Source organism: Panthera uncia, chromosome D2, assembly GCF_023721935.1.
Source record: "Panthera uncia isolate 11264 chromosome D2, Puncia_PCG_1.0, whole genome shotgun sequence".
NCBI lineage: Eukaryota > Metazoa > Chordata > Mammalia > Carnivora > Felidae > Panthera > Panthera uncia.
The window spans coordinates 7,116,937-7,188,362 of record NC_064818.1 but is presented as its reverse complement, the minus strand read 5'-3'; the positions used below and the strand labels follow the sequence as shown (position 1 = coordinate 7,188,362).

General features: G+C 49.9%; 2 long non-coding RNA genes across 3 annotated transcripts; both read right to left on the bottom strand.

The window, feature by feature from the left end:
• Window positions 1–37,227: 37,227 nt before the first annotated feature.
• Window positions 37,228–44,516, bottom strand: LOC125933196 (uncharacterized). Its single transcript, XR_007460889.1, has 3 exons — window positions 39,742–44,516; window positions 39,510–39,613; window positions 37,228–38,630 (listed from the first exon to the last, which is right to left on the bottom strand). It is a non-coding gene; the product is annotated as an uncharacterized LOC125933196 (long non-coding RNA).
• Window positions 44,517–44,571: 55 nt separating this feature from the next.
• LOC125933189 (uncharacterized) lies at window positions 44,572–59,862 on the bottom strand. 2 transcript variants are annotated; one of them, XR_007460877.1, is made up of 6 exons: window positions 52,525–59,861; window positions 52,241–52,331; window positions 51,558–51,751; window positions 49,998–51,286; window positions 47,785–49,910; window positions 44,572–47,528 (listed from the first exon to the last, which is right to left on the bottom strand). It is a non-coding gene; the product is annotated as an uncharacterized LOC125933189 (long non-coding RNA). The 2 variants fall into 2 exon arrangements; XR_007460876.1 differs by having other exon boundaries at window positions 47,785–51,286; window positions 52,525–59,862.
• Between the last annotated feature and the right edge of the window lie 11,564 nt (window positions 59,863–71,426).

Below are 71,426 nucleotides of genomic sequence, written 5' to 3'. Positions count from 1 at the left end.
CACTTTCCGTCCCACAAGCAGTGTATGAGTGTTCCAATTCCTTCACAACCTTGCCAACACTTACTATTTTCGGGCTTTGGGATTATGGCCATCCTAGCGGGTAGTAAATGTACTGTGGTTTCGATTTGCATTTCCCTGATGACCAGCGACGGCGAGCATCTTTTTGTCTGCTTATTGGCCGTTCGTCTGTCGACATTGTTTTTAAATCTTTTTTTTTTTTTAATTCGGAAGAATGTTTAGAATGAGAAACAGAAATAGTGTCTTTCTCACAAATATGAAATGCAGAGGAGATCACACTGAGCCTGTGGTAATAACCACCAAAGGAGAAAATTACAGAAAAGTGCCTTAATGACCCACAGGAAAAAAAAAGAGTTCACGAGCCTGCTTTTGGAGATGAGTGTGGGCTTCAGCCCCGGAGTCGGATGACAAGGTCCTGATTCTGAGTAGTTATGGGGCTTCTTTAACTCCTGGTTTCCACGTCTGTAATATGGGATACTAACAAGGCCTATATTGTAGGGTTGGTATGATCATTAAATAAATGGCACCCACATCAAGCACGCAGCACGGCCCCAATAAGAACCCAATAAATGCTCGGTGTAGGTTAATTAAAATAATCAGGTATATTTTTAAACTCCAGGACTTCCAGAAGACTTGATTATGCAAATGTGCACTAAGACTCTCAAAGAAGAAAGAATTTGTTTCCCAGATAGACCACGGAACCCTTTTCTCAGAGGTCATGGGGCAGGGCCCATGGTCCAGGGCACGTTTTGGAAACCGCTAACCTACCCCCTCCCTCGCTCTTGTCAGACGGGGACCCAGGCCCCCAAAGAATGGGCCCAGGACATTCAGCGACATAACAGGAACAAGTCAAGCTAACACCCTGCTGAAGGAAATATGGTCTATTCTCCCGCCTTGGCAAATAGACTTTCATAACGACCCAGAAGGTCAAGTTCAAAACTTGGGGAGAAGGGGGCCGCTGGGCCGAGGCCACACCACATCCCCTCCCAGCCTGGGCTCCATCCCACACTGTGGCGACCCTTGTTCACATGTACGGAGACCCCTCTGGCCGCACAGGTCCGGGCTTCATCCACAGCCCCCCGCCGCGGTAGTCCCTCCCCAGGATCCCTCGGAGCTCAGAGCCCAGGAGTGTGATACCAGCAGCAGGATGGTTTCTCAGCAAGTCAGCCCCAGAGGAGAAGCCTGTGTGTCTGGATAGAATTAGAGTTCCAGGCGCCTGATGCGTGGAGGGGCGTGGGCTCCGCGTGGTAGTCCCTGAGCCCTACAGAATCTTCGCCCTGCAGGGACAGGTGTGGGGAAAGGAGCTGCTAGCACAGGCCTCTAAAGGTGGAGCCCAGAGTGCGGGCACTCAGCTGACTCTACCCTCTGAAGGCCAGCAGGATTGCCGCAGGGAAAAATGCCTGAAAAGCCACGCCTGAGAAATGAGCCTGCGTCCGTCTGTCGCTCCTCAGACAACAAATAGGCTTTTTAACCAAAGCAGGCCTCCAGTCGCCCTGGGGATGATTATGCCAGAGACTCAAGAGCTCCAGGAAGACTCCACGTGACCCATGCAGGCACACCAAGGTGACCTGGGGAGCCCTTTTCCAGCCCTCCCCTACCCCCATTTGGTGAATTAGAGAGGATCCGTAAAAGCTGGAAGGAGACTCAAGGCTCACATTATCTCTGGATGGTTTGCTACATGTAAATAATAAGAACTTTACGGTAGCAAGCAGATTGTACATTATCATTAGTATCATTTGAGCCTGCTTTATGGCTCCTCAGCTAGTTGGAAACATATTTTTAGTTCTAATATCAAAACCTGTCAGAATTTGTTTTGCTAAAGCGAACAGAACGATACAGGTCAGATCAATTATTATGAAAAATTCAATTACGAAAGTGCCATATGTGGGGCCATAAAAAGGACAGCCGCGGCACATATGGCTGGAAAGCAGTGATGGCACCGTGTCCCTGCACGTGAATGACAACCTCCGGCCCTTCCGTCCTTGTCACAGTGGCCGTACTGGAAGGGGAAGTCCCCTCACCCACCTCTGGCCAGCCCGTGCTCCCCTGTGCCTCCCAGAACCCCCACCCTCCTGTCACCCCAACCCAGGGGACCCGGAAACCAATTTAATTGTGTTTGACTGCAGAGGACTTAGGTGACAGGACTTCCAGTACCCCCAAGGGCACTGAGACTTTTAAACAGGAGACAAAGAAACTGGTTAGACAATTAAATAGAAGCGCCCAAGTTTGATTGGATGTCCTACCCCTCACCTGGTGGGTGAGTCAGGGGTAAAGAACACCAGCTCGGGGACCAAACTGGCTGGAGTTAGGTCCCTACTCTACTGCTCTCTCTCTTCATGTGCCAGTGAGCAATTCATTCAGTCCCTCTAAGCCCCGGTTTTCTCATCTGTAAAATGGGGATAATAATGTCATCTCCTTTGCGTACCTGTTGGAAACACTAAATGAGAGATGCGTGTCTAAGTACCTCGGGTAGTGCCTGGTCAACATTTAAAGACTCGATCCACACCCGTTATTATGTTTACATCCTCGAGAGGCAACGGGTTTGGTGGCGAAGTATATGATTTAAGTCAGGAAATCTGGATCTGCCGCTCGCTCTCCAACTTTGGGTTAGTCAGTTCACCTCTCTGGACCTCCATTTCCTCATCGATAAACTGGGGACAATCATATCTATCTGGCCGAGTTGTTCCGGGCTCTAGTGACCTACCACATGGGGAACGTGTTTGCAAACTATTACGCACTACGCAATCATAACCAAACGTTGTGATCGTCTCCAAGCCAGCCCTGAGGCTCTGGGAACACTGGGCAGGTGCCATCTACGTGAGTTTGTCCGGAATACGGACGGTCCAGGCGCTTGGGTGACACCTAAGAGCAGCCTAGGAGTCTCATGATGCAGAGCAGAAATGAGGCACAGAAATGTGGAAGCCTGAACTGCAAAGAGTCTGAGATGTATGGCACAGCCATGTTCAGAAAGGAATGGCTTGACTAATTGTACTTACCGGTGTAGCATCTTTCAAATAGACTGGGCACATATATATATATATATATATATTTTTTTTTTTAATCCCCCAAATTGATATGTGATAGCACAACTTCCTTTCAGGCCTACAGTCCACAATGGCTTTGACCTTTGACACCATAACCCAAGAGATCTACATCAGTATGGGGTTGCCCAGACACGCCATAATGGCGGTCCATCTTGGGCTGGCCAGACCTTGCCTTGGTGTTTTGTTGATGGAGGCAGCCAGGGATCTGACCGCTTGGCTCCCATCATGGAATTTTTCAACCTTCTGGTCCGCAGCTCTTGGCTAGCAATTACGCTCTGCAAGCCCTTCTACCCTGGTCGTCGTCCAAGGCAAAGCGAGGCTTCCTTCTTGGACTCTCGGGCCCAGGGTGTGTTCCACGTTCTTATCCTGAATCTTCGGCTCCACGCAGGCCTCGGGGACACACAACCAGGAGAAGGGACAGCGAGAGGAGCTCTGGAGAAAAAACGAAAAGGAGGAGGAAGCAAGCCTGCCCCTGCCCCAGCTTTGCCCCTTCAGGTGAAGGAAGGGAAGGGCCACGTCAAGGTTGCACCAGAATGAGCCCTCTGGGGAGGAAGCGGGTCAGGTGGGGGAGAAGCCGAGGCTTGCAGGCTCCGGGAGCCCCCAGCCCAGCGGGCAGGAACAGCCATGGAAAAGGGGACTCCTGGTAGTGACCCCAGCTGGCCTGGGGGCCCTGGACCCCTTCCTCGTCCCCTGCTCTGCTCTCTACCCCCCGTTTCCTCTCAGCTGGGGTTAGAGAAAAAAACCACAATTAAAACAAAAAAAAACCCCTCACGTGTGTCATTTCAACATTTCGTTCGCTTGGGGGTGAGGGGAAGTGGTGGCTGTAGCTAAGCAGGCACATCCTCCCCTCCCAGCCTCCTGCTGCGCTCAGCTGCCCTCCCTTGGGCCCTCCTTTCTTCCCCACCTCCCCCCTGCAGCCTGCCTGCCTTTCTCCCCTCAGTCCTTGTCCTCCTGCTGCTTTTCCCCTTCCCCCTCTAGGAACCCTCACACCAGCCCCACCCCCACCCTCCTACCCCTGCTCCCCTCCCCTCCCCTCCTCTCTGCTTCCCCATTCCTCCTGATCTCCCCCCTCTCTCCCCCTTCCCTTGTTCCACCCTCCCACTTACTCCCTTCCCCTCTACTCTCTCTCTCTCTCTCCCCTCCACCTCCCCTCTGACCCCCCCTCCCCTCCTCCTTCCCTCGACTCTCCCTCCCCCCTCCACCTCCTCCCCTCTGCCCTTGTTCCCCCCTCCAACTCCCCTCTGTTCTCCCTCCTCCTCTTCCCCTCAGCTCCCCTCCCTCTCAGTTCCATCAGCTTCCCTCCTGCGCTTCTAGTCTACTTTCCCTGTCCCCAGCCCATCTCTTCAAGATGTCCTAATGGAGACTTTCTGATTTCTCTTTTTCTGGATTCTAGGACTTTAAAGGTAGTGTAAAATTGCACACATAGCTGTCAGAAGGCCTTGATGCTGGTGGGGAAAGAATAAGAAAGAAGGGATCATGGCTCAACTTTAAACAAGGAGAAGAAGTATAAGGATAGAACGATTTTTATTGGGAATTTTCTAAGAATACAGACTCCTTCTCACATTTCTTTGTAGCTTCCACAGAGCCTGGCTTTGTGCCTAACCCACAAAAAATACCAAATAAATATTTGCTGACTACGTGAATAAATGAATGGATGAAAACTGAAGCAAAATGTGGTTTTATTTCGTTTGAGCTCAGGGCCACCGCGTCAGCTGGGTCAGAGAGCAGAGGGGCGCGTCTTCCCGGAATCTCGGGATCTCAGAAATCTCCGTCGAAGGTACGTGTTCATTCACAATTAGCATAAGCATCATTAAAATGTAAACCCCGCTGCTAGGGTTTGCCCTCTTCAAGGCGCCAATATTTTCCTTATTTACGTTACTAATTTTCTTGGCACACCCTCTTTTATGAACACAGGTAGAGTCCTAATCCACAGGTTCTGCCCACCACGCGGGCCATGTCTGCAGATGCCCGTGGCAACGCCAGATTATTTAACCCACCCCATTTCATCCAGCTGGTCCATCTGCTGGATTCATGGAACTCGACCTTCCGGCAAATATTTGTCTCATCCTTTTTTTGCCCGAGTCTCTGTGCTGAGTACTTTACACGGACTGTGTCATGTAATCCATACAACACTCTGAAGAAGGCACTGGTGTTATCCCAACTTTGCGGACGAGGAATCTGAGGCCCGGGTTGATCTAGTAGATTCACCAGCCACCCCCGTTCACCTGTCTCGGGGGTAGCTCCCAGGACATGGAACTCCCAGCTCTCCTAACCGGGACAGTCCCAGGCCAGCTGCCCCAGTTTTCTCGGGACTGGGAAATTTCCTGGGCCTGGGAAACTGGGGCGGTCCCGCGCAACCTGACGAGTCGGTCTCCCTACCCCAATCACGCAGCTGGTAAGCCCCAGAGTGAGTTTCATGGCTCCCCGTGTCTGACACCAAGGCCCCACTTCTTCCCACCCTGCTTTGTCCGGCCAACCTCCAATCCCACATTTTGGCTCCTTCTCAGATGTCACAGTCACCTCACACTCCAAGCACCCCCCCCCCCAAGAATTCTCTCTTCCCCTAAAACCAACTATGGTACCTCCATGCCCATGGAGTGCATCCCCAAAGCACCCTGAGAGCCACTTCCAAATCTCCAGAGCCCTTCCCTTCCTGGTGCTCCCTTCGACCACCACTCTGGTTCCAGATCTGCAGCCTGAAACTCCCGGAGCCCAGAGGTTTCTCTGCCTCCACGTGTTCACCTGGCACCCCACCCGAAGGTGTATTCTCTAGAACACAGGCCTGAAAGAGAATACATGGCATGACCTTGCATCTGGCAAGTCACAAAGCCAAGGCGAAGAGGATGAAAGGGCAAAGCTCAGTCTAGTGAGTTCTGGGCTCGGAATCCTGTCCATCAATAGATAAATGAATAAAGAAGATGTGATATATACATATACATATACATATAATCATGAACCATGAGATCATGACCTGAGCCCAAGTTGGATGCTTAACTGAGCCACCCAGGTGCCCCAAGATCTCATTCTTTTTAATGGTTCAGTAATATTCCATTGTATGTCTGTCTGCATATCTCTGTCTCTCTCTGTCTCTGTCTCTGTCTCTCTCTCTCTATATATATAGTACTATATATATATATATGTATATATATATATATAGTACTCAACCATTAAAAAGAATGAGATCTTGGAGCGCCTGGCTGGCTCAGTCGGTTGAGTGTGTGACTTCGGCTCAGATCATGAATCTCACAGTTTGTGAGTTTGAGCCCCGTATCGGGCTCTTTGCTGTCAGTTCAGAGCCTGGAGCGTGCTACAGATTCTGTGTCTTCCTCTCTCTGCCCTCCCCCGCTCGTGCTCTGTCTCTCTCTGTCTCAAGAAATGAATAAATGTTAAAAAAGAAGTTAAAAAAGAAAAAAAGAATGAGATCTTTGGGCGCCTGAGTGGCTTGGTCAGTTAAGCATCCAACTTCGGCTCAGGTCGTGATCTCGTGGTTTGTGAGTTTGAGCCCCACATCAGGCTCTGTGCTGTCACACAGAGCCCATTTCGAATCCTCTGTCCCCTTCTCTCTCTCTGCCCCTCCCCCCACCAAAAAATAAAAACACACAAAAAGAAGACTTTAAAAAGAATGGGCTCTTACCATTTGCAACACCATGGATGGACCTAGAGAGTATTGTGCGAATTGAAACAAGTCAGAGAAGGATCAGTGCCATAGGATATCACTTACATGTGGTATCTAAAAAAAAAAAAAAAAAAAAAAATGAGTAAACAAACAAACACAAAAGCAAAACCAGACCCATAGATACAGAGATGGTTGCCAAAGGGGGCAGGGTGGAAGGTCAGGGAAAAATGGGTGAAGGGAAGTGGGGGGTCCGGGCTTCCTGCTACAGCAGGAATAAGTCACAGGAAAGAAAGGTACAGCCCAGGAAATACAGCCAGCGGTGTCATAATCATTGTGTGGTGACAGACAGCGGTTACCCTTGTGCTGAGCATAGGACAGTGCAGGGCTGTCCCATCACTACGTTGTACACCTGCAACTGTGTACAATGTGACTTGTGACAACCGTAATTCAATTAAAAAAGAAAAAAGCAGGTTCCTGGGTGGCTCAGTCGGTTAAGCGTCTGACTCTCTGATTTCTGCTCAGGTCATATCTTGCAGTTTGTGACTTTGAGCCCCATGGTGGGCTCTGTGCTAACACTTCAGAGCCACAGAGCCTATGCTGACAACTCAGATCTGCTTTGGATTCTGTGTGTCTCTCTGTGCCCCTCCCCTGCTCATGCTCTGTCTCTCTCTCTCAAAAATAAACATTAAAACAAAAAAAAATTTTTTTTTAAGAAAAAAGCACCGCCCCTCGCCTCTCTTGTGCTCCCCTGGGCCACAGAGCAAGTCCAAACTCTAAGACAGCCCAGCCTTCCCACCCTGCCTGCGAACCCACCACAAACCCGCTGGGCTGGTCCTCATAGACGTCCGATGGCCTCCACATTTGCCCCTCTGTTCTGTCTGCCCCCCTCCGGCCGCCTCCATCACTGAGGCTTCTGCCGAGCACCTGCTGTGGGCGGAGCCTCAGGCAAGGGCATCCATACAGGAGGAAGACAGAGCCCCCAAAATGAGTGGCTTTCACCCCGGCTGATGCTCCACTACCCCTCGTCCCCTCCTCCAGACCGCTTTTCCTCATGACTTTCCAGAACCTAAACTGCTTGCACAATGACTTTCGGCACTTAACTTGTCGAGCTCGTTTTCTCTGGGTCTCGGTTTCCTAATAAGACTGTGGCAGGACCAGAAGGCCTCTCGTCCCAGCACCCACAGCACACTCGTGACGCCTCCCCGGGCCCGCCCCCCCCCCCACCGAAGCACATACCACCTCAAATACTGAACCAAATACTGAACCAAAAAGGGAAGGAGGAGAAAAAAGAGAGGTGGATGGAGGAAGGGCCAGCAAACTGGGTGAGTCTAGGGCTCTACGTGGGTGGAGTGGCCAGGAAAACATGTGCATCTTGGCCGCAAGGGGTGCGGATGTGCCTCCAAGTGCTGGCCACAGCCAGGGAAACTGACCGTGAGGTTTGATCCGATGGGGTATGAAGTTCTCTTGATGGTTTGATGCTTTTACGTCGGCTATCTGGAAATGTCTAAACACCGTGATGCCTCCGAGGTGGAAGATGACTTTGCCCTATAAATACAGCCCCTGTTCAAGCCATTAAAGAGCGTGTGGACAAACCGAACCGAGAAAGGGAGAGAGCAGGGTCGGATGGCGGAAAGAACCAGATTCCTGGCACCCGAAACATAGTCCCATAGGAACATGGAGGGTGGCCATGAAAACGGACCCTTCCCTAGATTGTCAGCAGGAAGGACACAGAAGGAATGACGAGGAGCCCAGTGCAACCTCCCACAGACCCTTTTGGGCTGTAAAGCTTCTCCCTTTCTGGGGTTTATGCTTTCCGTTCCATCCATGTCTTTCCACATACTGACCGCCAAAGACAAGCCAGGCACTGTGTTTGAGGCAGAGATGAAACAGACAGACAGGGCCCTGCTCTCTTAGACAGAACACAGACAGCAAACAAGGGGAGAAGCACGTGAATGAGTGAGATCGTCTTAGATACCATTAAAGAGCCCATGAGCAAAAGAAAGCAAAGGAATGGGATACAGAATGACCTGATTCAGGGACTGCCCGAGAGGGAGGGGTCCAGAAAGGCCTTTGTGAAAGAAGCTTATCTGAACCGAGACAGGGGCAGTGAGGAGGACTCAGCTGGAGAAGGTGCTGGAGAGAGACACCCTGAGCAGAGAGAGGACGTGCAAAGGCCCTGGGGAGGGCAAGGGCTGGTGGAGGGCTGGGGTTGGAGAAGCAGGTCGGGATAAGGGCAGGGGTGGACAGGAAGGGCCCGCGGGCTCCTGAAGGCCTCAGTGAGGAAGACCAAAGTGGGCAGCCACCTGGTACATCGTGGTGGACTGGAGACTTTCCCCTGAGCTGGGGAAGCCATTTCTCCCAGAACAGAACCCGGAGGGAGCTCGGCCCCCAGAGAGGCAGCTCCAGGAGCCGTGCTTCCAGAGAAGGGCCAGCAGGTGGCTCTCTGAGAAGATGGCCCTCGCTTTCTGCCACCATGGCTGACGCCTTTCCTGTTCTAAGGTAGGAGCACTTTTTCCCACTGAGCAAAAAGCTCCTTTCGCAAACATCCACTTTGCTGGGCTTTGTTTTTAACAAAAGGAGCCCATAGCACCCAGTACAACGGGGCTGTCCAGGTGACTCACTGTCTTGCATACTGATGGGCTCCCAGACAGCTCCCCCCAGCCAGCTGGCCGCTCGGAGCTCCATTCCCAAGCTCCCACTTTTTCAAAGCCCTGTGCTCGACCCGACTGGCTTGGTCACCCTCCTTTCCAGACGGACAATCCTGGGGAGAAAGTAATGCCAGGCCACAGGCTCAACTCCAGCTCTCCACAGAGCGGTCTTGCCCAGGAAATAATGGCTTCGAGGCGCTTACAGCCCCGGGCGGTGCATACAAGCAGGAGAAACAGAATGAAAGAGGTAGGCAACTGTTTGTTGCTCTCACCGAGATTTCCTCGCAATGGTACGTTTGCTTGTGTGTGTGTGTGTGTGTGTGTGTGTGTGTTTAAAGAAAGGCAAGAATTGCTCCAGACCTCTTAACAGCACTGGCCACAGTTGGTCGGTGTGAAAGAAGGGGCTTCAGGGACTGGCACACATCAGGAAGCAGAAGGCTACAGGACTTGTCAGGGAGTCCGTGGAATCCATCAAGGGGCCACAGGTCATGATTCAGCAGTTCATTTTGACAGCTTCCACTGGGGCAGATACAAGGTAGACATGATGTTGTATCTGCCTGAGCCCCCCTCCAAAAAAAAAAAAAAAAAGAAAAAGAAACCACATCCAGGAAGGGGCCTGGGTTGATTGCTTTCAGCACTGAGGAGGAAGAGAGGCCTGCCATGCTAAGTCCACCTTTTCCCAAAGGGCCACGGATGTCCTTCCTCCAACGTCTGGGAGGATGAAGCAGGACAGGGAGCCCACAAACTGTCGTCGAAGACGTGCTCTGCCTGCCCCTGCTTTGCTGGCAACGTGCGGTGTTTGGACAAGATTGTCACAGTGTTGAGTTGGAGAGCCACCACTGGCCGAGTCTTCCTCTGGCTTTGCTCTGGCCGCATCTCTCTCCAGACCCAACCTTTCAAATGGCTCCCAGCTGCCTCCACGTTCAGCTGAAAGCCACCGGCCTGGACGTTAGGCCCTTCTTAGCTTGAACTGGCCTCTTCCCCTGGAACGCCTCCCTGGATCTCTTCACACCCGAGAACATCCACCATCACTGGTTTCCAGAGCACCTGAACTCCCAGCCCTTCCCACCCTGATCACTGAGTGACTGAATTGGAATTAAATACTTGTTTAGTGTCACCCCAGCTAGACTGTTGGGCTCTGCATGGGGAGGGACCGGGTCTTTTCATTGAAGCACTCAAAGGAGCACTTTTAAATTTAAATATATTTATATTGGGGCACCGGGGTGGCTCAGTGGGTTAAGCCCCACTTAACTTTGGCTCGGGTCCGACTTCAACTCAGGTCATGAATCTCACGATTCGTGGGTTCGAGCCCCACATCGGGTTCTGTGCTGACAGCTCAGAGCCTGGAGCCCGCTGAATTCTGTGTTTCTCTTTCTCTCTCTCTGCCCCTTCCCCACTCGTGCTCTGTCTCTCAGAAATGAATACACCTTAACAAGATTTTTTGATAAATAAATAAATGTTTGTGTCTCGCTCAATGGCTCACTGACTTGAGGTTCTGCAGGGATGTTCCATGCCCTGATTTCTCTGGACACACACCTGTGTTCTGTCCACGTCTGCCACTCCCTGAGTGGCCTTTACTTTCCTATCTCTGTGACTTTGTTCGTGTGATGCCTTCCTCTTGGAGTGTGGATATCCTTTCCATCCCGTTGCAGGACAATCGGAATTACAGAAGGCAGGAGGGTAGTTCTTTTACTGAGATGTAGTTTCACAGACTATAAAATTCACTTGTGATTTTTCCTATAGTCACAAGGTTGTGCAGCCGTCAGCACTAACTCCAGAACACTTCCATCACCCCCAAATAAACCCCCTACCCCTCGGCCACCATTCCCTACTCCTCTTCTCCCCCCGCTCCTGGCGATCACCGATGCGCCTGTTTGTCTCCGTGCATTCGCCCATTCTAGATATTTCATTCACGCAGAATCATACATGTGGCCTTTCGTGTCTAGCTTCTTTCGTTTAGCATAAGGTCGTCAAGGCCCATTCATACTGTAGCAGGTGTCACTCCATTCTTCTTCACGGCTGAATCATATGTCATGAGACGGAGGTCCCCCTTTTTATTTCTTCCTTCATCAGTTCATTTGGATTGTTTCCATGTTTGGGCTCTTGTGAATAATCCTGCCAGGAATATTTGTGTACAAGCTTTCGGGTGAACATCTGTTTTCAGTTCTCATGTGTATATACTTACAGGAGGAACTGTTGGGTCATGTGGTAACATTACATTTAACCTTTTAAAGAATCACTGAACTGTTTTCCAAAATGGCTGTACGATTTAACATGCCCACCTACAATGGATGAGGATTCCAATTTCTTTACGTGCTTGCCAACACATGCATGTTATTGTCTGTTGTTGTTGTGGTTGTAATTACCATTCTAGTGAATATGAAGTGATATCTCATTGTGCTTTGATTTGCAATCCCCTGATGACTAATGATGCCGAGAATTTTTTCAGGGTCATTCTATATTTTATTTACAGACATGTTTATTCAAATCTTCTGCCATCTTTAATTGGGTTATTTGGGGCGCCTGGGTGGCTCCGTCAGTTGAGCGACCACCTTCGGCTCAGGTCATGATCTCGGGGTTTGTGAGTTTGGGCCCTGCGTCGGGCTCTGTGCTGACAGCTCGGAGCCTGGAGCCTTCTTCGGATTCTGTGTCCCCTTCTCTCTCTGCCCCTCCCCCACTCATGCTCTTCCTCTGTCTCAGAAATAAATAAACATAAAAAAATTTTAATTGGGTTGTCTTTCTGTCATCCAATTGTAAGAATTCTTTATATATGCTGGATAGTAGCCCTTCATTAGATACATGATTTGCAAATATTTTCTACCATTCCATGGGTTGCCTTTTTGCGGTCTTGATAATGTCCTTGAAACACAAAACTTTGTGTTTGACACAAAGTTTGACAAAATCCAGTTCACTCTTTGTTTTTTTATGCTTTATGTGCCACATCTAGGAGACCATTGCCTAATCCAAGGTCACAAAGACCTACATCTTAGAAAGTGTTTTTTAAGACTTTCATCGTTTTAGTTTTTATATGTACATATCTAACCAATTTTAGTTTTATTTTTGTTTTTTTTTAATTTTGTTTGTTTAATCAATTTTGAGTTAACTTTGTATATGGCGTGAGGTAGGGATCCAGATTCATTCTTTCACATGTGGTTATCCAGTTTCTCAGGACCATGTGCTAAAAAGATTATTCTTTCCCTATTGAACTGTCTTGGCAAGAAGAAATATTTCTGAGACAACCCTAATGGAAGAGTCTGACACAGAAAAGATGACCACCACACAATATGAGCTACATCTGTCAGGGGTGCAGAGATTGGCTGGGTGTTTTCACTCAGTACATATTATGTAAAACTTCCAGGAACACCATCTCAGGTCACCTCTTTCTATATATAGCAATGATTCTTAACCTTGTTTAAGGCAAATAAACCAAGGAAATTGTGGGCTTTATTATTATTATTATTATTAGAGAGAGAGTGTGTGTGTGTGTGTGCAAGTGGGGGAGGGAGTCAGAGGGAGACAGAGACAGAGAGAGAGACAGAGAGAGAATTTTAAGCAGTCTCCGTGCTCAGCATGGAGCCCAACACAGGGCTTGATCCCACAACCCTGGGATCATGACCTGAGCTGAAATCAAGATTCAGACGCTCAAACTGAGCCTTTTAGGGGCCCCTAAAACTGTGGACTCTTTCACACACATAATGTTCTGCTCAAAATGCTCAGGGATTCACAGACATCTCCCCACCCAAGAAGCCCTTCCACAGACCCCAGGCTAAGAGTCCCTGATCTACTCTCCCTCCCATAGGGTTCATACACCACTGAGACTCCAAGCAACAGCCTCCACAGTGTTGTTTTTTGTTTATTTGTCTGTGTGTAGCTCTAGTCTCTCCTTTGAACTGCACATTTCCACTGAATCCCTAGATGTGTGTCCCTACTTCCTGGGCATCTCGAATTCAGCACATCAACTCGTCATGGTGCCTCCCCCAACCCAGCTCACACCCCAACTTCCCTTTCTCTGGTCACAGCACCGTTCTGCTCATCACCCAGGCTCAAATCTCAAAATTATCTTCACTTCTTCTTTCCCTCACCACCCCTCCCCCACCAAACAATCAATCTTCAGTTTATGTAATTGTTCTTTCATCCTGACCAACTATCGATACCCTGCCTGGTCCAAGTTCTTATTCGGAGACCCTGCTGGATACAGTAGATGTCTGTGGCCTTGCGTGCTTCTTGCCATCAGATCCTACGCTTTCTAATTTGTCACACACCAGATCTATCTGCTGAGAGAACAGTTCTGAACTTCTCACTCTGTGGTTTGAAAACGCTCAGTGGCTTGTCACGGTCCTCCAAACTCAGTACAAACCCACTTGGTCAGGAATTCAAGACTCTCCACTCTCTGGTTCCAACCAAACATCTGGCCTCATCTCCCAACCCCCTCCCCGCAAAGCAGACCCTCTGTTCCAGTCGCAAGTGTCACCACCGACCTTCTCTGCCCCTTGTCTCCACTCGCCACCCTGACACCATCCTTAATGAGCTAACCCTGCCGAACCTTCAAGCCAAGCCCAGTTGAGGCCATCCCCGTGAGGCCTTGCTAATTGCCCCCACTTTCCATCTCTGTGCTACTGTACTTACTTGACGTGACATTTACTCTTACGGTGCCTCTTAGCACATAGCATGGTGTCATGAACAAAACAGTCCCTTAATGATACCGGCCATACTCGGCAGTGATTCTCATACAGGAATGGGAATCAGAATCACTTGGGGAACTTTTTCAAAGTATGCCACTTGAAACCCAGACTTCTACGTTTTGAAAAGGAATCATCCACTGATGATTCTGATGTATATCGCAAATTAAGAACTCCTTGTCAAAGTCACAAAACTGGCCGCTAATAACAGTGGCTAAAATATACTAAACATTTACTATGTGCCAGGCACCGTGTAGGCACTGATCTCTTTTAATCCTCACAAAAACCCTGTGAGGTGAGCAGCGTTATTTCCCCTTCCTTCAGATGAGGAAACCGAGAATTAAAGAAACCAAATCATTTGCCTACAGTGGGCCATTTATGAGTAAATGAATTAGATGAAATAAAGCTCCCTAAAGGATGTTTAACAATCCATTTAAGGGCACCTGGGGTGGGTGGGGGCTCAGCTGGTTAAGCGTCCACCTCTTGGTTTTGGCTCAGGTCATGATCTCACAGTTTTATGAGTTCAAGCCCCATGTCAGGCTCTGCACCCACAGTGAAGAGCCTGCTTGGGATTCCCTGTCTCCCTCTCTCTCTGCCCTTCCCCGACTCACACTGTCTCTGTCTCTCTCAAAATAAATAAATAAACTAAAAAAAAAAATCCATTTGAGGAATTTAACCGTGATATTTCAGGAAAATCTATCTACATCCTGGTTTAGTAACTTTGAGTCAATTTCTCTTTTTCCCTAGCTCTGTGACCTTGGGCAAATTACTTGCCCTCTCCAAGTTCGTGTTTCTTCTTCCTTAGAATGAACATAATATATACTTACTGTTGTCGGAAGGATTAAATGAGGTAAATCATGTCAAGTACTGAGTGCCCACACAGAGTAAGCACTCGGGGGGATATCTATAATTACCACTGTAATTATTTTTGTTCAAAAGTATGCCTCAAACTGAGACGGCCCTTAGCTCTTGTCAACAATGATGGGCTGAGTCACACAAGAGCTTACCTAAGACACCTTGGGAATGGCCTTCAGTCTCCAGGGTGCCAGAATTAATAAATGGATTTTTACTCAGGCCCTTCCAGGTGTGAGGTTCCGGAATGCAGAGCTAAGCAGGTAGGGTCTCTGCCCTCGACGTCGACGTGATTTACAACTTCGATGACTGAGATCTGGACCACCCCGCTCACAGCCGAGTGTGTCGTTGGCCTGGGGGCCCGTGAGTGTTTGACGAACTGCCTGTGTTAGGATTTTTCAGCCTGAGTTTAGCGGTAGCCCATTTTTACAACATGAGGTTTTCCTCCCAGTCGGCAAAGGTGTGGAGGATATGGAGGCCGCTTGGGGCTTGGTCATTTCTACCGCTGTCTGCAATCTTACCGTTCCCAAACTTCCCTTTGACATGAACCAAACGCGGTCTAGTTCTGCTTTTTTTCCTGCCCAGCAGCACCTCGGGATGGGGAAGGGGGCTGGTTCTCGATTACCGTGACGTGTTCTTCTGCAGCAAGGACATCGACGCATCAACTGTTTCTGCTATGGCAGCCTGCATCGGACAGCCGGTGCTCTCTTCATTGAGCGCCGGCATCTACACGGCCCGTCTGGACCCGCAGCGTTCTCCCACCCGCACGCAGTGAGGCCGGACTACTGCCGTCAGTTCCCAGATGAAGAAATGGGCCTCAGAGAGTCTGTCCAACTTGCCCCAGATCACACAGCTGAGGGGTCACACTGACCTGGAACCTCTGGGGGAGGCTAGACAGCAGGGGTGGGCAAGGGACACCTTCTGCCTTTCTCTCTTCTCTCCACCTCTCGCCTGGGATTCAGACACTAGGGTTACAGGCTGGGTAGCTAGCTAGTCACTTTGAACTTGGAAGTCCTGCAAAAAAAGGATGGAAAAGCAGAAAAACGAAAGCAGCTGGGCCACTGATGTCTTCTTACTACAGCAGACCAGCTCTGGATAGCCTACCTTTGGCTTTGGCTTTTCTTTTTGTGCGTTTAAGATACTATACTTAGGTCTCTGCGTCCTGTAGCTATAAGCTATTCCTAGCCGTTAAACAGCATCATCTACAATTGCACAAAACTGGCTACGATCACCAGTAGAGGCATGGGTTAGCAAATGGTGTCACATCACTGTAATTGTGCCGGGAGTCACTGTCTCTTCACTCCTGAGAGACACCTGCACTCCCCTCTCCCACATAAGTCATTCAAATGACAATCATAAAGAGCATGGATGCAAATCCTAGGCCCATGACATACCTAATGGCATATGTGCTATGATTAGAATCATACAGAATATCCATATATGAAGGAAAAGATCAAAATCCAATATACAAAAATAATAATAGAAATTGAAGGTTGGTTTTTTTAATCCTATTTTCGGAATTGTTCTTAATACTGTTACTTCATCCTTTACGTTCAAGGATTAAAGAGTTTTTTAAATGCTGGGCTTTCCAAGTCGTCACCTTTGTTATTTTGTTACTACCAAACATTCATTTTTGCACGGGGGACAGTAAGGACACATGGTATTGTGTGCACAAGGCCTTTCTCCCTATGATGATGAGTAGTTTAGCAATAGGAGGAATTCGAATCCAAATTGAGTCACATCTGCAAAACAAAACCTGAGAAGCAAGGGCATCTCCTTGGATTTGGTGAACTCCTGCGGTTATCTGGCTGAGCAGGCAGCCTGAGTAGTTTAGCAATAGGAGGAATTCGAATCCAAATTGAGTCACATCTGCAAAACAAAACCTGAGAAACAAGGGCATCTCCTTGGATTTGGTGAACTCCTGCGGTTATCTGGCTGAGCAGGCAGCCGTACCCCTTGAGCAGTGAAGTGACACCACAGGAGTGGACCCCCCAGCCCGCAGACCCCCTCCACCTTCAATCAGGAGTGTGCGAGAAACAGGGCTGGTTTCCCAAGCCTGTTCTTTCCTCTCAATTTCTCACTTCCCTTTGGGACAAAGGCCCACGGAGGACAATTCAAGGCTCTGTGGACCCACTCTCTTTTTTTGATGGCATGTCTTTTTTTTTTTAATTTTTTAATGTTTATTTATTTGTGAGAGACAGACAGAGAGACAGCTAACAAAGTGGAGGAGGGGCAGAGAGAAAGGGAGAGGGGATCCCAAGTAGGCTCTGTGCTCAGCACAGAGCCTGACGTGGGGCTCAAACTCATGAACCACGAGATCATGACCTGAGCTGAAATCAAGAGTCGGATGCTCAGCCGGCAGAGCCCCCCAGGTGCCCCAGTCGGGGCTCTTAAAGCCAGCCAACTAGCCAAGGTCACACTGCAAAACCAGGCGGGTGCAGCTCTTTTCCTCCAGAGCCCGTGGTCTTCCCATTACGCTTGTACTAGTGTCCCCAGCAAAAGCCAAAGACACTGGAAAATTTCAGTGTATCTTCCAGTTTAGGTGACTAACTTCATTTAGGTGAAGAAATACACTGCACCTCGGTGAAAGGAAGAAAGCCACTTAGCCAGAGGAAACAGCACAGCTCAGGGGTTTGTACACTTACCTCTGGGACCCAAATACCAGACTGGAGTTCAGGCCCTGCCACTGTGTGGCCTTGGGAAAGTCTCAACCTCTCTGTGCCTTAGGCTTTTCATCTGTAAAACGGGGATGAGACCTTTACTCCCTGTAGAGCTATTTGGAGGCTTGAATGAGACGTTAGTGGGAACGCAGATTGAAAACCACCCTCTGCAGAAGACTAATTCTTCTCGAGAGATACTGAAGGCGGCAGGTGGAAACAGCACGAGGAACGAGGTGGATTCTGGGCAAAAAGTTTGGGGGGGGGGGGTGGCAGTTCTTGTAGTCCCAGGTATTTACAATGCCCTGTGATAAGTCCAAAGCCTACATTACAGGACTAGGATTTACTTCCTTTAGCCCTATTCTTGCTCCAAACATATTCGAGTCCAGTAAGCATTCGTGCTTTGGGGACTGGCACTCAGCAACCCCTCCCCTCCCACAAACCCAGTAGAACAGCCGGGGGGGGGGGGGGGGGTTACTTGAGAAAGCTCGGATCCTGCTGTGTCTTTTTGCTCAGTGTTTCCAAAGCGTCGAGTGGATTTTTCCGTCGGTAACTTGCACGTCGTTCCCACGATTCCATTTTCAAGTTGATGAGTAATATTTAGAAGTAGAAGGCTTTCCACTTCTAGTTCCTCTCCCTGTTCTGTGTGATGTGGGCAAGTTAATTAACCTGTCTGGGTTGAGTCTTGCTTTCTACCAGATGGAGAATCATGCATAAGACGGGTAATTGCTACAGCCTTTCAAATATAGCCAATTGCCCTTTGCTAGAAATGTCATAGCCAGCCCATCCCCCCGCCCGACCCTGAAAAATCACGATAATTAGCAAACTGAACAGTGAGACATATTTACTCACAATTAGAAACCAAAAGACTGAATAAGTCAGTCTGCCTGCAGGGTTATCCCACCAGCCTGTGAATCTCTGAAATACAGCAGCTTAAGAGGGTTTCGCTGAAAACTAGGAGCCCGGACACCAAAATTGCATGTGACATGGGCACATAGGAAAAACGGTCATACCTAGAGGAGGATAGATTTCCTCCTTTACCGAGGACGAGGTGCTTAGGAGCACACAGCCAAGGGATCAATCAAGGTCTGAATGAGCCCTGACCCAGCTCAGGTGGATTTCATGGAATAGTGAGAACAAAAAGAGGAACAGAGAGATTTTCCCGACACAAAAATGGGGTACTTCATTTTAGAATAAAAGACAGTTCTTAAAATTGAATCCATTTAGTGATGTGAAAACCTCACTACCTTGCCGTCACTTGTCTCGTTTCCTCATGCACCAGTGGAAATGCCGTCCCGCGCTGGCACTGGTCCAAGGAGGAGCACTGGGAAAGGGCTGCGTTAGTGGTTCTTCCGTTAGTGGTTCAAACAACTCCGCTTCCCTGAGGTTTGGTCACCATCCGGGAGGTGGAAATAGCGTGTGTGTGCCTGGCCCATCTCACGGGACTGTGGTCAAAGGAGACAGAGTAACACACACACAACAGTTCTGGAAAAGGTGAGGAGTAATGTATGCGTTCAGGGTTGTCGTTCTTTCTGAACCTCGCTTACCCGCTTATGCCCAAACTCCCGGGATTAAATGATTTCACCGCAAAATCGTTCGTTTCGCAGACACAGAAAATGCCAGATGCTCACACATTTTCTCCATTAAGAAAATAAAACATGGATTGATAGTTTGCCACGGAGACCAGGAAGCTGGACCTGTACAATGAAGGAACGTCGCCCGAAAGTCACCCGGGACTGAGGGATATTTGCTTCGGCCCGTCCTGTGGTTCTGGGCAGGTTTCGTCTAGGCCAAGTCACATGCCTGGCCGTCTTTGAAAGACTGTTTTTAACGGTTCCAGCAGGAACCTCGCAGGCTCAAGACTCAACTCCTCCCGGACAACATACTTTGTTCAGCTGCGTATCCACATTGGGAACAGTGCCGGGAACAGAACGGGGCTCAATGAAAGCAGACTGCGTGAATGAACCCAAGACCCGGGCCCTGGGGAAGCATTCTTCAGTTTAGTGCCTTAACGTTCTCTTCCACAAGCTGGGAGCAAATCTGCTGACTCCTAGGATGGTTAAGGAATATAAAAAGGTGCAGCCACTTTGGAAAAGCGGCTGGGCAGTTCTTGAAGAAGTGAGACACAGAATTACCCCGGATCCCAACAGTGCCGCTCCTAGATGTAGACCCCGACAGAGCTGAAAACATACATTCACACAAAAAGGTGTGCACGGACGTTCGCAGCAGCATTGTTGACGATGACCGAAAAGTCTAAACAACCCGACGGCCCGTCAGATGATGACAGGAAGAGCAAAACGTGGGATGTCCCCATTGCCTCCAAAGTAAAGAAATGCAGCTTGATTCATACTCCAACCTGGATGGACGAATCCCAACAGCTTTATGTGACGTGAGTGAAGCCAGACTCAACAGGCCACACGTGGTGTGATTTCCTTGCACAAAATGTCCAGAATGGTCAAATCCACAGAGAAAAGAAGTAGATTCGTGGTTGACAGTGGGTCAGAGGATGGGGATCAGAATGAACGATTCACGGGTGTGGGTTTCCCGGGAGCCTGGATGGTTCAGTCGGTTAAGCGTCTGACTCATGATTTCATCTCGGGTCACCATCCCGTGGTTCGTGGGTTTGAGCGCCACGTTGGGCTTTGTGTCGACAGTGTGGCGCCTACTTGGGATTCTCTCTCTCCCTCTCTCTCTCTTCCCTCACCTGTTCACTCTCTCTTTCAAAAATAAAATAAACTTGGGGCGCCTGGGTGGCTCAGTCGGTTAAGCGTCCGACTTCGGCTCAGGTCACGATCTCACTGTCCGTGAGTTCAAGCCCCGCATCGGGCTCTGTGCTGACAGCTCAGAGCCTGGAGCCTGTTTCAGATTCTGTGTCTCCCTCTCTCTCTGACCCTCCCCCATTCATGCTCTGTCTCTCCCTGTCTCAAAAATAAATAAAACGTTAAAAAACAAATTTAAAAAAAATTGAATAAACTTAAAAAAAAAATTGGATATGGGTTTCTTCCTAGGGTGGTGGAAATGTTCTGGAATTAGATAGTGGTGATGATTGTATAACAGAGTAAATATACACCAAAAGCCACTGACATGCACACTTAAAAATTGTGGATTTTGTGTTACGTGAATTATCTCAATGTAAAAAAAAAAATAATTGAAGTATATGAGGCTGTAAGACACAGGAACGTTAGGACGGGTTGGTGGAACTCTATTTGATTGAATCAGCCTTAAAAAAAAAAAAAAGTTAGTTCCCTAGTATGCCTCCTCATCTTTAAAAAGAGACTTTTATTTAAATCTGTGTCCGTAAATTCACTTCTTTCACCTGGTAGATAACACACACTCAACAAATGCCCAATGAAAGAATATGTATGAGAACCTCACATTCAATTCCTAATAGACAAGATTTTTAAAACTACTTATAGCAGGAAAGCCTGGCGGACTTTGTTCCCCAGATCGTAAAGGATCCGTATAGTGGTCCAGCTAAAAACTAAATAAGCATCAGGGTCCTTGACGAGGGCGTCCTTGAATCTTCATAGCACGGGAGTTTTACTCCATGAACCATTTGCATCAGGAATTTCTAAACGTTGAGATGCCTTCGGTCATGTCAAGTGACATCTTGAAACCTAAACGTTCTCGGAATAGAATTAACGGGATTTCCTTAATGGTAAAGCCAATCTGTCCCTACAGCACACTTAGGTAGAGGCCACAGTGACAAGCGGGCTGACTCTAGCCAGGAAGAGAAACTCCCAAAAGATTTGGCGTAATGGTATTGAAGGACGGAGTCTCGAGAGCAGTTCCCGACCGCCCGTGAATTGTGTTTCTAACGAATATCTGATCTGGGGCTGCTCGGGCCCTCCAGCATTTAGTAATCCAAATAAACCACATCCTGAATTCACAGAGGAGGAAATCAAGAACCAGGGACCCCAAGGGACCAGGCTGAGACCACCCTGCTGATGAGGGTCCGAGTGGAGCCTAGAACCCAGACTTTTTGATTTCTGGTTTTGTCCTTTCCTGCTGCTAGAAATCTATGCCTCACGCTGCTCTCAAACCACCTGGGACGTGCTGAAAAAACTTTGGAATTTCAATGTGGCGAAGGTGAACCGTAATGGGTTTCCTCCAGATTCACAAATTTTATAAATACCATAAATGAAGGTTTGGCCTCATTTCAGCAGGAAAAATATTTCCTGCTTGCCTATAGGCTCCTCACCCTGTCATTGATGTTTGGAACTATTTGCGAAGTTACAATTCCTCCCATAAACTGAGCTATCCCCTTCAGGTGGGCAAATTCATCCCTGGACACACAACTCCAGTGAATGCTACCCATTCTTCGAGTTGGTGAGGGGGGAGGAAAAAAGCCAGCTTGGACTTCAGACTTCGCCAAGAACAAGTCATATAATTTATAGCAGAACTAAGGAAGGTATAATCTGCAAATTGGCTGTGTATTTATTTTTCTAAGACATAAGTGAAGTGTTCTTGGGAGGTAACACCACATGGCAAAGTGTTCGCTCTTTTGGAGGCAGTGGGGGAAGAAAACAACTCCATGAGGAGAGCAGGGCAGGGGCCAGTGTGGAGGACAAGTGATTGGCTTTGCCTGCCCAACACCCATGTTGTCTTCTTTTGATAAAAGTGCAACTTTTATCGAATTTTCCTCTGGAGAACACCGACCCCTCTCAGTCCGTGAAACTGGGACAAAAACTGAAATTTACCACCCCCTCCCCCAACGAGACTGACCAGGAAATTCCACCCCTGCCTCCAACTGTGATTGGCTCAGGGACGGCCATGCGGGAAAAACAAGCCAGTGAGACCCTACTGCCAAACTCCCACTGAACATTCTGGGAAACAAAGCTCCGTTGAAACTTAAGACTCCTGCCATGAGAGCCAGTAGAAGCTGCCATCCAGAGAGCCTAACTCCAGGTGAAGGCACACAGAGCAAGAGCAAGGTAGGCAAGAGGCGACCTCCGTGGACACCTGGATCCTGCCCTACCTGAAGCGAGAAATGTCTGGGCTTTAGTCACATCAGACCTGTTTGCATACACGAGCTGCAGTTTGGTTTCCGTTCTTTGCCGTGTAGACGGACGATGCCACGCAGTCGTTACACGGGCTCACAAAACACCAGGGAAACGTGGATCCTGGTGCGGCCACTCTAGATATGAGACCTTAAGCAAGTTACCTAAGCTAAGTTTCGGTTTGCCCATCTGCGAAATGGGGGCAACAGTGTCCACGGCTGGGAGCGACGATCGAGAATCTATCCAAAGCACACGTTACGGTTGCTGCCACGGTCAGTGCCCCACACATTTGAGCTCCAATTTCTTTAATGACCAAACTATAATCAAAAGCAAGACCTAATGCCTGCTCCTGCAAGAGTCAAGTTCCTACGGTATTATGTCATTTCTGCTAAGCTTCACGGGTGTGCGAGGGAAACTTGGCGTTTCAATAGCTCATAGGAAGGAGGCCCGGGAGTGGATCTGAGCGACAGAGTTACCATATTTTCTCACGTGTCTACACAGTTTGACATGATATAGAAGAAAATGCTCATGGTACTATACTAGGAGATAAAGAAGGCTATGCTATAGCCCGTGCCTTATTTGACAACTAGGCTCAAAGGGGAAAAAAGCAAAACCAAATCTTTAAAGCGATGCACGAAAACTCCTGGAGAAACTGTAGTAAAAAGAAAGAATAGTGACTCTTGCCCGATAGATCTTCTCTCTTTCTATTTTTCTCTCTTTTCCAACTGCATTTCCATGAGCGTTGACTATGCTTGTGTTTCGAAGGCTTTATCATCGGTACGTGCTATGGCCACATCATAAGTCTTCTAGAATGTGGGTTTAAGAACTGGGGAATCATGGGGCGCCTGACTGGCTCAGTCAGTAGAACCTGTGACCCTTTTCTTAATTTTTTTAAATGTTTTTATTTATTTTTGAGCCAGAGAGAGACAGAGCATGAGCAGGGGAGGGGCAGAGAGAGAGGGAGACACAGAACCCGAAGCAGGCTCCAGGCTCCGAGCGGTCCGCACAAGCCCGACGCGGGGCTCGAACTCACGAACTGCGAGATCATGACCTGAGCCGAAGTCGGATGCTTAACCGACCGAGCCCCCCAGGCTCCCCTAGAACATGTGACTCTTGATCTTGGGGTTGTAAGTTCAAGCCTCAGGTTGGGTGTAGAGATTACCTAAAAATAAATAAGCAAAAATCTTTTTTTTTTTAATTGGAGGATCACATTAGAGGTAATTAGAGGCATTCAAGGTAAAAGAGACGAAAAAGACCATTTTATCCACCTCTTCCATCTTGCAGAGGCAAAACCTTGCTTTCTTCCACTGGTAGCATGGAAATTACAACACGACCTTCCTTGTGATTCGGAAAACTCCTTGAGGGAGACGCTAATGATTGGACCGCATCACCCAGCTTGATTCCCCAAGTCTTTCAAGGACCCCTTGTAGGTCACCTTCTCCAAACCTCTTTCCTTGGGCAGCAACGTGAAGAAGTCCTCCCAGCTTTCAGTTTCCATTTTGCTGATCTTTGCTTCCATTTTTGCCGTTATTAATGATTCTCCCGGTGTGCCTACATTTTCTTTATTAGTCACTAAGTTCCTTGAAAGGGGATTTGTGTCCTTTTCATGTCTGTACCTGGAGCATGTGACACCACGCTTTGGTACATAGTAACCACGTGACAGATGCCCTCTGAGAAATGGGCCGTCACTTTGTTTTCCGGCCGGTGGAACCATATCGGCGTAGTTTGGGAATGGGACTGAATTGCACAGACATGGGTGTCATCACCGCAAGGAAAACGGCACTTCCTGGCCCCGTTGCAAGTGGGAGGGACTGTGTGATGGGTCTGGGCCTGAAGACTATAAGCAGAAGTGATGCGTGTCACCTCCGTGCCGGGGCAGTGAGGAGCCCTTGTGAGAACCCCCGTTTCAGCCTCCCTTGCCTCAGCCTCCCAGAAGCCACATGTTGAAGAAAAGGGACCTTAAGAGGAAGTCGTCATCACACGGAAAGGAGGTACACCAGAGCCCCAGGACTCACATCGGGCTTTGCGTGAGCCAGAGAGAGACGTCTTTGTTACATGAAGTCACCAAGACCTGGGGGTTAATTTGTTGCTGTGATGTAATTTAGCCCAACTAGATAATCACCAGACTAAAACGCAAACCTTGTGATGGGGGCTGCTCATGTCATCTATTCTTTATTCCTTACTAACAAAATCTTGGGCAATGTGCCTTGCCGGAAAATCACATTGCATTACCTTACATTACATTATACTACATATCACCTACAGGTGGCCAACAGGGTTAGAAGTTATTAATGAGTTTTTCACAAAATCCTCCCTCTTAGTGCCTGATAAGAACTCAGACTTAATGACTGGCGCTCCAGCAGCCACCTTGGACCACGAGGAGTCCTTAACCACAGAAGTCACCGAGGGTGGCGAGAAGAAAGACAGAAGGAACCTGGTTCCCCAAGGACACTGTGGAGCCCTTACTGAGCAAAGGCTGCCCCGTCTTTGTGCTTTTATTTAAGAGAATTAAACCTTTATGTGTTTAAGCACGGTAGCTACATGTCTGCTCACAAACGTAATCCTTGATGGGTACAGATCTCATACTAGATATACTCCAAAATGGCATCCCCGTGCCGAACAGTGAACAAGAGTGGCAAAGGGGCACCATCCAGCACCCAAGCCGAGCTGGAGAGGAGCAGTGTTTTATTCCACTCTGCTTTGATTTTCTGAGGAACCAAAGGGGAGGGGGGAAGGGGAATGTGACCTCTCATTAAATCGTTTCTAAAAACGCTTTTCTCACACGAGCAAATTCTGAAAGCAACAGAACCCAAATTACTTTTTCCCGACATAATCCTACATACCGGAACTGGGAAAACATGAGAGGGGTGAGGCTTTGTCAAAGCTTTTTTTAAAAGTTTTTTAAAACTTTTTTAAAAGTTAAAAAGAGTAGCACGTGAGTATTTCAAGTCAAATTTTTATTTTGTTAAAAATAAAAAGAGTATTTCACATGGTTAAGAAGAATTTTAAATGGGAGGCATCCTTCAGGGAGCAGCTGAATTTTGAGGGACTAGGGGAATTAACACATGGGAGACCTTAAAAACAGGTTCAACGACGCATTTTTTTTTATTATTGTTCTTAGTGCTAGTGATTCTCTTGGGGGTTTGTCTGCCTTTAATCAAGTTTCAATATGAAGGTGTCTGCTATTACTTTAATAAGAACTGACACAAAAATTACAACAGACTCCAAAGAAAAGACCCGATAATATTCAGAACCATCAAGAGCATCTTTCTTTTCTGCACTTCTTTCTGAACCAAAATGTTCACTTCATCTCAGCAACACGTCTCTCAAAATTGGGATTTTGGGGGGCACCTGGGTGGCTCAGTCGGTTAAGTGCCCAACTTTGGCTCAGGTCGTAATCACGTGGTCTGTGGGTTCAAGCCCCACGTCAGGCTCTGTGCTGGCAGCTCAGAGCCTGGAGTCTGCTTTGGATTCTGTGTCTCCCTCTCTCTGCCCCGCCCCCCACTCGTACTCTGTCTTTCCCTCTTTCTGAAAAAGAAAGAGAGAAAGAAAGAAAAAGAAAGAAAGAAGAAAGAAAGAAAGAAAGAAAGAAAGAAAGAAAGAAAGAAAAAATCTGGGGCGCCTGGATGATTCAGTTGGTTAATCTGACTCAATTTTGGCTCAGGTCATGATTTCACAGTTCATGAGTTCAAGCCCCACTTTGGGCTCTGCAACCGACAGTTCAGAGCCTGCTTGGGATTCTCTCTCTCTCCCTCTCTCTCTCTTCCCCCCCCCCCAGCTCTCTCTCTCTCTCTCTCTCTCTCTCAAAATAAACTTTAAAAAAATTACAAATTAAAAAAAAATTATTTGAAACCACGAAAATCTGCTCCTCTGGTCATGGGTACAAATTCCCCTTTCTAAGGGACACGACTCATTTCCTCATGAGACTGGATGCTCCTTCTCCGTGGCCAGTGGGGAACCCAAAAGGGCAAGTGTTTCCAACATCAAGCGTTCCAGGCCACCTGAGCTAGCGAAAACTATAAACATAGGGCAACAAGCACGCCCCCAGAAGAAAAGACTTCATTATCGGCCTTGAAATGTAACCGCTGGGAGTGCACATGTCCAGGGTGGAATTTCCCTGGGAGCCTTTCATCTGCCTGTTTTCCTAGAAAACACTGTAACGCGTGAGCCCTTTTACACGCTACCCTCTCGGTCATCCAGAGCTGGGCTCGCGACCAAGTGGCAGTTATTTTAAATCTTCTTTTACCGAATATGACAAAACATCTTTTCAACTGGAGCCATGTCGTTTCTAAAATAATCCTCATTTCAATACCAAGCTTTTCAAATGACAAAGGCTATAAGTCCCAGGATTCGTTTAAAAAACTGGAGGGACTTGGGCGTCCTTAATGTTTGTTATCCCCAAGCCCGGATTGCCTAGAAATATTACAAGCCAAGAATAAAAACAGACAGGCCTGAGTTCCCCCGACTGTAGCTGCTTCCAGCCGTGAAAACTGGGGTAACTCACTCCCCCCCCCCGCTCCGCCCCCCGCCCTTAGCCTGGGTTTCTTCGCCTCTGAAATGGACGTGATGGTCCCACACTCATGTGACCGCTCTGAGCTTTGAACAAGACAAAGCCTATAAAGCACTTAACTCCGTGCTCAGCCCATAGTAAACACCCAATGAACCTGAGCCGTAGCTGACGCAGCCCTCGGTTTCCTTAGCTGGCAGAGAACTCTGGGAAGAATCACTGGAGAACCAATCCAGAAATTTGTGGAAGTGTTGCCAGATACCGACAGCCCCCCGGGCCCCTGCGGGGTTTGGCCATTCTGAGCAGCAATGCTTGGTCCACGTGGGTGAGCCAGGCACACGGCCTGCAGATCTGGGCTCTTTAAGGTCCGTCCGCAGGAATTTAAAACTGCGACTGGCAGACTGACGCTGATTCTGAATGCATCCACCATGCCGCCCAGAGTGGCTAAATCCTTTACGATAAACTGTTCCAGATTGCAAGCTTTTCTCCCCTACCAGACATGCGTAAAAATGAACCCGTGTGTGTGTGTGTGTTAAGTACCACCTCCCAAAAGAACGGTGACTCTGGATGTCGGAAGACTCTAGGACGAGAGAAATCATCCTGGAGAAGAAGGGCGAGGGAAGCGTTCCCTACAGAAAGACGACGGGACCAGGGTTCCGAGGGACGAATAGAAGTTAGGTAAGTGGATGACAGAGAACACGCCTTGGGCCGAGGGAAAGGTGGTAAAGCCGCAGAGGCGGTAATGAGCGGGTGGGGACAGCGGGCGGTGAAGAGAGCTGTGTACAGCGATGCAGGGATGAGGTGGGAGGGGAGGCTGTGGCGGGCTAAAGGGCAGGACACCACCCAGGAAGAGCGGGAGCCGCTGGGTCATATTCAGCTTTGTCTGTACAGGACCGAACCCGGCGCCGTGTGGCGCTCGGTCACCACCTGGGAGTGAGTCCGTAGATCCGCAAAGGAAAGAAAGTGGCATTTCCAGAGGATTCACCTGGCTGGGGGCATCGGAGGACAAGGAGTTGAGGCTGGCAGACCACGTGAAAGGATTGGAGATTGGCTGCGTGAGTGGAAGGAAGGAGAATCCCAGGTGCTTGACGTTTGGGGCCTGGGTAATGGCTGAGCCGGCAATGAGGACAATATCATAAGGAGTAAGGGTGAGGGCAGGGAGGTGACAGTGCAAGTCCAGTGCTGTGCGTTTAATGTGCTGGGAAGGCAGCCACGTGCAATCGTCCTGCCCTCATCTGGAGACCGACTAGGATTTCATACCGATGGAGTCCTCCTTGAGGAGACAGTTGTCGTCCCCAGGCTCTAAAGCTTTTGCATTACTTTTTTTTTTATGCTTTAGATAACATTGTAAACTTCTGTTAAGCTCTTCGCCCGGTATATCCCGAAAAGCTGAGATTCAGAAAACAACGCGAAAGATTTCCAGTCTGGTATCGCACTGCTCTCCTACGTGAAAGCTCTTCCTGGGGGCTGTTTGTAGAGCCTGGCGCTCGAAACGCAGCCACGTGGGGATGGCCTGGGTGCGGGGCCCCGGCATCTGCATCCTCAGTTTGCTCCTGACGTCGCTCTGAGGCTCGCTGGAGCCTAAAACTCACTGGCGTGGGGGGAGGAAGCCTCCCGATATCCCATCTACATGCCTTTCAACCCACCCCCACGGAAGGCACCCCAGGATGAGCTCCTAGGTGCGGATCCCTGAGTAAGCCGCCTAATTTCCAAAGCATTTGTCTCTCCAGCATGTCCTGATCTAAAACAGGGGAATGACAGAAGCACTGTTGGGCGGGGTTCCTTTGACGATGTGCATTAATACATAGACAGAATGAGCTTTCTTGACTCTGGCGCTGTGGACAGTGGGCCCAGGAGGGGACTGTCCTGTGCAAATGGGACTCTTCTCTGCACCCCTGGCCTCTACCCACTCCCCACGGTGACAGCCAAAATGGCTCCAATATTGCCAGATGTCTTCTGCAGGAGAAATCACCCCTCTGGATGAACAGTGCTGTCCCTTGAACATTTGCCAGAAGTCGTGCTGCATGCGATGTTCATTGGCTCCGTGAGCTTCCGGCAACTCAACGGGAGATGTGAAGAAAGTGGGGTTCAGAGGGGTAGCTACCTCGCCTGAAGTCACTCGGCCAGCAAATCACAGAAAGGACCTCCAGTCGGGTTCGGCCTGACCCTTGCCCCAAGCTTTTTGGAGCTGGCACGTTGCCAGATGGCCACCTTCTTGAGTAATGGCCGTTGGGGAAACCACCCTGGTCACGCCTCTCCCCACGGGTGAGAGAGAATTCGCAGTCACCGGCACCCCAGTGCCCTAGCATCATGGGAATATACCGCCTCCTGCCCCGAATCCTGAAAGCCCGCCATCTGTGGGTTTCGCCCTACGCCACGAGTGGCCTAAACTTCGGTTGAACAGAAGTAACACCTCCCGCTCACCTCACTGTCTGGGTTAAGACCCTCCTCTGTGCATCCGTCTGTCATGGGCTGATCACCCCAGTGGTCCCTTTGTCTCCTTGTGAGTGTCCTCTCCTGGGACCATAGATTCCCACACCTGTTTCCATAATATAAACACGGACATAGGGGCGTGCCCTGTGGGCACCGTTTCTCGAATGAATGAACCATGAATGGGCTCTGTCCACTGACCCTCTGAAATGTACGCATCAGGGCTGGCCTCTGCTTCACTCTTCTGTTCTATGAGCTCATGGAAGGGGCCATGGGCTTCCAAGGATGTATCCACCTGGCTTATCTAAATCGGAGCCCTTCAGGCTGGCATTTAGGCTGAGATTATCTGAAGAACGACTGTCCGAGAGTGTGCTGAGAAGTCAGAACAAAAAGACAAGCAGTTTCAACTCCGAAACATGCCTTCCCCTGCTTGTTGACTACATTTCAATCTATCTCATCATTTACAGCGTCAGAGCTCTGGCCTTCATATCAGATGGACGTGAGTTCGAATCCCTGCCCCGCCTCTCACTGTGTGGTTTTAGGGCAACACATCTTACTGCTTTGAGCCTTGATCCCTTCATCTGTAAAATGGGGATCAAAATAACCATATCATGGGCACTTGGGTGGCTCAGGTGGTTAAGCATCCGACTCTTGGTTTCAGCTCCAGTCATGATCTCATGGTTTCATGAGTTCGAGCCCGGCTTCCGGCTCCGTGCTGACGGTGTGGAGCCTGCTTGGGATCCTCTGTCTCCCTCTCTCTCTGCCCCTCCTCCACCCGTGCTGCCTCTGTCTCTCTCGAAATAAATAAAGTTTAAAAAAATATATAACTACATCATAGGGTTTTTGCGACCTTCAAGTGCATCAAGATACTAAAATACTCGGAACCGTGTCCCGCGTGCATGAGCACTGTTAGTAATAATCTGCGTGTTGTCTTTTATAATAAGAAAGAATCACGTAACTGCAGTAGGATGTTAAAGTAGAAATTTGGCCAAGCGAGGCACGTTTCAAAGGGACACGCTTGATAAAACGCACGTAGGAAGAGTTCGAAAGAGTACAGGGGTTGTTATTCACTCCTCGGGCCGCCGAGTTCATTGCCATCATACAAACGCGCCACGCGCACTTCACAGGATGCCAAGAGAACCCGCTAATGACAGTTGGGTTGTGCAGACACGGGGTACAAGGGAGAAAAGGTAGAAGAAAGAGATTACAGACCCGCATTTCACACAGAGGCCGGCCAGCCAGTGAGAAAAAAGTGCAAGGTGTGATCCGTGACCCAGGACTTCCTGCCACGATGCTGACGCCACAATGCACACCGCTTACAGCACCCAGGGTGTCCCCTTCCACCCTGAAGTCCGGGCTCTCGGGCCCCACCTGGGGCCGACACGGGTACTTGGGGCCTTTTCTGCTCTGAGCCCCAGTCTTCCGAAAACCCAGGTATGAAACGTCATGCAGAGTGCTCATTTCAGCAGCTGTGAAATAGAAACTTTCAAAAGATACGGCTCATGCTTAACCGCACAGCTCGTGTCGTTTCATAATTCTCAACTTTCACAACCGCGTTTCCCGGGTGTAGCCCGCATGACGAAAGAGCCGTGCAATTTGCTCAACACGGTCAGAGGAGTCAACAAGGTGTTGAGATGCACTGAGTCGATTTTTGAAAACTCCGCCCGGCGAGTTTGAAATCAGTTGAAGAATACGGGGAGGGGCTGCCTTTCATTTACTCGAATTTTCGCTTGAATGTCCGCCTCGCATCCCGTCCCCGGGCCACCTCCTCTCTACGTGGGCCTTGGAGACCCCTCTCCTGTTTCCCGAGTCTTCCCTGGAGTCGCCTGACCACCGCCTGGGTCCCACCTCCCTTGTGTCTTTGATCAGACTATTTCCCCCACGGCCTAGAGAAACAGCTCAGGCCTCGTCTGTTCCAAAAATAAAACTAGAGACAAAACACACTACAAGAGAACTCCCTCAGCCCCACTCTCCCTCAAGGACATCCTATTTCTCACCTTGTACCGCCTCCCAGGGCCTGGCGGACGCGCATCTGGGGCTCCATCAGAGCCACGCATGAAAAGTCTTTCCTAGGCCCACATGTAACGGCGACGAATTTGTATTTCCCAGGTTCCCTCCGGGTGACCAGCACTCCCAGCCGGTCTGGAAAGCCTCTGGTCCACCACCCCCCGCCCCCCCCACCCCCCCCCCCCCATCCACATCATCACCGCAAACACCTGTCACGCTGACTCGCTCACTGCCGTTCTCTCGGGGTGACCGATGACTTCCGTCCGATGGCCCCCTCCGGTGCTTATTCTCAAGACTCCTTCTTGGCCTCTCTGTGGCAGCCAGGAAGGGGACAGGCTCCACTTTCGTGACATCCCCTTCGGCCTTTTCTGCGGCGAGCCTTCTGGCGATGCCGTAGCAGGGGGTCCGCCCCCTCCCGCCACCTCGTCACCTGTGACCGCGAGCGTGACGCCGAGGGTGCTTTGCGGGGGCTCCAGCCTCGGAGACCTCACGCGGTCGTATCATCTTAATGAGCCTTGAAAGTGACTTCCCAGCACACTGGTCCAGCTCCAACCGCCCGGCTGAACGGGACAGGCCCCTCGTTCTGTATTCCCATCTTTCACTTCAGCCAGTCGAGAGTCGACATTCGCCCCAGAGTCATGCCCCTTCCGGAAATTCCCTCTTGAGTGGACGGCATCGTTTCTCCAACGATCTCTCCTCACGACCTTGAAGCGTCTCCTGCCTTCCCTCCCCTTTGCCCCACGTGTTCACGCTTTGGGATTCTTGTTTTGTAACTTACCAGCATGACCTCTTGCGCGGCCCCCTGCGCACCAGTCACCTCCTCTGCCTGATGCCACCCCGCCCCCCCCGCCCCACCAGCTCATCTCCCTTGACGTCGCAAACCTTCTCGCTCTTTCGCAAAGCTTCAGGCCACGTCCGCTGGCCACCGTTCACCCTGATCTTCTGTGCTGTCCACGTCTCACTCCCCACTTGCTGCCTCGCCGTGCTAGTTTTCTCACACATTCCGTCCCAACCGTTGTAGGATGAGCGGTTTCCGAGAGCGAAGGGCCTGTTTCGCATCTCTTTAAATCTCCACGTTGCGCTATTCCTACGTTCAATAAGTATAACCAATCACGATGATAGAAACAAAAGCTTTTGCCGTCGCGTCGCGGGAGCACGAATTATTTGCAGCAAGGGTGAGAGGGACTGGACTCTGCTCAACGGCTAGAACAGCTCATGCCCCAGCGTCCCTATTGGCATAACATGTGGAAGGGCTTCTCTTATTCCAGGCCAGGGTTCCCAGCCGTCATGTCACAGCTCAGGAGGCGGGGGCCCCCGGTGTCAAGGCAAACACCCAACCCAGCTGTGTTGGCAAGCGCTGACTCCCGACGTGGCTTGTGGCCCAGCTCTCTTACTCACCTGTCTCTGTCTCTTGCGCTGAGGTGCCCACCCAGCCGGGCAGACCCTTCTTCCCTCTTCCATTTCCTGCCATCCCCCATCGGTGCAGGCAATTGAGAGCCGAGGGACTAGGTCCCCGCCATCAATTTAAAACGGGCCACCAAATGCAAGGGGAAGGCACGGTTGTGACCCAAGTTGCCCCTGTGGGGGCCAGAAGAGTGAATGAGGGGCAGCTGCCAAACTTTGAGCATTGTCCCAACCACCGGAGGCCAGGGTCCACCGGTCCGACCACATCCAGCATGACAACAGTGCCTGCTATATGAAGAGGTCCCAGCACTCTCGGGAAGACGCCTAGAGCTGGCTTTCCAACAGGATGTGCTCGTGACCCCTCCCACTGCCTCACAACACGCCCCTGCATGCAGGCAGAGGACCAAGCAAAGTGACCAGTTCGTACTAGGGCGGCTGTCTCAGCCACTGTGTCACAGACAATGCAATTGCTAATCCTCTTGGAAGCAGCAAACCAGCGCCCTTGGGCAGGAGCTTTGTAGCCATTATTATGTACATTTTTTCTGGTTTTTTTTTTTTTCAACGTTTTTTATTTATTTTTGGGACAGAGAGAGACAGAGCATGAACGGGGGAGGGGCAGAGAGAGAGGGAGACACAGAATCGGAAACAGGCTCCAGGCTCCGGGCCATCAGCCCAGAGCCCGACGCGGGGCTCGAACTCACGGACCGCGAGATCGTGACCTGGCTGAAGTCGGACGCTTAACCGACTGTGCCACCCAGGCGCCCCAACATTTTTTCTGTATTTTGACGAACTTTTCTACAATGCATGCATTACCTATACAATTGCAAAGAAGAACAATATGCAACATTATAATAATCGAGGGGAAAACCTCTACACGTAGAATTCTTTTCAGCCGTCAGCATCAACTATTCTTGTCGAGGCAGGTGTTTACCTTTCGGCTTGGGAGATCAGTTTATGCCTGGCAACCTGGCACCCCAGGTCTTTAAACATTCTCTAGCCACGCATGCTGAGGAGTGAGGTGTTGGGAAGCCAGGGCCACAAACTGCCCCCAGAGTTTTCCACAGCAGAAGTAGAAATGACTCGGGGCAACGGTGACCCCCCCAAGAGCGGGAAAGACGTTTCAGACAGACGGACTACGCATGCTGGGCTCAGCCTGTCAACCTTAACATGTCACCTTGTGGATGTCTTGTGGAAACAGAGACTCTGTTTACCGCCCGTGTGGGGGTGCATGTCTTTGAGCCCCTAATTTAGACAGTGCTTAGGAGAGAGGAGTCAAATGAGTCAGATAGATTTCTGGAGAACTCCCTAAGCATTTTAAAAGAATGAAGGGGACCTCTCTGCACCAACGTGGAAAGGTCCCCAAGACTCACTGAGCACATTCTCTGCTGTCCTCTATACTGTTTTCAAGCCCAGCAATTAATAACAGAAACCCATGGGGGAGGGGAAGGGGAAAAAAAAAAAAGAGGTTAGAGTGGGAGAGAGCCAAAGCATAAGAGACCCTTAAAAACTGAGAACAAACTGAGGGTTGATGGGGGGTGGGAGGGAGGGGAGGGTGGGTGATGGGTATTGAGGAGGGCACCTCTTGGGATGAGCACTGGGTGTTGTATGGAAACCAATTTGACAATAAATTTCATATATTGGGGAAAAAAAAGACTCACTGAGCACAAATCGTTGTAAACAGTATGATCGCGTTTTCATAAGAGAATGAAACAATAAATGTGCATGCATGTAAATGCACAGAAAAAGTCCATCCCAATAGGGATGATCTCTTTCTTGGAAAAAGAGGACTGGGGAGGAATACACGGATGTTGTCGTTTTACACTATATGATTTTTTTACGAGAAGAATAAAATGATGGTTTACTTGCATACTTTCAAAAATTAAAACATTACTTAAAAGAATGTGAGAGGTATCTCACCAAAGGTAAGAAACAAACAAGCTTCCTCTCTAGACCTGAAAATGGAGAAAAGAACTTGTGGGTAGGGAGAAAAAAATGACTTCAGATAATTCACTGTCTTTACCAAATCCGCCGGCAAAGCCGTTTGGCTCTTCCTCAGAACACACGCAGGAGTCAACCGCTTCTCGCCACGTCCCTGCTCCCGGCTTGTCTGAGCTTCTGTGTCAGTCACATGCATGATCGCCATGGCCTCCTGGCTGGTTCATCCTCCTCCTGTACCTTGCGTTTGCATTTGCACAATCTGCTTTCCACTCTGCTGGTCCTGAAAAATGCTGCTCCTCTGCTCGGATATCCCCAGTGGCTTTGCACGTCATGCAGGGAAAGAGCCAAAGGTCTTACAGTGACTATAAGGCCCTGTGAGCCTCCAGTTATCTCTCCAACCCCTTCTGCTACTGCACGTAGCTCCAGCCACAGTGGTCTCCTTGCTACTTGTCGAATGCTCTAGGCACCCTCCTGCCTCAGGACCTTTGCACTTGCTGATTTCTCTGCCTGAAACCGTCTCTCCCTAGACTTCTGCATCATCCGTCCACCTCGCCTCCTTCAGGTCTCTGCTCCAGGGCCATCTTCTGGGTGAGGCGTCCCTGACGCTTCCCTCTCCTTTCCTGCCTTATTTTTGGCCACATTCAAACATGCCATGTATGTTACATCTTATTCTGTTTATCGCCTGTCACCTCCCACCAGAATATAAAAGCTGCATTTCCGGAGAGTTCTTTGCTGCTGCTGGCGGCCGTCGCTTATTTGCTTGTTTGGTTTTTGACCGGCTTGGTTGAGATGTAATTGATTTGTAACATCGTGGAAGTTTAAGATGGGCAACCTGTTGACTTGATCCACTTACATGTTACAAAACGATGACCACCAGCGGTAGGAGCTAACGCCTCCACCCTGTCACATAGTTACCACTTCTTTTTCACGGGAAGAGCGCTTAAGATCTGCTCTCTTAATGGCTTCTTTGCTTTTAATCCGTTTAGATTTTTTGCTGTATCCCAGGGCCGTTGCCCCGATCCACGCCCGGCCCACACCAGGCGCTTAATAAAGTTTTGTGGGATGAATGAAATTCGAACAAGCCTCTTGATTTATGCCCTTGACTGTTGGATCCAGCTCGTTTCCTTTTGTGGGGTAGGAGAGGCCCCTCCCTCCCTCCAAGAGCAACGTTAGAAGTTAATGGATGGAAGGGCCTAGCATTCTGCGTGCCCGACGGGTGGGTGTTTTACAAGCGCACGCGGCATTTTCTGTGCTTGGGCCTTTCCTTCAGGTCCACCTGCTGTGCCTTAGCGCCCAGAACACGTATCTACCCTGTGTCAGGAAACACTGCCCACAAACACACGCCGGCAGAGGAAGGAGGCCGTGCCCGGGTGCGGGGACTGCAGGGCTCCTGCAAAGAAAGCTACAGGAAGGGAGCCCGGCTCAAGCCAACAGAAGCAGATGTGCTGCAAGGAACATTCTGAGGGCGAGTCTACCCAGAGTTTCAGTAACTCTCAAATATCCAAACCGGATACTGAGCCCTTGGCTTGTCACAGCAGTGAGCAATGTCGTGGCTGCAAATGCAGACCCGTGCAGCCGCTCTGAGGAAGAGTGTGGAGGTTCCTCGCAAAGTTAAAGATAGAACTACCCTATGACCCAGCAAAAGCACTGCTAAGTGTTTATCCAAAGAATGCAAAAATACAGATGTACCCTGATATTTAGAGCAGCACTATCAACAGCGGCCAAAATACAGAGGGACCCCAAATGTCCATCGACAGATGAGTGGATAAAGATGTGGTAGAGAGAGAGAGAGAGAGAGAGAGAATGGAGTATTACTCGGTGATCAAAAAGAATGAAATGTTGCCGTTGGCAATGTGGATGGAACTAGGGGGTATTATGCTAAGCGAAATCAGCCAGTCAGAGAAAGACAAATATCATACGATTTCACTCATACGTGGAATTTAAGAAACACATCAGATGAACACAGGGGAAGGGAAGGAAAAATTAGGTGAAACAGAGAGGGAGGCAAACCATAAGAGACTCTTACGTGCGGAGCACAAACTGAGGGTTGCTGCAGGGGAGGTGGGCAGGGGGATGGGCTAGATGGGTGATGGGCGTCGAGGAGGGCACATGTTCTAATGAGCACTGGGTGTTGCACGTAAGTGCTGAATCACTAAATTCTACTCCTGAAACCAAGGCTGCACTGTATGCTGACTAGAATTTAAATAAAAAAATTTTCGGGGCGCCTGGGTGGCTCAGTCGGTTAAGCGTCCGACTTCGGCTCAGGTCACGATCTCACGCTCCGTGAGTTCGAGCCCCGCGTCGGGCTCTGGGCTGATGGCTCAGAGCCTGGAGCCTGCTTCCGATTCTGTGTCTCCCTCTCTCTCTGCCCCACCCCCGTTCATGCTCTGTCTCTCTCTGTCTCAAAAATAAATAAACATTAAAAAAAAAAATTTATTTTTATTTTTTTTTCAAAAAAGAAAAGAAGCGAGCAGGGTGAATTCTGCGTAAGCCCATGCATACTGTGCCCCATACGCTCGCCCGGCCTCTACTTACCGGGGTCGGTGTGGTGATGGGGACACGTCAGGGCTTCGAAGACAGACACGTGTTCCAAACCTGCCTCTACCCTTACCGTCAACTTCGCTCTGGACGTTGTAAAACTCCCTTTCCTTGTACATCAGATGAATTGGGAACAGTAATATCCGTCTTTCAGGCAGGTTTTTCTTGCACGGATTAGAACCAGGGTATACGTCTATTTTGTACACGTGCATATATATATTTGTGTGTATATATGTTTATAACACTTATGTATACACATTTATTTGTTTATATATAACTGGCAGGCCATGAGCCCTTCGTCAATAGTAGCTGTGGTCATCGTAATTAGCGGTGGTACCACTAATGACAGTGGAACAGTAGTGAGAATTAGCCCTCGAGGAACCGATTTAAGTCTGACCTGGAACACCCAGGGTTTTTTGTCGCTGTTGTTGGGTTTCTTGGTTGCGTTTTGTGTTGCTGTTTCGTTCTTTGGAGCCATCAGACCAGACTGCCTTTGTCCTCAGCATGTTTATGGGTTGCTTGTTCCTCAGAGAGCCCGCGGGTCCACTTCCAGTGAACAGGACAATGAAATGGGGGCGCCATTTTTGCTTCCACAGTCCTTTCCACCTGGGGCTGAATGTACGCAGAAAATCCCAAGGAGGATCCGCGGCCACACGTCATCTGGTAAAAGCCAAACGGGAGACCCGAGTCCGAGCACATCATTCTTAAAACCTTCCGCTGGTCTTCCAGTTGTTCTCAGGACAAAGACGGAGTCCCTTCCCCAGGCCTTCCAGGCCCTTCAGATCGGGCTTTTACTCATCTCTCTGTCCTTTCTGACTCACCACACCCCAGCCACCCTGACCTTCCGGCGCTTTCTCCAGCACATGGTCTCCTCTGCCAAGAACAGGCCCCCTCTCCCAGCTCTCCGCTGCATAACCCCTTCCGGTCCCAACGGAAATGTCATTTTTATGGAGGAAGATTTACTGAACCTCCAGACTGGACTAGGTTCCCTAAGGATCTCACGGAGACCTCTGCCCCTCTTCGTAGATATCAAATTATTATTAACTCATTATTTGTAAGATCCCATTTAAGGGTCTACCGCTAGGAGACATTAGGTTTCACGAGGGCAGTGACCTCCTTGTCCTTTCTCATGGCTGAAGCAGTCCCGGGGCTTAGCGAGGCTAGGCACAGAAACTCGCTCATAAATATTTGTTGAATGGATAAGTGGAGCCGTGGGCGGATCCAATGCTGTTTTAGTCTAGTGGCGCCCAGTTTGGATCTCTGCAAGTTCCCTCTGGGGAATGCGGGTCGTTCTGAAAGACAGATGAACCATAAACAGTGCTGTGAATGGTAGAGGACAAATAATGTGTATTGATGGAGGCAAGGCCTTCCTATCACGCTCACAGGACTCATCAGCTCTCAGGCTACTCCATCAACAGACCGCACACACGCACACACGCACGCACACGCTGCCAGCCGTGGGGGTGGAGGGAGGGCTTCCGGAATCCCAGCCTCAAGGCTGACCTCACCTGAGTGCCTAGCCCTGCCCTGTCCAATGTGGATAGTCACTGGCTGGCCACAGGGGCCTATCGAGCCCTTGAGATGTGGCCAGGGTGACGAAGGAACTGATTTTTCGATGAGATTTCATTCCGTAGTTGACATTTAAATTTAAAAACCTGAACTCAGTTACTAGAAACAAATTTAAGTAGGTTTGGAACAACTTGGACGGGCGAACCTCCTTTTTCCAACTGTGAACTTTAGGAAGTCTAAACACGGATTAAGTCTTGCTTCATAAAAACGTAGCATTCCATTTGAGGCGTAACCTATCCCAAATTTCAAAGACAGCGCCCCAAAAAGGAAAATTTTCGCATTAGTAACTTTTACATCAATTGTGTATTGAAAAGCTATTTTAGAAACATTAGATCAAATAAAGAGCATTACTAAGATGAACTTTGATTCTTTTCCTCCAGACCGCCGATTTAGAGAGAGAGAGAAATGAGAGAACGTGCTCCTTTCAAACCAGAGCCTGTAGGTTTGAGACGGACATCACCATCACTGTGGCCCATACTTGGAAGGAGGAGACAACGGAAGGGAGGCTCTTCTTTCTCTATGTGGAAAAATCATCATATTAACACCTGAAATGGTAGACACCCGAGTCATAGGCAGGGTTATGAAGAGGGAGCACAATTTACCTTCCTGCACAGACTGCTGTAATGTTCTTTATTGAGCTATTTCCATCCACGAGAGAGCAGTACATTGTGCAGAGGCTTCTGTCACACGGGGTTGCCTGCCATACCTGAAACGGAATGACGATTAGAGACCATAAATTTGTTCTTCCGAAGTACCTTCCCTCCATAGATCTTGCAAGCCTTCACTGATGCTAAGTGAGTCTTTCACGATGGGCTACAAGGTCAAAAATCTCACCTCCTTTTGGCTGCTGAGAAAGAGTGTTGTGCCTAAGGTCACAGAGCCAAGCCACCACGCCCGGGCTGGCCAGGTGCACCTGTTGGTCTGTTCACTGGACTGTTACCCCCGGCGGCTTCTCGGAAGGTGCCAGTCGGTTATTCCCAGTCCTTCCTGCTTCCCAGACTGCCAGCCTCCGCCACCCACTACCTAGACCGCAAGAGGAGTGATATTCTTCGGTGACAAAAATTTTAAAAAATGGTTTTACCGGGTCCTTTTTCAATGGAGAGCACATGGCTTAAAAGCAAACGTCAGGCAGGTAATCTTTTACTGTGTCTTTGTACGTATGATTTGGAGGTTTGCTGTTCACAATGCGGTCCGCTGATCAGCGGCACTGACATCATCTGGGACCTTGTTACAAATGCAGAATCTCAGGCCCGACTCCAGACCTACTGAGTCAGAACGGGCACTTACACAACCTCCCCCAGGATTCACGTGCATGTTAGAGCCTGACAAGTGTCGTCTGTAGGACGTGAGTTATGTCCCGGCCTCCTCACTGTGAGCGATTGGAGGGAATCTACTGGCTCTCCCTTGTGGATGTCTGTCCTCTCCTCTCTGTCTCTCTCACTGTCTCTCTGGCACACACACATACACACACACACACACCTGTAAAACTTCTGCAGACTTGCTTCTTTGTAAGGCTCTCCGTTTCCCTCCCTGATGACCCTGGTTTGCACATGGACAGGGGTCTTGCGATGCTCATTCGTCTTCAGTCTAACTCGCTTCATACATATTTGCTGAACGGATAAGAGGAGCCGCGGGCAGATACACCACAGTGCTCCGTTCTTCCGTCGGTGGACTGGCAGAGTGGAGCAGACCCGGGGGCCTCCAGAGGCCAGGGAGGCAACCCAGCTGAGCCCAGAGAGCCTCGCTGGCTTCAGAGGAATCTAAATCTGTGTTCTTCCAGTGCACATCCGTTTGGTTTGCTTATCATACGCCATTGGAATAAAGCTTGCTTTCGCAGAGTAATACGCCATTCTCGTTTCTCACGGAACATGGATTTACCTTTTGCCTTCCCACTTTTGATGGAAGTGGAAGGTGCAAGAAATGTTTCGTATTTCCCTGAACGCTCGTACGTAGCCAGACTGACCGCATGAACACAGCCACTGCTGGCTTCTCCGGGGAGCCAGAGCGGCTGTGCGCACACAGACGGTGTGCTGGTGGGAAGGGGGTGAGGGTCTCTGTTCCAGCCATTGTCTCCAGGCGGGAACTTGAGCCCATTTTACCGGATCCTCCCATTTCTCAAAGAGAAGCCGGAAATCTGGATTTTTATGTGAAATCTCCCATTTTTTAATGTTGGCAATTAATTCGATTTCTTTAAACATTGGGCGGGCCAAACAAAACATATCTGCAAGCCAAAATCTACACCCTCTGGACTGTGGTTTCCACGTCTCTTACAGCAAAGTCTCAAAAGAGAGCATGTTACGTGTTTCGTTCAGGGTAGCTGTCCACCCATGGTCCTTTCAAGGGGTCAGAGTGTGGAGTCTAAAAGAAGTATAGCCTGAGCCCACCCTTTCCGCAGGGACTGGGCGGCAAAAGGCCACTTCTTTTTTTTTTTATGTTTATTTATGTTTGAGAGAGAGAGAGAGAGAGAGAGAGAGCGGGGGAGGGGCAGAGAGAGATGGAGACACAGAATCCAAAGCAGGCTCCAGGCTCCGAGCCATCAGCACAGAGCCCGACGCGGGGCTCGAACTCACGGACCGCGAGATCCTGACCTGAGCTGAAGTCGGCCCCTCAACCGACTGAGCCACCCAGGAGCCCCCAAAAGGTCACTTCTAAAGAAGCAGTATGAGTTGGGTGGTCCCCCCAATATGTATATCACATCGGCAAATATAAGAATAGGAAATTCTGGGGGACACTAACCCACACACTTTATTAAAAGTCAGGTTTATTGGGGTATAAACCCACCCTTTCTAGTGCACGATTCTGGGAGTTTTGAGGCGGGCACACAGTCACGTCATCGCCATCACAACCCACGTAGTTCCATCACACCCCAAATTTCCCACATGTCGCCTTTGAATTCACCCCAACCCCTAAACCCTGGCAACCACTGATCGGTTCTCTGTCCCCATAGGTATGCCTTTTTTCAGAATGTCATCAAAATGGGATCGTCTAGTTTATAGCCTTTTGCGTCTGGCTTCTTTCACGTAACCTAACGCATCTGAGATTTAATCATGTTACTACACAGATCAGCAGCTCATTTCTTTTTACTGCCAACTAACTCTCCATTGTGTGGGGGAACCACAACGTGTTCCCCCCGTTTATCAAGTCAAGGACACTTGATGACTGTGAATGACAACAGCCCCTACCACCATTCACGCAGAGGCTTTAGTGAGCAAATAGTTTTAATTTCTCTCGGGTAAAACTACCTAGGAATGGGATTTTTAGGTCTTATGGTAAGCATATGCTGAACTTACTGTGAAATTGCAAAACTGTTTTCTTTTTTTTTTTTAATGTTTATTTTTTGAGAGAGAGACACACATGCACACAGACAGAGATGAGCGGGGGAGGGACTGAGAGAGATAGAGACACAGAATCGGAAGCAGGCTCCAGGCTCCGAGCTGTCAGCACAGAGCCCGACGCGGGGCTCGAACTCACGAACCCCAAGATCATGACCTGAGCTGAAGTCGGACGCTTAACCGACAGAGCCACCCAGGCGCCCCGCAAAACCATTTTCCAAAGTGGCTGAACCATGCGTCATTCCCAAGAGCAGTATTTGAGAGTTGCCGTTGCTCTGTATCCTCTCCAGCCCTCCCCCCCACCCGAGTCAGCATTTTGTTTTTGTTTTGGCCCTTTCTGATAGGTGTGTGGTTACACGCCCGTTTTTGACGAATTGTGCCACACATGTAGCTCTTCCTCGTCATCTGTGGCCTCAGCACAAACAACCAAATATTCTATCTGCTGTAACGTCTTCTCCCTGCACGAACTGACCCATCCCTCATCAGCACCCTCGCATGTGTCATAAGGTAAGTGACTTTTAATTCCACCAGACTCGAATCCCCCTGATGTGACTTAGGGCCATTCTGCTCCTGAGCCCCTGAGAGATCGTGGACAACGGCCAAGAAAAAAAAAAAGGCGACTTTGAATCGGTCTTGCACGGGTTAAAAGTCATTGCGACACCAAAGGCAAACATAAAAGAAATGGTCGGATTCGGGTTACATATTAACGGGGTTTGGTCGGACGGGAGCTGAGGCAGTTGCAGAAAACACTGCGTCCCTTATCACTGTCAGCCGCCCTCTGTACCTGCCCTGGATTTGACTGGATTCACAAGAGATCTTTTGAAAAGATGCAGGGAAGGGAAGCAGCCCACGTTTCCTGGCAGTAAATTTGAAAGGTTGCTCGAGCATTCCAGAGATTTTCACTCGACATTCCTCTGGTTGACACCTCCACGATCTGCCAGCCCTTAAAAATTGGTGTTTTGTACGTCTTATTCTCACAAACATCTTGGAAGATACCCTCCTCCCTGCGGCCACGTCGGGCAGAGCCAGCTTTTTCCATTTTCTAAAGCCGCGACAGCACCACGCTGCTTGATTCGTGCAGTGATAAAGAGGCAAAGGTGTCCGTTTCTGATGGGTCCCCTCACCCCAACCCCCCTCAAGGGCACCAGAACTGAAAAATGTGAAGTTACAACAGTCTGGGATAGGAGGCCATGGGGGGTGAAATTGCTGTATTATGACAATATCCTTCAGTGTTTCGGTAACTAAACCCTCTTAATGACATCCTAGGGAGACCAGCTTAATACTGAATTCTAACCTCGATATTTTGGGTCTGGGCCCAGAAAAATAACCCGCTCCCCAGAATCACTGAGAATTGATGGGGGTCGTCAGGCTGGTGAGTCAACTGTGATTGAAACATAGGTGTGGAATGGTATATATGTGGCCCTTTTCTGATGCGAGGCCGTGTTTGGCTCAGGATGTCTAAAATAATGGGGCCGGCAAAGCGACAAGACCAGGAAGATTCAGAGAACGAAGGCTTCTGAGGCATCGACGTCTACGGTAGGTCCCGTGCACTTTTGAAGATACAAGGAACTTTCAAATAAGCTGGGAGTTCAACGAAAGAGAGCACCCAAGGTGGAATGCTCGAGATTTGTGAGGATGAAGAGAAAACAAGTGTGCGGGAACAGCATCTCAAATCCAGGACAAAGGATATGGTTACAGCAGAGGAGCCACGAAGCAAGAGTTAAGCTGAAGGGGACAGTCGAGGTCACAGGGCCTCTTATCATGACCGGAGACCAGAGCACCCGTCTTGGCATGGTCGTTCCTCAGTCATATCCTGTAACAGGACAACAAAGCCAGTGGTCAAGATTTGAGTGGATTGAAGAATCAAGGCCACAAGAAGAGCCCTGTTGTAGAACTGAGCCTGAATCCTGCGGTAATATTTTTTCAGAGTTTGATTATTGTCAACCTAACTTCACTAGGGGGACAAGAGGATTTACCGTACAAAGTGCAAGCACGTGGGGGCGCCTGGGTGGCTCCGTTGGTTAAGAGTCCCACTTTGGCTCAGGTCATGATCTCGCGGTCCGTGAGTTCGAGCCCCACGTCCGGCTCTGTGCTGAACAGCTCTGAGCCTGGAGCCTGCTTTAGCTTCTGTGTCTCCCTCTCTCTTCTCCTCCCCCACTCATGCTCTGTCTCTCTCACTCTCGAAAATGAATTAATGTTAAAAAAAAATTTTTCTTAAGCGCAAGCACGTGAAATGGATGGTAGATGCTTTGTCGGTGGATTCTAACCTCTGCCCCACCAAGCTGTGAGATTCAGTGGAGATCCACACGGAAGAAAAGAGAGAGAGGGGGGCCAAATGTGTGGGTTCCTGAGATCCTTACCCTCGCGTCTACCAGGAAAAGCTCCGCTTGATCTGTTTCCAATGTTGAAGCCTCTGTCTAATGTTGCATCCTAAAAAAAGTAGGTTCTGCTGATGAAAAAAGGCTGAAAAGCAATGTGCCAAGAGGCGGCTGTGCCGGCCGGGGCGGGATGTTGCGGGAGAAATGAGAGAAATCGGACCGGGAGTCCCGGGCAGGGAGTCTTTGAGACAGAAGCACTACAGATTTTTCTGAGCAAAGCCACACACTGAAAAGAGAAAGTAGTCCTCTCCCTGAGTTCCTTCATGTTAGGGGGCTCACGTAATTTATTATCCTCATTGGAACACTTTTGCGAAGGAAGTGGGGTTCCATGAAAATGTATGGGTGGATACTGAGGCCTCGTCAGCTCTGGCTGCCCTGGGTGAACCAGAATGCCAGGTCATCCGAATTAGCTGCTGGCCATGTTGACTCAGGCCCCAGTGGGAAAGATAGACCTATTTCTAAGGAAGTCATCAGTTGTCACATCGAGTAAAGGAGACAGTTCCAGTAGGGAAGTTACCCAATGTACACAATTGGATTGACCCTACATATCGAGGCTGGCTTGCTTGCTTGCTTTTCCACTATACTGGGAGAAGAGAGAGAAAACCTTCCATCATATTAATCTCATTCCTTTACCTTATAGGCCCTCTCCTCTTCTGACACTGAAGGCAGAGAGAGTGGGTTACTGGAGTCCGTCCCACTGAAGTCACAAAAATGACCAGAAAACTTGGCTTGTGTGCCACGGCTCATGGACAGTGCCCAGGAGGAGATTTGGTGACATCTCCAGAGGCCACGAATGCTGCTCTGAATGTGGACCTGCGTGTCCGTGCCCCTCCTCTTCACCACCGTTGGCCACCCCCGTACCTCCAAAGCCGTTCAGATTCTGTTTGGTGATAGTTAACACGTCTAACCACTTCTCCGAAAGACCAACAAGAGGAAACCACCAGCGAGAGAGAAAGTCAGCTTGTTACAAGTTCTGGCCAACTCACACCTTGTGTTTGTTCACAGAGTCTGCCAGAAAGTTCCCTCCTGACAGCCTAATTTACAACTTTCCTTGAGCTGCCAAATCATCACCCAACAGACTTCTCCTATAACTCCTGCTCTGCTACCCGACTATGGCCTCCTCGCAGAGCATTAAACAAAAGCACTCAGACCCAGCACAAGGGTGACCCACATCAGGCACAAATAATCTACCTGTCACTCACCCACCACACTTGGCAATTGGCAACAATAACGTGGGCGGCCAAGTAATTACAGCAGGGAAGTTGGAAGACGAAATTTATGAGTCTCAATCTAAATGCTTGGCATGCTGTCTCACTAGAAAACTGAGCTCCTCACGGTCAAGAACGGAGAACTGTGAAAAGTGGGTAGATTAGGGGCTCTGAGCTACATATCGAGGGTCTCATCATTGTCAAAACAAATATTTTATTTAGCATACATGTTTACACCTCCTGGCCCTCCAGCGGTTCCTGGATCTCTCCCTGAGGGATATGCAAACAACGGAGGAATAATAAAAACCAACAAGCTACCAGCATCAGGACCAAACCCCGATGCAGATCACATTGCCAGCAAGACTTACGTGGTGACCATCTCCACGTGGTAGAAGTGGGCTTGACCTCTATCTGCTCCCTGCTGGCTTTCTATATTTTCCAAATTTTCTACTACAAACACATATGCCCTTGATAATCAGAAAAACACAAACGTCGAGAGCAAAACGTCGTGGAATCAGGATCCAAATGCAAGTCTGTCTGACGATGAAGCCAGAGTCCTTCCCCCTACTCCTCACTACTGCCTCTCACCCGTGTCCACCTTGGACACCCTTACGTATTTTATTCTTATTTAATAAACAAGTGAATAGAGCTGGATGTGTGCCAGGTACCTTTCTAAGACTCTTAAATGTATTAACCTGCTGAAACCTCACACCATGCTGTGATGTGGGCACTTTCATATTCTCATTCTACAGCTGAGAAAACGAAGGCACAGAAAGCTTAGGCAACTTGCCCAAGGTGACACAGCTGTGAGCAGCAAAACTGGGATTCTTCTCCAGGCAGCCTGTCTCCAGAGTCTGTGCTCTCCATTGCTCAGTTAAGCTGCCTCCACCTTCTCCTACTCAAGGTAGATCCTCTCTGGTCTGCATATCCTTTTCCAGCCTGGCCAGGCCCCCACCACCCATGTTAGTGTCCAAGTCGGACAGTCAGGCCAAAGGAGCATCTTTATGAAGAAAGTGGCCGGGCGCCTGGGTGTCTCAGTGGACTGAGTGTCTGACTCTTGATTTCGGCTCAGGTTGTGATCTCACGGTCATGAGATTGAGCCCTGCGTCGGGCTCTGAGCTGAGTGTAGAGCCTGCTTGGGATTCTCTCTCTCCCTGTCTCTCTCTCTCCATCTGCCTCTCTATCTCTCTCAAAATAAACAAACATTAAAAAAGATAGAGAGAGGGAGAATGGCTCCAGCCTCGAAGCCTCGGATGGTCAGTGTCCATGACGACAAGGAATAAAAGATGTGAGGATCCCACTCCCTTAAAAAATAACCACAGAATCATTTTTCTCATCTCCCCAAGCACACATTTACATTAAGGTCCTTGAAAATGTTTTTGCCTCCTTGGTTTGTCCCTGGTCTTCTCCTCCTCTTAGACTTTACCTCCTCAGCCAACCGCTCCCCCATCACACACACGTCATCGACATCTCCATAAAGGGAGTTGTCCATGCTGGGCCAGCCTGTTGACCTCTCTGGACCCCAGATTTTCATCTGAAAATTCAGGGGTTTGCACTGAGGGTCTCCGATTAGGGTGCCACCTGGCATTTGCAGTTTGTAAGTTATGTCCGCGTCCATCACATCATTTTATCCTCAACGACCCCGGACAATGGATGCAAAGGTATGCTGTCCTCAGTTTCCCAGGGAGGGCACTGACGGTTCTCTGCAACAGAGAGAGAAACCCAGATATCCCAGTGAGAAGCCTACAACTCCTTCCTCTTCATCCCCAACAGATCTAAGGGTCCTTTCAAGCTCACGGTCTGTGCTTGTATGCCTGCCTCGCGGGGCCCTGTCCCCATCGGGGCGTGCTGTCTGTACGTTGGAGCCAGCTGCTGCAGAATGCTGGCCACCTGGGACATTCGAGAGTCTCGCGTGCTACCTGAAGAATGCGGTGATGAAGTGTTCCCTTTAATCCTCACCTTCGTGGGTCTGGCACTTCAGAGCCAGTCACTGAGAGCACGGAATCTGGTCCGGGTTTTCTGCAAGCCGCATCTGGCTGGCCCTTTCCCCAGCCTGTTCCTTCCCTCCACAGCTGGTCGCCTGCCTGCCCAGGCGGGCACGTGGGGGCGGGCGGTGGGGGTGCCGAAGAATTTTCTGGATTCTGCATCGGCTCACCCTCTGGCTTCCATTTGTCTCTTTAGACAGATCTGACATGGTATTTACATGCGTGTCGTGCCATGGGTCTCAAACTTCCTTCCAGAAGATCCTTGCCTACATAGCAGTGTTGTTGGCTGGAGGGAGGGGTGGGGAAGCTGGTATGATTCAGGGTGCATAGAAACCAGGTAAGCACAAAGGTTTATAACTCACACAGAGCTTGGGGCCAAAAATGTGTACCCTGAGTAGCGTAAAGATGTACCCCACCTGCCTGAAACAGTCCTGACTGACACCTGCTCCCAGTTGTCATTTTTAATAGCAGCCTCTTTCACCCGATCAAATGTTTCCTGGTTTGCACAATAAATTATATGCATACCCTGTCTATGATGTGACATCGAGGGCTGCCAAGTTATAGAATCTCCAAGCCAAAAGGCACGCTGAAGAGCTGTAGACTCAGGGACCCATCCAGGGCTCAGAATCCCCTTCTGAAACGTTGTGACAGAATTAAAGCACTATTGAGCAGTCCGTTCAGACCCACAGCTTCATAAAGGTTTTCAAGTCACTTCATAGGTGTCTGTTGTGTCTCCAAAGCTCACAGCACGGGAAGACCTCATCAACGTGGTCGGAAAGAAAGGTGCCCAAATAACTCAGTCACGGATGAGGCAGGGACATTGGTAGAGAGAAGGAAGGCACCAGAATTTCTGAGTGCTCGTTGTGTGCCTTCCACCATGCCAAGAAGTTTGCCCTCCAGTATATGCATGTGGGAAGCGATGCTGAGAAAGACACGTAGGAAGGCTAAGTAAACCACCCCGGATCCCAAGAGCTAGCATCGGCCGGGCTGGGACTTGAACCCCAGCACGTTGCCCCTGTTAGAGCCTGTGGCCGCCCTGGTGTGTCCTCCCCCCATCTCCTTTCTGCTCTGGTGCTCACAGTGGCAAGAAAAAAGCGTGTGGCTGGCCCTCACCTCTTATGCCAGGCGGCCTGGCAATTCCCAAAGAACACACTCTTCAAAGAGGGGCTGAAGGGGCCCCTGGGCGGCTCAGTCAGTTAAGCATCTGACTTAGGCTCGGGTCATGATCTCGCAGTTCGTGAGTTCGAGCCCCGCGTCGGGCTCTGTGTTGACAGCTCAGAGCCAGATTCCGTGTCTCCCTCTCTCTCTGCCCCTCCCCTGCTCACGCTCTGTCTCTCTCTCTCTCTCTCTCTCTCTCAAAAGTAAACGTTAAGAAACAAAAAACACACACAAAAAAGAGAGAGAGACTGAAGAAATTCTGTTACAATCTACCCCCATCTTACAAGTAAGTGTCCCCTTTCATCGCAGTGACGAAACGGTACTTAAGGGACCTGGTCCCCAGTGGTGAACGTGGTTACCCCGTGGTCTTAGCGTTCTCTTTCCTTCTGAGGAAAAGGCAGGGGCTGAGAGAAAGGAGGCCATTTCGAGCTGCTCCTTGGCCCTAGAGTGTCACTGCCGTGGCCCCATTTCCTGCTTGAGCTATCACTTCAGACCAGCTGTCTTCTTCTGGAAGATACCCGAGGGGCCCTCAGGAGCTCCCGGGACTGGTGGGAGGGAGCCCCAAAAGGCCCGGGTCAAATGACGAAGGATTTCTCGCGCCCTGTGTCCCGGGAGGCGCTTGCAGCCGGGGCAGGTGCGAGGCCAAAGCACCCTCGGGCCGCCTGCTGCAGCCACAGATGATGGGAGACGGACATCCCCCCCGGAAATAATGTCTGAGGGAACAGGAGGGGATTCGAGAGCGAACCAGCGCTCTTAACTTAAACTCAGACATGGGTGCACCACCCATTGTGTGCTCGGGCCCCACACCGAGTCCACAAACAATGCAGCGTGCCTCCCCCACGGTGTTGAGCAAGACACATTTGCTTCCGGCCGTGACCGAGCAGACCCCCCATGGACCCTGCGTGTCTTATCTCCCGGTCCTGTGCGCGGAGGTGGTGCGGCCTGGTGGGAAAGGGCGGAGCGCTCAGCGACCTTGGTCATGCCCTTTAGCCCCACCTGGGTATCAGGTGCCACGTCCCAAAGTCAGACCTTGTAGCAGTATATGGCAAAGACGTCTCGCGTCGTGTCGTAATGATTCGATGCGTGGCTATCACCTGAAACCCAGTATTTTCACGGAGTTTTACGGCTTACGGCAGGCTAGGTAAAAATAGGGAGTCAGGTTTTTTTCAGAAGTAAGCAAATAACAGGAGAGGTGGAACTGTGGCAAAGGTTGATTCAGAGAAGTGACGTTTTCAAGCCTGAGATAATGCGAGTGAAAATGAAAATGCGTGTGGTCCGTAGAGAGAGAAGAGGTTCTAATCACCCCTCAGTGGTGTTTCCTCCCTCATGCACCCAAACCATGACAAATTAGGCACCCGTCTCTTTTTTTTAATGTTTACTTATTTATTTTTGAGGGACAGACAGAGAGAGAGAGAGAGAGAGAAAACACACGCGGGGGAAGGGCAAGAGAGGAGACATAGAATCCAAAGCAGGCTCCAGGCTCTGAGCTGCCAGCACAGAGCCCGACACAGGGCTTGAACCCGCGAACCGTGAAATGATAACCTGAGCCTAAGTCAGACACTTAACCGACTGAGCCTCCCAGGAGCCCCCAGGCACCTGTCTTCTAACTCACACTGCTCCGACGGCACATGCCCTTTGCATGTGATGCCATGGGGAGCCTGGCAAAGGGAGAGACCTAGTGCCTGATCTGAAGAGAGGATAACTGAGGGGGGAAGAGAAAAGACGAGCACAGAAAATAACTGTAAAATGGGATAAGCCCCAAAGAAGAGGGACAAAGTCCCCATAGAAGGTGCTCAAAGGATGGATAAGTCAGGCCAGCTTGGGGGTGGGGGGGGTGGAGGGGTCAAGAAAGACTTCATGGAGATTTGAGATGGTGTTTCAGAAAAGCCAGAGAGACACGGCAGAATTTCAATGACAGAGAGGAAGGGACGGGGGAGGGGGCCATGGGAGAGACATTCCAGAGAAGGACAAACACTTGAGCAATGGCAGAGGGACCAGGAAGTGGTGTGAGGGTAGAAAGTCCCTTCCGTGTGGCCGAGAAGTCGAATGGAAGTCTGGCAGAGGATCAGACGAGGCTAGGGTACAAGCAGCCTTGAAGAGCAGACTAGAGATATTCTGCTTCATGGGGCGGGAACAGGGGGCGGGGGGGTTGGGGGGGGCGCCGGGTCTGCGCTGGAAGAGACGGAGCCTGGAAATGGGCCACGGGCACAGGTTCCTGCCACCCCATCCCCGGTTACTGTGATGGCCTCGGAGAAGTGTAACCGAAGTGTGGGTCAGAGGGGTCAACATGATGGCTTTGCAGACAGACTCTCTGGGACCTGGGAAGTGATGAAGGGGAGACATGAATGGGGAAGATCCAAGGACCCCTGGACCACCAGACCCCCTCCTGTCCCTCTGGTGCACATTAGTAACACATTAATTCCATTATATTGTATATTACAATACAATTCTGCTACATCGTATTTCATTTTACTGTAACAAATATTGCAGTCTATAATTACATTGATACATTCTAGAACTACATTATCTATGTGCATATACGCGTATGTATAGTGGATAAAACAAGTCATATAATACGGTATACATTACATAGAATGGACCATGGCCGTTTGGTACATTTCGTCTTGAGTTTTCGCTCGGCTTACACCTGCATGTATACATCCACAGATACCGAGTCACCCGGTTTCCCTTCCAAAATAAGGATCATCCCCTTGGTCTTCTGTTCCGTTCACTTCCCCCGGGTCTTTTCTTCTCTCTTCTTCTCTTGAGGCTTCTCGGGGCCCCTAAGGCATTTTTATTTGTATTATGTCGCTTATAAATGTTTGGCTTGGCCGACAACATCAGGGTATATGTATGACACATGCACACAGATACAGATACAGAGATACAGACAGAGAATCTAAAGATATATATATATCTATATATCTATAGACAATGTGTGTTGTAAAAATAAATTATATTTTATAAATTATATATTTATATTTTTAACATATATGTTGTTTTTTATTTGAGAGAGAGAGTGTGTGCACACGTGAGCAGGGTAGAGGGACAGAGAGAGAGAGAGAATGTTAAACACGGAGTTTTAACTCCGTGAGAATGCCCAACACAGAGCCTGAGCAGGGCTTGATCCCACCCCCCCGCCCCCCCTCCCCGGGATTACGATCCGAGCCGATATCAAGCCTCGGATGCTCAACCGACTGAGCCACCCAGGCGCCCTATGTTTAACATACATAGTTGAAACAAACTTTGCAGATGTGACTAAAGTGCCAGACCTTGAGAAGGGAAGACGATCCTGGATCATTCGGGTGGGCCCAACCCAGCCGCACGAATCCTCAGAAGTGGAGAGCCACTCTTTTTGTCCAGCTGGGGTCAGAGAGAGACAGACCGACAACAACAGAGGGTCGTGAAGATGCGACGCTTGGAGAGGCTTTGGGGATGGAGAGGCTTTGGGGCAGCCTCCACGTTGGAGAAGGCAAGGGAGCCAAATCTCCGCCAGGTCCCCCGGAAGGAACTCAGCCAGAAGACCCTCAAAAACTATGTCGCCTGCCTCACCTACCTCATCCACGCCCTAGCTGCGTGGCTCACGGCCTGAGAAAGTTACTGCGACTCTCTGAGTCTCGTTGGCCTCCACGGAAATGGGGGTGATGCCTTGTCACGGAAGGTCAGGGGGCTCCCTCAGGTGTCAGATCGATCACCCCTTGCTTCTCACGCGCAGGCCAGTGGGTAGGAAGTGTCGGTGTTTCTGCCGGAGCGGAACGCGTAACTTTACCACACCATGTCCCTTTTCTGCTCAACACCTTCCAGAGGCTCCCCTTCTTACTCACAGGGAGCCTACAGACTTCCCCTGTTCTCAAGGCCCTCGTGACACTATCTGGCCCCATTTCCTCTCTGACCGTGTCACCCTCTACTCTCCCCGCCGCTGACTTTGGTCCAGTCACTCCGGCCGCCTTGCTGTTGCCGGGGCACAGCAGGCAGCTTCCAGCCTTGGGCATTTGCACCTGCTGTTTGCCTAAAATCCTCATCCTTAGTATCCACATGGATTTCTCCCTTAACCCCTTCACATCTTCACTGCAAATATTACCTTCCTTTTGAACCTTCCCTGAGAACCAACTTAAAACTGCAGCACCCCCAACCCAGCGCCCCTCACACCCTCTTCTGGGCTCCTCCGAGGTAATCGGGCCTTCTAACACGACACAGATTTTATCTGTTCTGTTTGCTCGGTTTTCTCCGTTGGAACGTAAGCTCCCATGAGGGCTCCTTTTAGAGGCGGCAATAGGTGATCCATCAATACGTTTGAATGAATAAACAGCTATCTAATCAGGAAATAACTATCAGCATCATCTCCCACTAAAGACCTCTCCTTTCGGTTACAAATGGAAAAGGAAGCCAGAAGGATGGTAATCAACTTGCCCTTGAATGAGGAAGCCGCAGCTAAGAGCGAGTCCTTGACTGATCTCGCTGAGCCCAGCCCTCCCAAGGGAGGTGTGGAAATGTGGTCCAGGGTCTCCGGCCCCGGCCCTGGTGTCCCAGACAGAGAGAGCTGGCCTTCCCATTTCCCCGTCCTTCCTGGTTTCGGCCTCTAAAAACCGGAAGGACATTTCGTCTCAGGTTTTCAGCACTGGCAGGCCCAGGACGGAGCAGGAAGTGTGGAGGCGTGCGAAAATGGAGAGAGAAGAAGAATTAAGCTCACTGCACGTAGAGGGCTATAAGACTTCCTCTGTAGCCGGTCACAGCACACGGGGCTCCACGTATCTTCACTGCGCGCAGCGAACGCGATTGTTGGCCCGCATTCCACAGCACATTCTGTGCCCAGCAGAAGACGGACGGGCTGAGACTCGCGCCCGAGTGAGCTCACACTCCGCGGTGGCGGACCATTGGAAAGACGAACTCAGCTCATCTTCTCCCTCCGCGGTGTCCATGCTGAGTGGACGGGAGATTGAAGAAGGTCCCCAGGCGTGTCCCGATCTCCGAGGCACTGTGTGCAGGGTTCATGGCAAGCTTTCGAATCGGGCCAACAGAGACCTCTTGGGCCAACGGACACTTCCTTAAGGAAGGAGTGTGTTTACTTCACTCCCCAGCACTTAGCCAGTGCCCGCTCCCCTCAACAAATCCTTGTTCCCTAAAATAACCACAGCCTCAGAGCCTCCATAAAATGGGATCATAAAGCCCGCCTCATGAAGCCGGGCGATGAGGATATGCTGTCAAGCCTCTAAGGTCTTACCCAGTGCCTGGCACGTGATAAGCATCCGTGTAAATGAACTGTCCCTTTGGTCACTGGAGGTGATGTGATGGTGGAGGAGGTCTAGTTAGCTCTGGATACATTCTAGCCCGTCCTTAAATCTCTAGTTGTCCAATCCAGAAATTTGGACTAAGCATGGGCTTGACGAGCTGGACATCAGGGTGACCCACTTCTCTTAGAAAAGCCTTGTTCTGGGGCGTCTGGGTGTCTCAGTCGGTTGAGCGTCCGACTTCGGCTCGGGTCATGATCTCGCGGTCCGTGGGTTTGAGCCCCGCGTCGGGCTCTGTGCTGACGGCTCAGAGCCTGGAGCCTGTTTCGGATTCTGTGTCTCCCTCTTTCTCTGACCCTCCCCCCGTTCATGCTCTGTCTCTCTCTGTCTCAAAAATAAATAAACGTTAAAAAAAATTTTTTTTAAAAAGAAAAGCCTTGTTCAACTGGAGCCAAGGCTCTGGAAGGGGAAGGATGCGTTTCTGTATCCCAGGCCTCCAGGGCGCCTGGTGGCAGAGGTGACACAGCAGGAGTGCACACGGCCCAGCCTGGTTCAAGGTCCCTCCCTCCCTGCGGCCAGGCACGGCCCCCGGAAGGGCACCAGGTTCCATTGTACCTGACAAATGGACGTATCAGAGCAAAGGCAGGCAATTGGAACATTTTCCCAGCCTTCCCTCTGTTAGGTTTTCAAAGCTGAAAACGAATAAAAATTAAAAAAGAAATGCTAAATGTCCCTCCCCTTAACTACACATCCGCATACGAGACCCAGCTAAACTACCCTTGAAGCGCACCTGCCCATCTCCTCAGCAGGTCCAAGGACCACCTGCCGATGTGCGGGGCTTCAGTAAAGACCTAAGACCTTTCTAGAAGCGAGATACTCTAGGATCCCCCGAAAGCTTGGGAGGTTCAGCTCGGAATCTGCTTGGCTAAGAGGGGTGGGTCTCACACCCGCAAGCTGAACCGTCCCTTTTTGGAAAAGCGCGCTCTTTCTCACACTTCTCACTACGATAATAACACAAAGGAGACCTCTTCCAGAAATAAAAGCAAAGGGGCTTGCTCAGCACCAACGATGCTTGCAACAGAGGTCTGTGAAAATAAGATCTGAATCAGATAGGCAGCCGTGGGTGCGATAATCATTTCAGAAGTGCTTACTGACAGAGGTGGGCTTTCTTCCGCAATCGCAGGGGGAATCGGGGGATGTCTCTCAAAGAAACAGAAAACGTAATGACTCAAATGATTTCAAGTTATTGTCGCCACCACTGGGTTTAGTCAGGCGTGTCGCCTTTTTCTTAGTGTAGACACTCAGCTTTAAATTAACCACTCTGATAAACAGCAGCGACTTGGTTACGAATGGTAGTGGGCCCTCTTGATTTTTTTTTTTTTTTTTTTTTTTTGGAAATGTGTTGGAGCGGACTCCTGAGTTCCGCTCCTTTAAGTCAGCAGCTGTGCCCCACTGTCCTTCTGTGAAGCCCCCAGAGCTGTGGGGGAAGAGAGACGTTCCGGGAATGGCTTGAGGCACCAGGGTACAATCTTCCCACAAGGCAGGCAGCTGAGGACCTACTATGTGTTGCTCCGGATATGGGGGCGTGGTGGGGTGAACGAGGAATAGGGTCCGGAAGACGCGTGTCAGAGGGCTCTACCCAAGCAGATACAAGCACTGAAATAGGATAAGCGTGGTAAGCAAAGCAGGGGGAGTGTGCACCCACTTCCTGGAGGTGACAGCCAGCCCACATCTTTAAAGACGACTAGGAATCTGCCAGAGAAATGACGGAACGGCAGGCCAGATCCACATCTGGGACTTCGCTTTATTAAGAAAAACCGCTTCGGGGCGGCGGGGGCGGGGGCGGGGGGCTCAGTCGGTTGAGCCTCCCACTGTCGACCTCAGCTCAGGTCAGGATCTCCCGGTTCGTGGGACGGAGACCCACGTCAGGCTCCGAGTTGGGCCTGCAGCCTGCTTGGGAGTCTCTCTCCCCCTCTCTCTCTTCCCCTCCCCTGCTTGCCCTCTCTCTCTCTCTCAAAAAAAATAATAATAATTAATTAACTATGTTTTTAAAACTTAAAAAAAAAAGCTGCCTGAGCCACACAGGAGGACCCACAGTTGCCTTCGAAAGGGTACAGCGCACCCCTCGTTCAGAGGTCTTTAAGTGATCCTTCTAGAGCAAGAGATAATTTTTCTCAGTTGTCTCTTACGTAAGCCTTCCGGTCAGCTACATCTGAGGCCATCGGTGGTACAGTGGGAGTCACAGAAAGGACGTGTGAACACCGCAGGAACTGTGGTCTACACAAGCTGAGTCCAACCCTGCCCCCTACCTTAGGTTTGAAATTGAGAAACCCAGAGACGGCCACAGCCCTAGGCCGCTGTGTGCAAAAAATGGGAACTGTCACTCACCGGGTCCCTCCCCCTGTGTGTAACCAGAATCATCGGCCTCTATAGATTTGGGAACCAAAGCGGCTTGACCATTGTGCATGTAAGCCGTCTGCATTGGTCCAGAGGAGACCCAGTGAGCAACAATTCAATTTAGAGTTCACTGAACCCTCTGGTTTGGGAAGGAAATTGCTGGTAATCAATTGCAGCAAGCACACAGGCTCAGGGCCAGGAAGAGAAAAATCACTTTAATGGGCAAAGCAGATGTTGCTAAATTCATTGCAAAAGTGAGATGGGCATAGAGCCAGGCCTTGCATGAGAGATGCTGATCTGTTCTTCCGAATGAAGAAAACAGAGACACTTCAAAAGGGGGGGTTCTACAAGGGAAGCCAGAGGTCTGTGTCCCCGTTAGATTGAATAAAAGAGAATGCACTGGGGTGCTCAGGTCTCCCGTACGATTACGGGACTTCGAGCTGTTAACATCTCGTAAGGACTTTAAGCAAATCCAGAATACCGGCTCAAAAACTGCCTGGGCGGTCTTTATTCTGTTCCAGGGCGACCACGTGCGTGGCGTGGAACACTAGCACTTTATAGCATCACCCCCGTTTCTTCCATCGAAGAGTTGGCTCCACCATCGAGAGATGGTATATGGCATGGGCCAAAGCTCTTAATCTCCCTCAGTCTCAGTTTTATCCGCTGTGAAATGGGCCTAATCTCGCTTACCACGAGAGAGCAGCTGTGCGGATTCGAGATAACGTCTGTAAAGAACAGTGGGGAAGCAACGTAAGCAACGGCGTGTTTTCCCAACCACGACGAGACCGGTGCCACGGGGACGTGGGACGGCGGGCTCCTGATGGCGTAGCGAGGTAGGGGGAGGCCGTGTTTCAGGTGAGGAATGAACCGGCTTAGCCACCGCCTCTCAGCGATGGATTACATCGCGGGCCAAGTGTTTCCGTGTATGTTTAGGCGGCTAAAATATTTGTCAAGCACGTACGAGTTTAGAGAGAGCAACCTCAGGGCCCAGGAAGGGCACCTAGTGCACTCGGGATGTTCATATGAAGTAGCTCCCGATGCAAGCCCTCAAGAGAAACGGTGGGGTCCGATTCCCCAACTCTGAGACGTTCCTTCCTTATCGAATTCCTACCCGTCCTTCCAGGGTCTTTGAAGGCGAGCCAGAGCCCCTCTCGGGAGCATCATCCCAGATTCCTGTGGACCGCAACATTTCTACTTATTCAGACACTCTCCCAGTTTTTGTCACCTGCCCTAAATCCTTCGTGGAACAAGATAGGTTTCATGTTAAACATGTTCGTGGAAACCTTGAAATGCAACCTGCTCGATTCTTTGGCCCTGTCCTAGCAAATTGCCCTCCGTTGCTCTTTGCCTGGATCGCGTGGGTCTCTCCCGAATAGCGTGTAACTTCCTGAGGTTCGGAGATGGATCCTGAACCAGTTAAAATCTCCAAACCGGAAGGCAGAGGACGCCACTACTCACCTCGCTCTGTGACCTTGAGCCGTTTCCCAGCATTTGCGAGCCTGGGTTTCCTTGTGTGTGAGTTACAGTGCCTTCCCCCTCAGTCCCGTGCGAGGACTCACAAGATCAGTCCTGCCAAGTGCTTAGTGCTACCGTGTCGGTGGACTGGGAGCCGTGACTGTCCTAAAAAGTCTTCAGCCGGAACGCCAACCCGCACGCACGTCCCCCGACGTCTCCAAACCTCAGGTTGTCCCCATAAAGCGGCCACTCTTCGGAAAGCCGCGCCCCGCTAACAGCGTGTTTGCAAGTGGCCGTCGGCTTTCGAACGTTCCCGAGAAGTTAGCAAAGGCGCTGAGGGACTTTGGCGGCGAATTTCTGGGGGCTGGTGCGGGGAGGATGTTTACCAGAGCACAAAGGCCAGGTCCTGAGCAGAGAACATTTTGGCCCAGATAGATCCCGGAGAAGGCATTTTTTTGCCAAGCGCCGTCTCCATTCCCAGGTCCTGAAGTCAGCGTTAGAAGCTAAACAAACCTTCCCGGGTTCACATGTGTTTACTTTTGGCAAAATGCAACTTCCCGTTTGAGAGGAAAAGGGCAGTAAAGCTTCCTATAGCCTCCTCGGACATAAGGTCTCTCCTCAAAACAACTGATACGTTAAGCGTAAATGAATCAACCGTACACACTGAGAATCTCCCGTCCCCTCAAAACGTTCACGTTTGAAAGGGGGAACACGCTCGACAAAACCAAAACAAATATTTTTTCAACTGCTGGCCCATGAGGATTGTTTAGGCCATTTCTTCTTCTGAGAGCAAGAAAAACAGACCTCAGGAGGGAGCCAAGTTACATGTGCTGTGTCAGAGAAGTCACTCCAACACGCTTGGGGGTTGAGATTTCTCTTACGCAGAAAGTCAGAAAGTTTAAGTTCCCACAGCCACTCAAACCACATTCCCCAGCCTGAATACAGAACAACTCGGTCTTTCATTATATGACTCTGTCCCCAGCCACAGCCCGTAGGGCCCCGAATTCCCTTGGATGGTCCCATGCCCTGCACTTGGGGTTCGAAAACTGACTGACTGCTCTTCACAAATCTACCATCACCTTTTACAAGGACCCTAGAGAACTTCTCCTGCGTATGTGAGCGGGGGAGGGGAGGGGGGTGGCTTTCTGCGATTTTTATAGCATCTAGCGAAGTTAGCGTAGACTTTGAGCTTGTTTATAAGCCAAGAGCTCTCTACGTGTCTTGGGTCTTTTTGTCATGAAATATTAAATTTGTGGGGGCGCCTGGGTGGCTCAGTCGGTTGAGCGTCCAACTTGGGCTCAGGTCATGATCTCAACGTTCGTGGGTTCGAGCCCCGAGTCCAGCTCTGTGCTGACAGCTCGGAGACGGCAGCCTGCTTCAGATTCTGCGTCTCCCTCTCTCTCTGTCCCTCCCCCTCTTGCTCTCTCTCTCTCTCTCTCTCTCTCTCAAAAATAAACATTAAAGAAATATTTTTATTATTAAATTTGTAAAGGATCTTAAATCATCTGGTCAACCGCCCCCTGTCCACCCATATGCAGACACATAATAATAGATATGAAAAACAGAGGTCTGGAGAAGTCTCCTCCCTAGGTTCCAAGCTTCTTGCTCCTCTGGGCAAGAACCATTGAACTTATCCTTGTGTTCTCCAACACGGAACCACGAACACAATAAGGGCTCAGGAAGAAAGTGTCAAATGAGCAAGTCGGAGAGCTGTGCTAAGTCTACAGAATCAGGAAGAGAACACGGGCATCCTGACTCTGGTCCTCCGTGCTCCCCACACCCCTACCTCTTGTGTAAGCTCCTTGAGGGCTGCGGAGGAAATGACTTACAGTTCTTTTTGACCGGCCTTTCCCAAGCACCGAACTTTGCAAGCACTCGGTAAGAATATTTTGAATGAGTAAAGGAAGTACTGACTGATTCAGCAGAGGAAAGCAATTACGTGGCTGAGGTAGCTGCAGAGGGTCCCCCTGGCTTGCAACGGTTCGACTGAGGATTTTTGGACTTTATGGGTGGTGTGAACACAAGACACATCCACTAGACGCGGCACTTTCAATTTTGAACTTGAATCTTTTCCAGAGCTGGCCGGACAATATGCAGCGTGGTCCTCTCCCGCGGTGGGGCCGCAGCCTCCAGGCAGCCCGCCGTCCCGAGGGTCCACGACCGACACGCTGACGACCATCCCGCACCCGCACGGCCGTCCCGGTTCTCACCGCAGCACAGCTCTCCGTCAGTCACATGAGGCCGTCGGCACAGTGTTATCAGACGGGCTCTGTGTTACGTGGGTCTGTGCACCTCCCGGCTAACGGAAGTGTGCCGAGCGCGGACGGGTAAGGTCGGCTCGGCTGAGCTGTGAGGTGCCGTGGGTCAGGTGTATTAATGCATTTTCAACGTCTAGTATTTTCAACTTTCAGTGGGTTTATCAGGAGGTAGCCCCCTCGTAAGTCAACGAAGATCTGTATGTATCATTATTTTCTTTTCTCTTATTTTCTTTTCTCTTATTTCGCTTCACTTCATCTCCTTTTCTTTTTATATTATTTTCTCACACTTTATTTTCTTTCATTTTATTTTCAGTAAGCTTTGCGCCCAGTGTGGGGCTTGAGCTCACAGCCCCGAGATCAAGAGTCCCTTGTTCTTCTGGTGGAGCCGGCCGGCACCCCTGTAAATCCCATTCTTGAGTGATTTCAGTATTCTCCTGCCTGGAAAGGGAAATTCTTTCCTCCTCTAGGACGCTGGATTTAAGAAGTGAATATGTGCGTACTCCATACACTCCTTCGACCCTAGGGTCTGACCTGACACTTATAAAACGAGACGGCAGTTACGACGGGAGATATCACCACCACCCCCCCCCCCACAATGCTGCCTGTTCTCTTGCTACCAACCAAGGCTAACCAAACCCATCAGTGACTTAAACCTTGGATGACAATGGCTATAACCTACCTCCCCGTCTCATCCATACCCTCCCTACCGAAGGGGACCTCTCCTAGCTTTTGGACCCAGCGGGATCTTTCGTTACTTTCACTACATCACGCTCAGGGGCATGCCGTGGTCTCTGTGTGGCATATGCTTCGCTATCGCTGTGATCACCGTGACCACCCCCACCACGACAGCCACCAACCCCCACCACCGTGTCCATTCCAAACCAACATCACCAGCACGAACAGCCCTGCCCCTCTGCCACCTTTACCACCCAGTGACCATCATCTCGCCACGATTCTCTCAAACCGGGGGAAAAAAAGTCGTCCTCCCCCCCTCGGAGCCAGCTCAAATGGAAGCCCCTACACGCCTCCGGAGTTTGGAGCAAAGCCCCTCTCTGAGCTCCTACAGTTGCTCGTTCTCAACCGTGGAGCTGGAGTAGGGTTTCCAGTAGCTTGTGTCCTCTGCCGGACCCTGAATCCCTGACTGAAAGGAAATATTTAGTCTGAACACAGGTCACAGAGCAATAAGGGTCAAGAGGAAGGAAATGTGTGAGGACCGGTGACCCAGAGAGCAGAGTGGGGGTGTATCTGCCCAAGCAAAGACCAGAGGGCTTCAAGAGTTACTGACTTTGCCCCTCAGCAGAGCCTTAGTGTGGCTGCTTTTATGGCCTGCCTCTCCCACCTGTCCGGGTTTCTCACTTTCGTTCAACTATTCATTTAACAAAATCATAAGTCACCTGTCCAGGGGCACCTGGCTGGTTCAGTTGGTGGAGTGTGTGACTCTCGATCTCTGGCTTGTGGGTTCGAGCCCCACTTTGGGTGTAGAGATTACTTACAAATTAAAAATCAATAAATAAAATATAGAAAAACAGAGCACCCGTGGGGTACCAAGATGCCAGGTATGCTGGGGAGATAAACAATGAGACCGCTCTCACACAGGAGTAGGACAGTTTGGGGGCGGGATTGCACGGGAAGGGTGTTGTAGGGTCAAGGAAGCCTCCAAAAGGAAGTGAGGTTTAGACTGGGGTCCGACAGCCGGCTAAGGGCTGGCCAGGTAAGGAGAGACGAGTTCGTGATGTGGACACCGATCTCTTTAGTTTTTTGAACACACTGAGCTTATTACCATCCAGTCCCTGGAAATTTCCATTCCCGCTATCTGGAATGCTGTGCTTCCCCATCTTTACGTGGATGGCTTCTGTTCACTCAGGCTTTATCTCGGATGTCACCTTCACAGAGAAACCTGCCATAACTACCCCACCCGAGGGATCCCCTTTCCAAACACTCTCTAGCACGGTGCTCCTCAAACACGAACATGTGTAGGAATCATGGGGATGGTGACGGGGATCTGGTTAAAAGTGCAGACTCTGATTCGGGCGTCTCCTGAGATTCTGCATCGTAACAAGCTCGTTGCCAATGATACGCCAGCGATATGATGCTGCTGACCCAGGGGCCATGCTACGGGCAGCTCTAGCTGCAACATATCGTCCTGTCTGCTTTTAAGGGCTGCAAAAGCCCTTAACACTGCAAAATCTCCTCGTTCGTTAACTTTTTCTATTTATTTATTTTCTCCTACCCACTAGGCCTCTAGCCTAGCTAGACATCAGCCCTCCATGACAGACCAGCGTAGGAAATCTTGAGTATCAGCCAGTGTCATGAGGGTGGGTCAGCGTGAGCCAGGGGTCCACAGTTCCTGCCTCATTATTCCACTCCCCAGCAGCCACCCTGAGCTCCTCTCAGTGCTGGGAACGCTCTGTCCTTTCCTGCTCTGTTTCCAGGGTAAGCCCTCGGTGTTTCCGGTCCCAGCTACCCTCTCACCTGAACCTTGCCCCAGTGGAATTCTTGTACTCTATACCATCGTTCCTTTAGTCTGTCTGGTTTCTACTAGGCCCCACGGGCAACAGCTCTTGAAATCGTTCTTGAACAAGCTTCTCTCTGGCGAGATCACGTGTCTCATTCTGCTGCATGCTCAATGAGCCTTTCAGTCGGGGGTGGGGCACACTTTCCAGTTTCTCATTTTCCTTTTTTCTGGCCACCGTCTTCTTCCTCCCTGACCCCCGTGGGCACAGATCATCCCTTCCAAGCAGAGGAGCATCACCTCAAGGTCAAGTGCGGTGCTTGGACCGTAGAACTCCAGGGCACAGACAGGATCCTGGTCCCTGGAGACCGAAGGCTGAACCACAGAGGGAAATCGGGCCCCACACAGGAAGAGCGATAACCTCCCAACGCAGGACACAGAGAGTGCACACGGGGCCACACATGAGTGAGATGGGCTCAGAAAGTCCATTTCCTCACCCCACACGGCTCTCTGGCTTCTCCTCACCAACTACGCCTTCTTGGTCCCTTCTACGGCAGTTCTCCCCCTCGCCCTAACTGTTGACGTGATCTGCGTTTAGCCTTGTTTCCTTCCACCTTTATCCTGTCCTGCTCTTAGAAATCCCAGCCCTTCACAAGACCTTAAATAGTATCTCTACGCTGTCAGCTGCCTGATTTCGGTCTTTATTCCAGATAGGAAGGATCCGTCAACAACAGGATCGTGTAATCGACCATTGGGTTAATATCATCACCTAGATGTCTTACGCTTAACATATGCAAGACGTCGCAAGCTTAACATATTGCAAACCTGTCTGTCTCTGTCTGTCTGTTTCTCACTCACTCACTCACACACATACAAACACATACATGTATTGACACACATCACCCCCGTTTAAATTTCGCTCCTCACCCAGTTTTCCAATTACCTACTTGCTCAGGGCCACAAAAAAACCTCAAACTATCTGATGCTCCTTCCTTGCTTCCCCTACGTCCAACCTGAATCCGTTAGAATACGCTTGGGAGGAGATGAACAGAATGTAACTTGCAATGATTTAACCACATGAGAGTCTGATTACGCTTCTCACAAATGAAGGCCAAAGAGAGGTAGTCCGGGGTACGGCGGAGGCTCCAGAATGTTATCAGAGATCTGTCTCCTAACTTTCTGTTTCCCGACGGGCCACTGTCCTCACGCTTGCTGCCCCTTGTCCGCAAGACAGCTGCTCTACCCACACCAGTGTCTGCAGCCAGGGCAGGAAGGAGGGGAGTAGCAAAGGGAAAAAGATTACTTGACAGCTGAATATCCAGTAAAACCTTGGATTGCCAGTGACTTGTTCTGCGAATGTTCCGCAAGACAAGCAAACATTTCTAATAAATTGTAACTTTATAAACAAGCCGTGCCTTGCAATACGCGTCGTACGGGATGCCCAACGTCACAGGATCGGAGCTGAGCCAATGGTTTCTTGAAATTCGCCTTGATAGACGGGTGCTTTAGATGACAAGCCTGTTTCTGGAACGAATTATGCTCGCAAACCAAGGTTTTACTGGACTTTCTCTTAAAGAGCTTTCCAAGACTCCCTGACCAGCAACTCCCTCTGATGTCTTGTTGACTAGAACCGTATCGCATGGCCTCGCTTAGTTGCAACAGAAGCTGGAAAATACAGATTATTGTTTTAATTAGGTACATTGTCACCCCCCAAAACATTTCTATTATAGATGTTATATAATTTACATTATGTACCATTAAATTAGTGAGGAGCAAGGGGAGAGTGGATATTGGGAAATCAGTCTGAAGTATCTGCCACAAAACCCCTCAACAAGTCATTATTCCTACCTCCCAAGATATCACAAATTCATCCCTTTGTCTGCACTGCCACCAGCACATGTCCCTCCTTTCTACAAGTCACTGCGATAGCTGCTTAAGTGACTTTGATTCTCTGATTGCAGGTCTCCGATTCTTTTCACACCACAGGCCAGAGTCATCCTTTAAAAGCATGTATCACATCATGTAATTCTGTTGACATAATTCTTGTGTTGCCCTCTTACCTGCCACTGCACGTAGACTACAACCCGGGCACCCATCTTAACCCACAGCCCCTGTACGATTTCACCCCTACTCGCCGCCTCTCCGGTTTGTTTGCATTGCACTGTTTACTCATCCACCCGTGCATTCGTTCCCGAAAATGGATTCGCTGAGCGCCTACTAGGTCGTAAGCACTGCTTTAGGCACTGGGGATAAAGCAGCAAACAAATGAGACAAAAGCGCCCTCCTTCACGGAGCTCACACTCCAATGGAGGGAAACAAAATACCCAAAATAGGTGAGTGAGAGACTTAGTGTGTTGGGTGGTCATAGCCATTCACCCTACTCCAGCCTCACTAACTTCCTCCATCATTCTGACTCTTCTCACTGAGGGGCTCATCTGCCCCAAATATTCTTTCCTCAGCAGCCCCACTGCCCTTCACTTGCATCCTGTGGTATCGGCTTGAAGGTCGCTTCTCCAAAGAAGCTTTCTCGGAACATCTGTTCTAAAATGGGACCACCTCGGTATTCTCCTTCGTAGCACCTACCACGCTTCGAAATTGGACGGATGGACAGATAATGCATGAGTTCATACGTTTACTTGTCTCTCACACCGAAAATTCACTTCTGCAATTGCAGAGACCATGTCAACTTGATTCCAGCCCCAGGGCTTAGAACATCCAGTGCCTGACACACGGAAGGCTTAATAAATATTTGTTGATGGATGAGTAAATCAATGAATGAGTGAAGCGGATGGGACAGGGTCCTTTGAAAAGTAATATGGGTAGACGATAAGCAGAGAGAGAGAGGGAAAAAGTCTTTCTTAAAGGGAATGAAGTGGGCAAAGACAGAGAGGCAGAAATCGGGTTGGTCTGCAGGGCAGTTGGCAATTTGGGACCAGAATCTCCAAGAGGAGGGGCGCCTGGGTGGCTCAGGTTGGTTGAGCATATGACTCTTTTGTTTTTGTTTTTGTTTTTATTTTTGTAATGTTTATTTATTTTTGAGAGAGAGAGAGAGAGAGAAAGACAAAGTGTGAGCAGGGGAGGCGCAAAGAGAGAGGGAGACACAGAATCCGAAGCAGGCTCCAGGCTCTGAGCTGTCCGCATGGAGCCTGACACGGGGCTTGAACTCACGGACCGTGAGATCATGACCTGAGCCGAAGTCGGATGCTCAACCGACTGAGCCACCCAGGCGCCCCAGCATATGACTCTTGATTTCGGCTCAGGTCATGATCCCAGGGTCATGCGGTCGAGCCCCACGTCGGGCTCCACGCTGAGCAAGGAGCCTCCCTCTGCCTCTCTCCTGTACTTTCTCTCTCTAAAATAAAAAATAATCATAATAATAAATATAAAAAAATTTTTAACGGAAAACAAGCACCCCTTCACAGACCAGCACCACATGTCCTTGGAACAACATGCACACCCAACCCAAAGTCACCACAACAAGCAACCTGGAAATCCAAAGGCAAGATAAATCAACATGGAATTACCTCATGCTTGGCTTACAAATAGCTTCTTTCTTGCTACCAGCTTAATATATTTTTTTATTTTAATTAATTTTTTAATTTAATTATAAAAGTAATACATATGTATTCTAGAAAATTTGGAAGTCACAGAAAATGGAGTATCCGTCCTGTGAGCATGAAGACAGGCTTTCACCAACCAGGGAGCCCCTTCCTCGGGGCTCCGAACAGCGCACGGGAGGGGTGGCCGTGGCCGTGACTAAATCCAGGACAACGGCTGGAAGAATGGCCCCCCAGTCCCAAAGAGTTCCTGCCGTGGGTGACACTGCAAATTGTTCTCTCCCCTGTACTCTTGGTTCCTCGCCAGTCAGAGAAGGAATTTTCTGATCAGTGGTTTTCAAAGTGTGTTCCCTAGAGTCTTGTGGAGTTTTCAGAAAGGCTGGTGGGGGAACGGGGAACGTCTTCAGACAGTGGAGATCCATAACTACCTGTGTCTCGTTTTGGATTTTGGCCTAAGTTCTGTATATTGGATTTTTTGGTTGTTATTTTAGTTTGCTTCGCTTTTAACAACAGATGGGGGCGGGGGGGGGGGGGAACTAACACAAGATTGTCATTAATTTTTCCAAGTACTCAGTAAAGTTACTTCCAACTCTGACTTTTAACGAGGATTTGAATTCCTTTCTGGCAGAAAGCAGTACAGTCATGAACTAGGCACGATGGAAAGCGTCTTTTCCTAGGGGTCTAGAGGAACTTCGAGCAGATTCTTTAGGACATCAAGGTCTCCTAAATAGAGTAGCTGCTATTGGCTTAGCTACAGCTGTATATGACCTCAGACAAAGCATTTAACCTCCCCACGCTTCAGTCTTTTCATCCCAAAGAGAAGGATCGTATCACCTCCTGTACTGGATGCAGGGAAAAGAAAACCATATCGCGTACATAAAAATGCCCCGCACGCAACAAGGAACATAGCCGGGGCTTACGTTCCCTGACTTCCTACCGTGTGCCAGGATCTGGCATACGTTCCAACGTTCCACCTGCTCACACGCCTATGAGGCAGGCGCTTTTTAAGAAGCGTCTATTACTGTCCCCATTTTGCAGATGGGAAAGTGAAGTTCGATGAGATCGGGCAGCTCCCTTTTTGTAACTTCGCACAGATCTTCGGTTCATGAGACTAACTACGGCGCGCCTGTCTTGAGCGCTCGCGTGATGGGAGATCCTGTTATGAGGCTTTGGTTCATTTAATCCCTAGGTCAATCCAATGGGGCAAGCACTACTTTTACAGGCTGGGAAACTGAGTCACAGGGAGGCTGAGTGCTATGGCGTCTCTGCTCTTTTTTAAGTCGACTGCTTAGAACTGGCTTTACTTTCTCGACCGGACATTAGAAGCCTGTACAATTCGTCGTCTAAATGATCTTGGCAAAAACAAGGAAAAAGAATTATCCTCTCAAATGAGAATTCCCAGGGCAGGGAGGGCGTTAACTCAAAACTTACAGCAGGACAGGGCAACCATCCCCCAGCCCCTCCCCTGCCGCTGCCGACATCCATTCAGCTACGGGTCCTTCGGTCTCACCTCCTGAAGACCTGAATATTCCTCAGGTGTAACCCTTCCCCTCCGTCCAGCCCGACTGCTCGTTTGGCCCATTTGGACTCTCCCACCTCGTGGCCCTGCTGCAAGCCCGGCCGCTCGTAGCCCCCCCTAAACCCGCCCACCACACTGAAACGGCTCCCCCACGACCCTCAGAAGAAAGTCAAGTCCGTACCCCCACGTTTGTCTCCAGCCTCATTTCCTAGCCTCGACCCCACACCTCAACGCCAACCAGTCGCTCGCAGGACCTCTCCCCCACGTGGCTGCTTCCCACCTTCGTGTCTTTTTACGTGTTCGCTCTGCACAGAAACCCTTCCTGTCCTTCTGCACGTTTGCTCTTCCTTCCCCGCAGAGCCAGGCTGACCCGTGCGCCTCTCCGCCAGGCAGCGAACGAAGGCTGCATCCTTGGCACATGAAGCCGAACATGTCCGCTTTCATGTCTGTCTGCACCGCCCCCCGACCCGCACTCGTACATTTCCCCCCGGGCGGGAACCGCAGAGTTTTATCCCTCCCCGCATCCGTGACCCTTGTACAGTGTGTGACATAGAGGAAGCACGCGATAAATATCTGCTGAGGAATCGAACCAGTCAGGAAACTAGAGAGTATAGCGGGCACTGTGCAAACTCGTAGCATGTCATCAGGTGTACCTAACACTCAAACTCTCCCGAGTTTGAATACTGGCCTCAAGCAGCTTACCCCAACCATCTGTCCCTCTAAGCACTTTTTCTCGTTTTCTCTTCCCGGTAGTCCCATGGGGTGCCGTTACTGTCCCCAGTTCACAGATGCAAACACCCAGAGAAATGAAGCAGCTTTCCCAGGGTCGCAGACCTCAGAAGTGGGAGGGCTGTGGCTCGACTCTGCCTGCGGGGTCCCGTTGTGACCCAAGAGGTGCAGGGCCGTAATGAGCGCCAAAAAGCTTGTGTCATAAACTCAAGGCAAGGGCTGCCAGTGCGGCCTACGTGGGGGCAAAAGTACGGGGTCGTATCCGTCTTGAAAAGAGAACCAAGAGAGACCGGTAACCCGCGTGGGTCGTCAGGGCAGGGCTGGTGTCCAGAAGAGAGAGTCACCGGGCTTACAGCTCTCCAAGCAGCTCTGTTCCTCCAAAATGAGCATCTGGTGCTATGGCCGCATCCACGTAAGCCACCGTTGGGCCGTGGACAGTGAAGTCAAGTGGAGTCCCACAGACCCAGATGTAAAGGCTCAATTCCAGGGGTGCCCGGGTGGCTCGGTCGGTTAAGCATCTGACTTCGGCTCAGCTCACGATCTCACCGTGTGTGGGTTCGAGCCCCACGTCGGGCTCTGCACTGACACCTCAGAGCCTGCTTGGGATTCCTTCCTTCTCTCTCTCTCTCTGACCCTCCCCTCCTAGCTCTCTCTCTCTCTCTCTCTCTCTCAAGATAAATAAATAAATAAGCATTTTTTTTTAAAGTTTCAATTCCATTCACTTGAGCAGCAAATCCAGGACTTTGTCTAAGCCTCAGTATCCTCATCTGCAAACTAGAGATGATGACACTTACCCCGTTTTGAGGACTAAAGGAAATAATATAAGTATCTAGTGATGTGCATGACTCATAGAAGGCACTGCGAGCAGCTACTGTCATTGTTGTGGAGCTGATTATGGCCACGCAGACACCGAGTCAGGAACCGTCCTGGGAAGAGGGAGGTCACACTGCGCGCATGGGTGCTGGGCATCCATCCTTCCCTCTGGCAGCGGGGTCCCTCGTGACCTGGGAAGACACCCCTAGAGGATCTGGTGGACGATACCACCAGAGACAGCCGAGTGCACGTGCTCCCGGAGAGGCATGAATAACCCAGCAGGACTCACGACACAGCCTGAGGAAAAGGCCCCCACAAGCGTCCGGTTTCGCGTGTCTCTTTATTTCCTTTTAAAAGTTAGTGGGTCAGAAATGCAAGGATGGGTCAGAAAATGACGTCTCCCAGGTCTCCCCACCTCTGCCGGTCGCTGGTCAGAACATCCCGGAAGAATCGTTTTCCATCCGGCCCCCGGGAAAGGTGATGTTTGGATGCCCTGAATTCTCATCACTGGTATTGACGTGATCAGCTGCTGGTAAACCCTGGTCTTGGCAAAGACTTCTTCTGCTAGCAAGGCATTGTAGGTGGCGGACTGGGGCGCTATTTGAAAGCCCCGTTTGTGAGAGGCTACTCAAGACTCTCCTTGTGAAAATCCTGTGACTTAACCAGAGCGGGATTGGAAGCCATGAAACAACCAACAGGAAAAGGCTGAAGGAGACTGTTCAGCCGTCAACCTTTGGCGATGCTGGGAAGGGGCCCCACCACCTACAGCGCCCTCCGCACGTCGAACATAAGGGGTCCTTCTTCTCCTCTGCAACATCTCCTCCCTGCTTCCTATCTCACCCGCTCTACCTCTCCTGCTGTCCAAGTCCAGGAGCACCGGGATAATAGAAAAGCACATCCTCACGGGTAACTGCGCTCCTTTCACTCCCCTCCCACTAGATTTTGTAGGAGAAAATTCCTTTTGATCCATTTAAGAACGCAACATCTGAGCATGTCAAGGAGTGTTTATACACCTCCTTGACTCAACTGTAACAATAATTTTTTAAAAGCTAATATTCCTTGAGTGTTTACTGTGTTCCAAGATCTGTGTTGAGAGCTTTTTACGTACGTCGTTTTATTTCATCCTCAAGATAACCTCTGAGGGAGGTACAGGTATTACCCCCGTTTTATAACCAAGGAAACAGAACTTGAGAGGTAATAAATGACTCATCCGAAGTCACACAGCTAGTAAAAAGAAGTGGTTTTTAAACTCAAATGTGCTAAAATCTACAATAATACTCTTAACCTAGAACCTTCTACTCTACTCCAATGCACATTGTTTACTGACTGTACTATTACAAAGCTACTCAAGGGACTCTGACATCAGATGATGTGACCGGATCTGAGAGTCCCTCTATCTTCCTGAGATAGATGCAGAAAAATAAACTCTTTCCGGGTGGCCGTTTCTCTTACGAAACCTGCCTCACCACTTAAAAAGTACAAGACGAGCATGGGCAGAACACTCGTGCAGACTGGCCTGGGTGGGGGCGTCTACGCTGATCTGTGTTCATTCTTGACCTCTTCAGCCTGTCCTCTGCCTATGCATTGGTTACTGGGTTTAAGCCCAAGGCTGTTCCTTGAAGTCCTGCCAAGATGAAGAGTTAGCAAACACAGGCACTTTCCTGGTACCACTTTTTAGATTTAGTTTGAGGGCTTCAGCCTATGCCTAGCACCACCATTTTAGAAATTTATGGCACCAAAACTTTTTCCTCTAGAAGGAAAAGCACATCAGCTGGTTCTCCTTGGTTCAGAGTTGGCATGGGTCAGGGCACTGTCGATACATTATTTCATTTAATCTTTATGTCCACTCTGTGAGGTCTGTGCAGACAAGAAAGCTGAGATGGAGAGAAGACAAGTGACTGGTTCAGGGCCTCACAACTCGTTAGTAGCAAGATTTTGACTCAGGTGGTCTGACGCTTCTACTCTTTACTACCTCTTTATTCTATACTCAATGAGAAAATGAAGTGACCAAGATCCACATCTTCAATGTGGCCCAAGGCCGCCATCTTCA